General features: G+C 44.8%; 9 protein-coding genes, 1 long non-coding RNA gene and 2 other non-coding genes across 18 annotated transcripts in view; 7 read left to right on the plus strand and 5 right to left on the minus strand.

Annotated features, from left to right (window-relative positions):
- Nucleotides 1-2,351: 2,351 nt before the first annotated feature.
- Nucleotides 2,352-6,379, minus strand: LOC127771868 (uncharacterized). 2 transcript variants are annotated; one of them, XR_008017220.1, is made up of 4 exons: nt 6,303-6,379; nt 5,749-5,825; nt 5,596-5,669; nt 2,352-2,684 (listed from the first exon to the last, which is right to left on the minus strand). It is a non-coding gene; the product is annotated as an uncharacterized LOC127771868 (long non-coding RNA). The 2 variants fall into 2 exon arrangements; XR_008017219.1 differs by lacking the exon at nt 2,352-2,684 and adding an exon at nt 5,339-5,426 and having other exon boundaries at nt 6,303-6,378.
- LOC127771864 (rho GTPase-activating protein 5-like) lies at nt 3,595-7,098 on the plus strand. The gene is made up of 5 exons (XM_052297807.1): nt 3,595-4,109; nt 5,290-5,410; nt 5,499-5,618; nt 6,018-6,248; nt 6,323-7,098. The coding sequence occupies exons 1-5, from the start codon at nt 3,709-3,711 to the stop codon at nt 6,887-6,889; spliced, it is 1,440 nt and encodes a 479-aa protein (XP_052153767.1). The 5' UTR covers nt 3,595-3,708; the 3' UTR covers nt 6,890-7,098.
- Nucleotides 7,099-7,629: 531 nt separating this feature from the next.
- Nucleotides 7,630-10,265, plus strand: LOC127771865 (GDSL esterase/lipase At5g41890). 4 transcript variants are annotated; one of them, XM_052297810.1, is made up of 6 exons: nt 7,630-7,969; nt 8,822-8,965; nt 9,051-9,181; nt 9,271-9,513; nt 9,604-9,862; nt 9,978-10,265. In XM_052297810.1, exons 3-6 carry the CDS (start codon nt 9,113-9,115, stop codon nt 10,211-10,213), a joined length of 807 nt encoding a protein of 268 aa, XP_052153770.1. In that variant the 5' UTR covers nt 7,630-7,969; nt 8,822-8,965; nt 9,051-9,112; the 3' UTR covers nt 10,214-10,265. The 4 variants fall into 4 exon arrangements, with proteins under 4 accessions (XP_052153770.1, XP_052153771.1, XP_052153768.1 ...); XM_052297811.1 differs by having other exon boundaries at nt 8,840-8,965; XM_052297808.1 differs by having other exon boundaries at nt 7,847-8,965.
- Nucleotides 10,266-12,178: 1,913 nt separating this feature from the next.
- LOC127771867 (uncharacterized) lies at nt 12,179-17,322 on the minus strand. 2 transcript variants are annotated; one of them, XM_052297812.1, is made up of 8 exons: nt 17,071-17,322; nt 16,916-16,989; nt 16,759-16,840; nt 15,435-15,485; nt 14,854-14,954; nt 14,433-14,586; nt 14,167-14,355; nt 12,179-13,677 (listed from the first exon to the last, which is right to left on the minus strand). In XM_052297812.1, exons 1-8 carry the CDS (start codon nt 17,224-17,226, stop codon nt 13,549-13,551), a joined length of 936 nt encoding a protein of 311 aa, XP_052153772.1. In that variant the 5' UTR covers nt 17,227-17,322; the 3' UTR covers nt 12,179-13,548. The 2 variants fall into 2 exon arrangements, with proteins under 2 accessions (XP_052153772.1, XP_052153773.1); XM_052297813.1 differs by having other exon boundaries at nt 16,916-16,996; nt 17,071-17,205.
- Nucleotides 17,323-19,488: 2,166 nt separating this feature from the next.
- LOC127769929 (uncharacterized) lies at nt 19,489-20,964 on the plus strand. Its single transcript, XM_052295589.1, has one exon. It carries the CDS (start codon nt 19,594-19,596, stop codon nt 20,698-20,700), a length of 1,107 nt encoding a protein of 368 aa, XP_052151549.1. The 5' UTR covers nt 19,489-19,593; the 3' UTR covers nt 20,701-20,964.
- A 1,325-nt stretch (nt 20,965-22,289) lies between these two features.
- LOC127769724 (protein FATTY ACID EXPORT 4, chloroplastic) lies at nt 22,290-24,759 on the minus strand. Its single transcript, XM_052295346.1, has 4 exons — nt 24,422-24,759; nt 24,281-24,345; nt 22,818-22,905; nt 22,290-22,735 (listed from the first exon to the last, which is right to left on the minus strand). Exons 1-4 carry the CDS (start codon nt 24,639-24,641, stop codon nt 22,626-22,628), a joined length of 483 nt encoding a protein of 160 aa, XP_052151306.1. The 5' UTR covers nt 24,642-24,759; the 3' UTR covers nt 22,290-22,625.
- Nucleotides 24,760-29,529: 4,770 nt separating this feature from the next.
- Nucleotides 29,530-32,393, minus strand: LOC127771288 (1-aminocyclopropane-1-carboxylate synthase 2). The gene is made up of 4 exons (XM_052297165.1): nt 32,028-32,393; nt 31,803-31,934; nt 31,453-31,613; nt 29,530-31,046 (listed from the first exon to the last, which is right to left on the minus strand). Exons 1-4 carry the CDS (start codon nt 32,187-32,189, stop codon nt 30,050-30,052), a joined length of 1,452 nt encoding a protein of 483 aa, XP_052153125.1. The 5' UTR covers nt 32,190-32,393; the 3' UTR covers nt 29,530-30,049.
- Nucleotides 32,394-45,617: 13,224 nt separating this feature from the next.
- On the plus strand, nt 45,618-47,309 carry LOC127769933 (uncharacterized). The gene is made up of 5 exons (XM_052295592.1): nt 45,618-46,073; nt 46,233-46,387; nt 46,506-46,572; nt 46,669-46,720; nt 46,873-47,309. The coding sequence occupies exons 1-5, from the start codon at nt 45,710-45,712 to the stop codon at nt 46,964-46,966; spliced, it is 732 nt and encodes a 243-aa protein (XP_052151552.1). The 5' UTR covers nt 45,618-45,709; the 3' UTR covers nt 46,967-47,309.
- A 706-nt stretch (nt 47,310-48,015) lies between these two features.
- On the plus strand, nt 48,016-48,090 carry LOC127772421 (small nucleolar RNA Z199). Its single transcript, XR_008017408.1, has one exon. It is a non-coding gene; the product is annotated as a small nucleolar RNA Z199 (small nucleolar RNA).
- A 240-nt stretch (nt 48,091-48,330) lies between these two features.
- On the plus strand, nt 48,331-48,427 carry LOC127772425 (small nucleolar RNA R64/Z200 family). Its single transcript, XR_008017412.1, has one exon. It is a non-coding gene; the product is annotated as a small nucleolar RNA R64/Z200 family (small nucleolar RNA).
- A 4,986-nt stretch (nt 48,428-53,413) lies between these two features.
- On the plus strand, nt 53,414-57,564 carry LOC127772218 (beta-carotene 3-hydroxylase, chloroplastic-like). 2 transcript variants are annotated; one of them, XM_052298227.1, is made up of 7 exons: nt 53,414-53,764; nt 53,930-55,634; nt 55,773-55,832; nt 55,933-56,139; nt 56,250-56,375; nt 56,497-56,553; nt 56,676-57,564. In XM_052298227.1, the coding sequence occupies exons 2-7, from the start codon at nt 55,221-55,223 to the stop codon at nt 56,742-56,744; spliced, it is 933 nt and encodes a 310-aa protein (XP_052154187.1). In that variant the 5' UTR covers nt 53,414-53,764; nt 53,930-55,220; the 3' UTR covers nt 56,745-57,564. The 2 variants fall into 2 exon arrangements, with proteins under 2 accessions (XP_052154187.1, XP_052154188.1); XM_052298228.1 differs by having other exon boundaries at nt 54,922-55,634.
- A 7,932-nt stretch (nt 57,565-65,496) lies between these two features.
- The window catches only part of LOC127769605 (probable ferric reduction oxidase 1), a 3,230-nt gene continuing 1,244 nt past the window's right edge, over nt 65,497-67,482 (minus strand). Inside the window, exons 5-7 of the mRNA XM_052295205.1 lie at nt 67,116-67,443; nt 66,055-67,038; nt 65,497-65,961 (exon numbers count right to left, since the gene is read on the minus strand). Of these exons, the coding sequence (XP_052151165.1) occupies nt 65,822-65,961; nt 66,055-67,038; nt 67,116-67,443 (1,452 nt within the window). The 3' untranslated portion in view covers nt 65,497-65,821. The remainder of the gene's footprint in view (nt 65,962-66,054; nt 67,039-67,115; nt 67,444-67,482) is intronic.

Consider the following 67,482-nt stretch of genomic DNA (forward strand, 5'->3'; position numbering starts at 1 on the left):
ATAAATACGAGCTGCAATACTAGACGAGCAATGCATCAACAGGCGGTCCTAGCTGCCTGCTGGTTAAGTTGTTGCTTTTACACAAAGCAACAAACACGAAGCCTATGGATCAACTGCGTGTCTGCCTACGTTTAGCAGGGCATCTTGTGCTCGTCGGGGAGTAGTAGTGGCGGATGGTGTAGTCAAGGCACCAAGCTAAACAGATTCAATTCAGCGCACGCGAGCTAGCTAGCTTTGCAATTGTCGCTATGAGCTGGAGCTTGGGGCTCAATCAAGGGATAAGCCGATATGAGGGACAAGAGCACAGGAAGTATATAGCTCTAGAGAGAAAGAAACAAAAGCCTAGACCACCGAAATGATTATGATAATGACAGTACACTGGGTATCTGCAGCAGTTTAACTAGGGGTGTGTTTAGTTCATGTCAAAATTAAAAGTTTAGTTAAAATTGGAATGATGTGACGGAAAAGTTGAAAATTTATATACGTAGAAAAGTTTTGATGTGATGGAAAAGTTAGAAGTTTAAAGAAAAAGTTTGAAACTAAACAAGGCTTAGAGCCAGTTTAGAACCATTTCTGATCGACGACTGATGAATAATGTACGTACATACGTCGCAGTTTAATTGACCAGCTGGCCATTTTTACTACGTACACAGACTATAAGCGCGCGCACGGAGGCCTGACACGGTACGTCAGGCGCCTGGCGGCACAGAAGGTTCGCTTAGTACTTGCGTTATATTTCTCCAGGCAAACTGGTACCGTGGACCGGCCGCGTGGTACACATACTCCTACGCGCGCACCCCTGTTGCCCGAATCGTAAACGAGGCGCGCAACGCAAGGAAGGCCAGCGTGCACGCATGCGACGCGCGCGCTGCCGACCCGGCGACGTGCCCCCGCGCACATTTACTAGCGGCACCCGGCACCCGTACCACGGGCACGGCGCGGCCGGCGCAATGACGCTCGCCACCAACCCGGGCCGCCGGGGCGCGCGCGCGATCCCATCTGCCGCACCCGGCCGGCCGCCCCCCGCGCGCGCGTACGGCGTACATACATACGTGTGATCCCATCTGCCGGTCTGCCCGCCGTGGACCGAGGGTGTCGCGGTCGCCCGCCGTGCGCCCCCCGCGCGTGCCCGCAGGCAACGTGGTCGCGCGGGCACGTGGTAATATAGTATACACAAGTCTCTGGTGGTAAACGGCATCCACCTCTCTTTCCCTCTCCGGCAGCACAGGCTGTAAAGACGAGGACCTCACGCGAGCGAGCGAGAGCGCGCGGCCGCGGCCGCGGCGTGATATGATCCTCCTCCTGGTCGTCGTGGTCGATGCATCGGTAGTCCATCGACCGATCGACCTGCTGCCCCCCACTTCGGCCCACTAACCGAACGCCGGATTTTAATATACCAACCCACAACCCAACCACTACGCCAGCGCTGCTTCGCTACGCCTGCTGGACACAAACTGACAGCGGATCGGATATGGGGGGGAGCATCGTCCGGGTAATAATCCAATATCCAAACCCCTCCACTCCACTCGCAACGTAACGTTTTAAGACCTTATTTTTTTCAGCTTAAAATTATTATAATCTAGATTATTGAGTCAGATTACTGTAATAGAATAAGCGGTTTGGTTGTTTCTTTACTAGATTATTGGGTTTTTAAGTCTAAAGAGGGAGTAGGGTGGCATGGTGGATAATTTTTCACCCAATAATTTAGAAAAAGCTCATCTAATGAGCTTATCAAATTATAATAAGTTAGGCTCCAAATTATAATAAGCTACTTCAATAAATTGTCTATTCTCAAACAAGCTGAAAGAAACATGGCCTAAAGTTAATTGTTTTGAGGCCACTTTTCTTTTTGAAATCTGAAATTAAATATTGTCCTGATAGGCTGATACCCTACATGTCAGACAGCAACAAAGGCAGCTCCCAGTCAGGTTTGGGCGATTGCTCGAGCTCCGCCGCTAGCTGCCACCTTCACTACAAATTACCAATTTGCCATCGATGTATAAAAAATAGTAAATCACCGAGAAACACAATTAACCGTTTAAACTTGACGATGTTGTTGGCTCCGTCACTAATATTCAGTGGCACAATGGGTGGCATATTTCAATCGTATACGAGAGAATTTCACTCACTCTTCCCATTATCGAAAAGTAGTTGCAAGTATTACTCGTATGATCGTATCTCACTGCAAGTTAACTAGGTACGAAATAATGATTGATGGTAAGATGCAAATTGAGCTATGTTGGTTGCATATATATATTTTGAGCATACACATGTGCAACAGGACGGATGGGCCTCCCAGACACAAAATTGTGCAATTCCACAAGCTTAGGTGATAGTATTTAAGGGTGTTTTATTGCTTAAGATCATTGAAACAATATTTAATGCTGTCTTCCTCTAGTTTTGATATGCAAGCTTCACTTTCCATGTTCATCGCACACGCCATTAGACCCATATATTTACATCTCTTTGTGAGATTCACAAGTCATGATTGGGGATTTACATGAAGCAGGAATTTCTAATGTAACTGAAAGAAAAGGAATGACTGAAATAGAAGTTGTCAAAGTCAAAAAGATAAAACCTCAAAGGCTATTCACGTTTTTCCTTCTCATACCTCTCCACCATCTACAGGAGTCATCTCTTCTTTCTTTCTCCTCTAGTCCTTCCATAGTACGTCATCCATACTCCTATAAAAACCTTGTGATCAACTAACTATTCATGTACCAGTCAGTAGAACCAACCAATGACTATAAACGTAATTACTAATTATAGGAAGCTCGAGAGTATAGAAAACAAATAAATTAATAAACTTTCAGATTTTTCACCTTATTTAGTTGTTAGTTGAAAAAAACACACGTTAGCAATATCAAGTATTTGTTATATGTTTGATGTGGTTGTAGGTTTGACACACCATAGTTAAAATCATAGATTTGGAATCAATGTATTTAATTTTAGAAGTACGGTGAATATATACACACACTTACTTGTGGTTTGGGAGATATTTGATACATATGGGAATATTTTAAGCCTACGTGAGATTCATATACATGCAAATATAGTGATTCGATACAAAGGAGCGAAATTTCAGGATTTTTGATTCCTCTCTCTTGCTGGTTTTGATGGTTTTGGAGTCCATCTTTCACAAAGGCCAACTCTATCGTTAGCTGGCGCCGCTTCGTTTGGAGACTTGTTAGGATTATAGTAGGGTTTCCTCCGCTCCAAATCTCCCTCTTGTAGGAGCAACAGCTACAACTTTCCTTTTTCATAGTTTTTTCCCTTCACAGTTCCTTTGCCTGTCCCCGCTAATGGTCTTTTCGTCCGTTGTGTTGTGTAATATATTAACATATAATTTTTTTACGCTTTTGCGTTTTTTTAGTGATGTGACGATGATGTATATGGACCATGTGTTCTCAATTGTATACTTTCAAAGGAACTAGTACCATTCGTATTGTTGAGAGGATAAACACACAAGCGTTTAAAGTTTTTAACATTGATGAAGGGGTAGTAAACACACGCTGCAAAAAGGTGAGACAAGGTAAAGCCGAGAGACGAGTGGTATTAAGTTCGCTCAAAAATCAAGTTATAAAACCAGGGAAGCAAAGGCGGCCCGGGAAAAAAAAGAACCCATCGCGGCCACCCGCCTCGTTCGCTTCCATCCTCTCCACAGTCCGCACCCACGCGCGCGCGCTCGACTCCCGCACCAGCCGCGTCATGGCGCCATTCCAGCTGCGCTTCGGCCTCCGGATGTCCCCCTCGCGCTCCTCCGACGAGGAGGAGGAAGACGACGAGGACGAGGAAGGGTTCGAGTACGAGGAGATGCTGAGCGACGACGGGACGGACTCGCCGCCGCCGCTGATGATGCAGGCGGAGAAGGGAGGGGGAGGGCTGGTCGGGGCGGTGGTGGGGGCGCTGCGGAGGTCGCTGGTGATGTGCAGCGCCGGGAAGGTCGGGGAGGAGGAGGACAGCGAGGACGAGGAAGAGGAGGGGATGGAGATCGGGCGGCCCACGGACGTGCGGCACGTTTCCCACGTCACCTTCGACCGCTTCGGCGGCTTCCTCGGCCTCCCCGCCGACCTCGAGCCCGAAGTTCCCAGCCCCACGCCCAGCGCCAGGTGAGCTCGCCGGCGCTAACTCTCTGCAATTCCTCTGTTTCTTCTACTCTTCGGTCTCTCTCTTTCAGTTTTCTGAGGATTTTACCTGAAAGAAGCTAGTAGCTACGTACTCTACATACCCAAATATTCTTTGGTACTTGTATTTTTCAATTTCACGCAGAAATATGTGTTAGTAAATTTGTTGTTTTATCCTTCTCTGTTCTGTGTTCTCCAATGCAATTAGCGTATAACCTCTTTACAAAATATATTGTGTTCATAGAAAGGTTCCCAAGAAAGTTGATAGTACTAATATGATGTTTCAGAACGATGATAGTGAGCTTTGGTTTCTTTTCTGGTATGTTTAGTTGATCGCTCAGATGATACAGGGTAGAAAGAGGGCGATTTGTTTAAGGATGTAAGATTAATTTATTCCACAAGTGGATCTAGTAATTAAAAAAGGACAAGTAGTACCTTTTTAATAAAAAGTTCAGTTCTTAATTCTAGTATGCGGTTATATAGTTAGATTGCTGAGTCAAGAAGTACATGCCATCAAACAAGGAATGGAAGTATGGAACACTATGAAGGTATGTGAAGGTATACGATTCTGAAGATATATGAGGGCATAAGAGAAGAATAACTCATATGTAGGATTTGGTACAATACTACCATATGACGGCCATGGGTTGAACTTTCAACGGATCTGACTTGAGTTACTTCGTTCTGTGCTTGAGCTTTAAGCAACGGGGCTGTTTGAGGTGGTTGGCCAGCATGAGCAACAAATGGGAATCTTCAAACCTATCTTTTTTATTTTGGATTAGTTCTCCTGTACTTTGCATCATCATATATAGTAATGTTCTGTGAAGTTTGTCCTTTTGCATTTACAAATATCATTTACACCATCTTTTTAAGGTTGTTAACGTCAAATCAGTATTTGATGTACAACCTAGTTAAATGAGCTAGGAATATAAGACATTGTCCTGTTGCTACTGCTGTTATGTCATAATCTCTTTTTTACCCCTTTAACTTGTAGTGGTTACAGAAGTGAAGATTCAAAGTTTATTCACCTTAACTACGATCCTTCCCTCCTTTTTCTTTTTCTTTTTTACCGTGAAACAGGAGGGGAGGCCTCTACCGTATATTAATTTTCGAAAAGTTTATGTACATGATACTTAACAATTTCCATGTCTAATTTTCCATGCAGTGTAAATGTATTTGGTGTTTCACCAACCTCTTTGCAATGTTCATTTGATCACAAAGGAAATAGCGTGCCCACAATACTGTTGATGATGCAGAGGAAGTTGTATGAACGAGAGGGACTTAAGGTATGGCCACCGCAACCTAACGATTAGCATTAGAAAAGTCAGTATTCAAGCCTTCGGAATACTTATCCATTGTGTTCTTACTTCTTAGATCGAAGGGATCTTCAGAATTAACGCAGAGAATAGCCAGGAAATCTGTGTCAGGAAACAACTAAACAGTGGTGTGGTTCCAGATGAGGTTGACTTACACTGCCTTGCAGGGTTGATAAAGGTAGCATGAACTTCCTCATCTCTCCTTAATTTTTCCGGTCCACGGCCTGAGCTGTATGAGGCAAAAAAGATCGTTATTATTTATCTGCAATTTGCTCTTGTTTGTTTAGTTTTTCAGTACTGAGCATTACCTCAGATTGACAGACGACTAGGCAGTTGCATCTATGTATGTGCATCCCCTTTTTATGCAATCTGAACATTTCAGAACCTGAAATGTTTGCAGACATGAAGGAATACAGAATAATTGGTGCAAGGAACAGTACTTTTTAAGTAAAAAGTCGAATAAGTATTTGCAGGCAACTGACTATTAGATGTGCATGCTATTAGTCATATTTCTTGTACATGGGTTATTGGCTTACTGGAGGATCTATTCCATGATCACTATATTCCCTTTTTATAGGCATGGTTTCGGGAACTCCCAACCGGTGTATTGGACTCACTGACACCGGAACAAGTAATGCATTGCAACACAGAAGAGGACTGTGCTCTCCTTGCTTCAATGCTACCACCAGTGGAAGCCGCATTACTCGATTGGGCTATCAATCTGATGGCTGATGTTGTGGAGCATGAAAACTACAACAAGATGAATGCTAGAAACATCGCTATGGTCTTTGCGCCAAACATGACTCAGGTATTAGAAACAACTCTGGATTCTTTCGTTAGAAAAGCATACACATACACTAACCTGCAATGTTTGTTTTCCAGATGGCCGATCCATTGACTGCCCTGATACATGCAGTTCAGGTCATGAATTTCCTCAAGACATTGATCTTGAAGACTTTAAAGGAAAGAGAGGTAGCCGGAACACCTAAGACAACGGAACCATGCTCCGGTTCTCCAAACGGACAAGATAAACCTCCGACGCCAGAGAATTTGGAGAGACCCATCATTTGTTCAGATCAGAAAGGCATACATAAACCTATGTTTGATATGGCTACTTGTGATCAGCTGCTGTTTGGACCTAAACAATTCCTTGATCATCGTGAGAACAACAAATTTGAAGGACCGGAGAAGCATGACATAGGCCAACCGAAGCGCCATAGCGAAGCTTCTCCTCTTGGTAATGATTCGAATAACCAAGTCAGCTGCCCTGGAAAAGAATTTGGCAACAGAAATGGGGAAGGCCTGTTCGACAAATTTAGTTTTAGGAAAGGTGTCGAGAGGCTTTGCAGGCACCCTGTGTTCCAGTTGAGTAGGTCCATGAAGAAGTCTGCAGACGTTGTGGTCTTTGATGCTCCTGGAGAAGCAAGACAAGCTTGGGGTTTGATATGATAATGGTTGTATATGTAGTTGGTGTGGATGTAATGCTATCTTTTCTCTGTCTTGTTTGTGTGAGCAGAAGCGATTAGCATGTTAGATTTATAGGTGCTGCAGGTTGTTGTGTGCATTATAACCATTTACTTCTGACGAAAGCGTCTGCCTGTGGCTGCTACAAGTAAACGAAAGCCAGCTGAATTCTGGCTCAGTACTGTATACCTCAATAGCTGCTGACCTATTTATTCTTCTTATAACCGTCCAAATTAATCTACCCCCACAAATATCCCTTCCCAATCCTAACATGCATCCAAACGCCACGGTAATGCAACCACTGTCAGTGAACAGCAGTATAAGAGCATCCCCGTAGCTTATCCATATTTGATCCTCCAAATACCTATATGGATGATCATCCAAAAAAAGATTCATCATTCATATTCCTTCCAACTCCAACAAATCATCTATATTATATCATCCATATCCCACCATCCTGTATTTTAATAATATCTTCCAACTAACTTTATATTTGTATTTTTAAGGGATATATTTTAAACTACTAAATTTTAACTGCGTTATTTATCGTAATAATATTTTAAAATGAGTAAATTTTAACCGATATATTTTTAATAAATAATTTTTTAATTGATGATGTATTTACATGAATGGACTTCTAATCCACATTAGCTAGCTAGCGACTGACCTTATCCTCTCGCTTAAAAAAAAAGAAAAACAGAAAAGAACGGACCTTCTCTCGCTAAAAAAAAAAAAGACCCTACCTTATCCTCTCGCGGGTGCGTGCGTGCGGCAGACGGAGGGGCGATGCGGGACGGCGCGGGCGGCGCTGCAGGGCGGCGCGGGCGGTGGGGCAGGGTGGTGCCGAGCTGAGAAACGGCGCGGGCTACTGGGCGACGGCGGAAGGTGGCGTCCGCGCGCATGGTGACGGCGGCGGCGGCGGAGGATGCAAGCGGCGGCCGCGAGCATGGCGACGGCGGCGGCGGAGGAGGAGGCAAGCAGCGGCCGCGCGCATCGCGACGGCGCCAGCGGTCAGCCGCGGGCAGGGCGACGGCTACAGACGGCGGTGGCGCGGCTCCAGATCTGGTACGCCTCTCGATCTCCACTCTCACTCCACCCTCCCTCTCCACCGTCCGCTGACTCACCTTCGCCGGCCGGCGACGACGGCGATGGAGGGGAGGTCGCGCTGGAGGTGAGGTCGCGTCGCGGAAGTCCGGATGGGGGCGGGAGAGGCGGCTGTTGCAAAATGGCGTGAGGAGAGAGACACTCCATTTTTGCCTCTTCTCTCTCCTAATTTGGCGCATCCGCCACTTTTGGAGGGCCTGTTAGCGTATCTGCTGGAGCTGATTTTTCCCCTTCTATACGGCAAATGAAGGATGGATGACCGGTTAGAGGAACTGCTGGGGATGCTCTAAGTGCATTTTCTTTCTTTCTTGAGGAGGATGCATTCAATATCACCCAAAAATTTATAAGAACTTGTCAGTGAATTGCTGAACAAATGCATAGATGCATTCTCTTTCTCTATTAACTAAAACATGGTAACAGAAGCATATAAGAACAACTGTCCGACTGCATACGGGGACTACTACTAATCTACTATTGCAGTACGGCTAACCGAAAATCTTCTGGTTCAGATCCTAATGTGTCACCCCAATTGGTACTGCTGACACCATGCATGTTAGTCCTTTTCTATCTCTTCCTGAAGACCTTGTCAAATAGTACAATACAAAGCAGACGCAGAAAGCATGCATGCTGCATGCCAAATTGCCAATGCCTTGTGTATGGGAATATATGCAGTTGTAGAGACGTTTCAGTGTTGCATCATACAAAAGATGGCTGTGCTTCATCCGCCCTGCTGCTCTTCCCTCTTCTTAGTAGTGACGCTGCTAGTTTTTCGTTCATCTCCAGCATTGCCTCATACTTTCTTTATCTTCGGAGACTCCCTTGTTGATGTAGGCAACAATGACTATCTTGTGACCCTCTCCAAGGCCAATGCTCCACCATATGGTGTTGATTTTGCGTTTTCTGGTGGCAAGCCAACTGGAAGGTTCACAAATGGGAGGACCATTGCCGATGTCATTGGTAATGTCAAGTATGAATCTCACGAAGAAACTCTGATTTTCCTGTCCATGCTCGATCTCACAATTTCTTGGCACTGAACTCTCAGGTGAAGCCTTGGGGCAGAAATCTTTTGCTCCACCCTACTTAGCTCCAAATTCAAGTGCTGAAATGATGAACAGTGGTGTTAATTATGCCTCTGGTTCTTCTGGCATATTTGATGAGACCGGCTCTTTTTATGTATGTGAACACTCAATTGTTGTGCTTCCTCATGCTTGCTTTGTTTCTGAAATATAGTTGTATGAAAACATACTTGATCTGTGCTGTAGATTGGAAGAGTGCCACTAGGGCAGCAAATCAGCTACTTCGAGAAAACCAGAGCTCGAATACTGGAGATCATGGGGGAGAAGGCTGCTACTGGGTTCTTGAAGAAGGCGCTGTTCACAGTTGCTGCAGGATCCAATGACATCTTGGAGTACCTTTCACCTTCCATGCCATTCTTTGGACGAGAAAAGTATGATCCTTCAGTTTTTCAGGATTCCTTGGCTTCCAACCTGACATTTTATCTGAAGGTGCTACAACTTCTAACTCGCGATTACTGAATTTTTCTTTCTTCTAATGTTATTTCAAGATGATATGATACTTTTTGTTCCTCAATGAAGCGGTTAAATCAACTTGGAGCAAGAAAAATTGTTGTTGCTGACGTTGGGCCACTGGGATGCATACCGTATGTTCGTGCTTTAGAGTTCATTCCTGCAGGGGAGTGTTCAGCATTTGCTAACCAACTCACTCAAGGTTACAACAAGAAACTGAAGAGGATGATCTACAAGCTGAACCAGGAGATGGGGCCTGAGAGTAGATTTGTTTACGCAAACACGTACGAGATCGTGATGGAAATCATTCAGCAGTACCGTCAATACGGTGAGCTTTCTTCCTTGCTGCAGCTACCTCTTGCGAAAACCACCTGCGAATGCTGTGCTGCAGTCTGCAGAGCATTAGAAAATGCAGAATATTTCAGTCTTGCATTTGTCTTCAGGTTTTGAGAATGCGCTGGACCCATGCTGCGGAGGCAGCTTCCCTCCATTTCTCTGCATCGGCATCGCTAACTCAACCTCCACCTTATGCAATGACCGGTCCAAGTACGTCTTCTGGGACGCGTTCCACCCGACCGAAGCCGTCAACTTCATCGTCGCCGGCAAGCTTCTCGACGGCAACTCCGCCGTTGCTTCTCCCATCAACGTCCGAGAGCTGTTCCAATACCAATACAAATGAGATGTGCTTTTGCCCAGTTGCTATGGCATTCATTCCTGTTTGGCTGTATCAATTCCCATCCTCTTTCAGTCTTTTCCTCTGCAATCTTCTCGGGCATAATTGGACTGGACAGCACGCCTTTAACGAGTAGAATGTGACTGAAAGTGCGCTTTACGACACCAGTTTATCTTGCTTTTTTGCACTTTTCTGAAGGCCCGAGAGAAGATTCAACCGTCAGCCAATGAAAAAGAGACACGTACACGCTCTTCGGCTAGTCGCTGTCAGTGAACAAGAAATTGCCGGTGCAGTGCAAACTTGACCAACGAGCGATGCAACAGAAGCTGGCGCACTACGTGCAAAGAAACTGACGAACAATTGGGCAAAGTAGCGCCCGTCTTATCACAGAGTAAATAACCTATCTATGTCACTATGTGTGCACGGTAGCCGCCGGTCAGCCGGTGCAACTCACAGTGGCGATATGCCTATATATTTTACGTGCACGAGAAAGTTGGGCTCGGGTGCCCCGGCACTGCCAGGTACGGCCACCTCCGGCTGATCGATCGATCGATCCATGGAGCCTGCCGCCGCGGCGGCGGGGCCTGGGAAGGCCGGCCACCACAACGCCGACGCTTTCCACGCGGTGGCGGCGGGCGGCGTAGCTCCGCCCGCGGAGACGACGCGGTGGTCGTCCCTGGCAGCCACGGCCGCGAGCCTCGTGGCGGTCGGCCTCGGCGGTGCCGCGCTGCTGGTGTGGTGGGCGCTCGCGTTCCACCCGGCGAACGCGCGCCTCTGGATGGTGCCCGCGGGGCTCGTCCTCCTCGGCACGCCCATCCTCGCGTGGCTCTCCCTCTGCCTGTCCGCCGGCCCGTGCGCCGCCGTCCGCGACGCGCCGGTGCGCGTGTAGGAGCTCCTCGCAAGAGTCTCGCGCATTTTTGCTGCTTCCAGCTGGTCCATTTTGGGATCAGATGTACATACATGTTCATTGTTCACTACTAGCTAGTCGTACTATGCTTCTTTCTTTGATTTCTTGCTGATTCATTTCGCGATCAGATGCAGATACACATACATGTTCACTACTGTACTTCTTTGATTTCTTTGTGAATTCAGCTGGGAGTTGCAGCGTGTTGCTGCTAGAGGGAGAGGGACATGTAGCATTGATATGGACATATGGTATATATGATCTGGTGTACACAGTTGCTTTCCAAGATTACTTCCCCGTGTGTGTGATCTGGTGAGTGCGAACTTTCGGTTTCTGCGTTCACGCGGCCTGGAAAGTCTAAAGTTGGAGTGTGCCGGATCGTAATCCATTGGTCGGCGTCTCGTCGAGAAATGGACGCGCAATACAAGCGCATGGGCCCTCGAATTTGAGATATTTCTTACCGGAGGATAGGTATGTGTGGTTAATGGTTTCCCCTCGTGGATTGCTTTAGTGTTAGATAGGTGATGGATTAGATATGTGATTAATGGTAGTGGATTAACATAGGAAATGGAGTTCAACGGAAGGCTGTACTGAAATGCTTTAGTATTAGATAGGTGATGGATTAGATGTATGATTGATGGTAGTGGATTAACATAGGAAATGGAGTTCAACGGAAGGCTGTACTGAAATGCTTTAGTATTAGATAGGTGATGGATTAGATGTGTGATTGATGGTAGTGGATTAACATAGGACATGAAGTTTAATGGAAGGCTGTACCTGAAATGCTTTAGGACTAGATATGTGATTGATGGTAGTGGATTAACATAGGACATGCTTTAGGACCATGTCGGAGAACGTCGCCGGCGGCCGCGTCTTCCAGTCGTCCACGCCCCACGTCGGAGGTCGTCGCCGGCGGCCTCGTCCTTCGCTGCCACGCCCCATCTCGGAGCTTGTTGCTGGCAGTCGCGTCCTCCGCCGCCACGCCCCACGCCGGGCTCGTCGCCGGTGGCCACGTCCTCCACTGTCCACGCTCCGCACCACGCCGGATCTCGTCACTGGAGGCTGCGTCCTCCGCCATCCGCAGCCATGCCACGCCAGGAACTCGTCACTGGCAACCGCGTCCTCCACCATCTACACCCCATGCTGCGCCGGAGCTTGTGCAGCAGTACGTATGCTTTGAGAGAGATGTGGTAGAATGGATAAGGTAGAAGGAGATAGAATCGGTGGATTGGTTGGTTGCTGCCCTATCCCATTTATCACGGTTGGGACGGGATCCCGTCAGTTAGCATTTCTGTAAATTTTTATATACTTTTTGATACTACTTCATGATTAGTGCTAGGATGCTATATTCCTCAATACATCTAAAGGACCATAAAATCATCTATTATGGGTCTCTTTGCAAGAAAAATGTAATGGAAATGTTTTTTTTATCGGTTCATGTATTATAATAGATACTGATGTTTAAAGTTCCCAAAGTTGACCAGATAAGATACTATACTATTATCTTTATATTTATTTGTGAACAGAGTACATAACACGGAATTGTCGGTGATAAGAGGTGCCATTGTGCATCCACAGATCCACTTGTAAGGGCAGAGGATTAAGGGGGGAAAGGACAAAACTAAAAACTAGTTGGAACATGACGAGATACAGAGATAGAGATGCTCCAGTCCAACATCCTTATTGATATGCTACAATGTGAATATGGATTTTCCTGATAAGCAATTGCTACGCACTAACAATTGCCCAATCATTGAAGTCCAGAAACACAGCACCATACGGATGGGCAATATTCTGTTGCCATCTCCTCTGTTTTGCCATTAACTGACCCACCCTTATTAACGCATTCATCAGTTCCGTAACAGGCTTCTTGTTGGGTCGCGAACTGCTCCTTTCAGAAGTTGCCGTCACAACCAGCATTTTGCGTCGTGTTTTCAGTTTATTAGTGCCCAATCAAAATACGCAAATTGCTAATAAGCCCCCACTATTTTTGGTGTAAACCACTGCAACTATCCCCCACTACTTAAGGTATAAAACACTAAGACTATCTGTTTCCATTTTTTGCCATAGAAAATGGTAGCCCCAGTAGAGGACAGGACCATTGGTTGGTTGCCAGTCGTGGTGCATTTAATAGTTATTTAGATACCTTGCTGACCTGCTGTTCTCCTCTCAAGAAATGTAAAATCACACTTAGACAACATTGCCAAGATAGTGCCTCCTTAACGAAATAACCACTTTCTTTTATGTTACAATTACTAATATACTACCGCCTTCCCCAAATGTTTAATGTTGGTTAGTTCAATTTTGAGCTAACCAACGTCAAACAAAAAAAAAAGGAGGGAGTACAATATAACGGGTAGTGTTCAGAGGCAGAATGCACGCACCAGGGTTCATAATTTCAGAGGAACAACATGGTTCAAATTGGATGCCCACCCAATCACACAGCTTCCACTTCATTGTGAACTTTGGATCCATGATAAGAGAACAGCTTGGTCGCATTCTTGTACGTCACTTCAGCAAGTTCTATTTCTGATATTTCAAGCAGTGAGGCGACATACTTCATAACCTGAGACAAAGAACCACAGTTTATTAAGCTTTTGTCAGTCCATGATTTACTCTGCTGTATGTATAAGAATGTTAACTCAAGAGGACCTTTTCGGACAGATGGAACATGCAAGGAGTGGTGAGCTGGCAGTGGACCAATATAAGTGGCTTAAAACAAAACAGCAGCAGTACAGTAATATGCAACTGTGTTTTTCAGATACTAGCATCCAAAACAGATTGCACGGAGGAATTGTGAAGTGTGAACAGGTACAGTGTTGTTGAAATTGTTCGCAAGCATAGAAAACATTGTATGAGTTGATGGTATGATAAACCTCTCTAGTCCTGTGGAGGACTTATAAAGCATAGCAGCCAAGACAAAAAAAGATAAAACAGTGGAGCTATCAAGGAACTTATGTAAAAGAAGTGGTCCAGCAGAAAGGCTTGTAATAACTACCATGAAGATTCTTTAACGAAAAAAAGTCAGCAAAGGGCACCCTAGCAAAAATCTTACAATGTGGATATTAGATGGATGGTTCAAAGACTCATTTGAAGTGGTAGATGCCCGTGAATTAGAATCTTTTTTACTTTCTCCATTATCTGCACTTGAGCTATCCACAGGTACTGCTAATAGAGAAATATCATCCAATTTCGGTAATGCATCCGGTGCGTCGGTCTCTAGCAGAATTCTGTCTAAGGGCATCTAAAATAAGTACAAATGTAGACAATTAGTAAATCCCTCTGAGATGGCATCTAAAAGTACAGAATAAAATTACTTACTGATTTTAGCATTTTCTTTGCCTTCGTGGATTTCATGCCTGTAAGGAAGCCGGACAACGAAAAGTAACAGCCTAAAATTTCAAGGCTGGACACCATTTCTGCAGATCCTAGATACGAATGCAGCAACACACCAGCTGGGAAAGGTCCAGTTCGCCTGCAAGCAACAAAAATGTAGGAATCAATACTTATTGGAGAAAAACAATCAGAAGTTACATGCTATCTGTGCTAGCAGTTAGGTAATCTGGACCGTATACTTCAGATTGGCATTTGTTGTCTAAGACAGGCAGGATTCTCAAGGTTTTGGTTATCTAGTCAATAAATGTATCCGAACTATGTTAGGAACTGGTGGATACCATACTATAAATAATCTACTAAGAATTTCAACTTAAACATACTTTGAGAACAAATCTCCATGTCTTACTTTAGTATCTCCAGAAGATCACCAAAGGCGCGCACACAATGAACAGAAACAGGCTTGTTCAACTCCTTAGCAAGTTCAAGTTGCTGCTGGAAAACTTCAACCTGCAGTGATATTTTTTAGCTTCTGATAGTCTTATTGGTGGCATAAAGCTTGCTCATGATGCAAAAGGACTTGAGGCGTAGGTTATATGGCCTAGTGATTTACACATGTTGGAACATTTGGAAGGAGCAGAGTAGGTGAGCTTTTCAAGATCAGTGTCTTCAGCCACAACAAATCATTTACAAGATCGAAGAGGATATTGAGCAACAGGAGAGAGATTTTCTAGCTTAGCTTGCATGAGTTTTATCGCTTTTGTGTTACTCCCTTCTTCCTTGCTCCTTTTAAACTTCTATCCTCCTTTAATGTAGTAGGCAAAGCTCTTGGCCTTTCTTTTAAGAAAAAAATAGTCTTATGGGCATAAATGGGCGCCCAACTAAAACAGGGGCATTAATAGATAAAATCGTTATATCCATCAGATAACTGAATGTCTTGATAGATCATATAAAACAAGAAGTGAAGAAGGAAAAATGCTAATTACAAACCTGTTCTCCAAAGTCAATGGTTTTTCCATGTGAACCTTTGTCCAGACCAATCTGCATTACAGTAACATAGGCCGTGTTTAGTTCCATTTCATTTTTTTTGAAGTATACGGACACACATTTGAAGTATTAAACGTAGACTAATAACAAAACAAATTACAGATTCCGCCTGTAAACTGTGAGACGAATCTATTAAGCCTAATTAATCCGTCATTAGCAAATGTTTACGGTAGCACCACATTGTAAAATCATGGCGTAATTAGGCTCAAAAGAGTCGCAATTTACATGCAAACTGTGCAATTGGTTTTTTTTCGTCCACATTTAATGCTCCATGCATATGTCCAAACATTTGATGTGATGGAAAAGTTGGAAGTTTGAAGGGAACTAAACACAACCATACTATAAGACAAATTGTACATGCCAAGAGCAGAACAAGTTAATATATTTTACAAGCAGACAGAATTCACCCGCTCATCGGGGCCTCCTATGAACAACAAAAGGAAAAGAGAAGAAGCTCAAATTGCGTCTATGGTACAAGAACTTGGTAGGTGGGTGCGATTTAGTCCAAGAACTTGAAAATTGAGTAGACTAGTACATGAACTTGACAATCACGTGCATTTTAGGCCAAAACACTAATACATACCTTTGATTAATCCTGGTATTATAAGCTTTGCTACATCGTTGGCTCATGGATTCATTTTAGTGTTTCACCATGTTCATAACCCGAGATAATGAATATGTTGATTAGTCATGCACTTACTTTTGATAATCATATATTTTTCGGTTTTAAATTGACGGATTATTTTATTATTATAACTAATCAATTGAAAGCAATATATAATACATGTAGATCCTTTTCGAGATGGTCTGAGTGGCGGTTTTTTTATATGGCATAAAAAGTATGGTGTGGAATATAGATCTTTTAACCAAAATGCACGCACTAGCCAAGTTGTTGCACCTATATGCTCATTTCTCAAGTTTTTGCACTAGATCGCACCAACCTACCAAGTTTATGTACCGTAGACGCAATTTACTCTATATTTCACTCAATTCAGAAACAGCCTTCTTTACATTACACAGGGGCAGCAGGACATGATTCAGTTGATTAGGATGTCCAGAAGAACAACGTATCCTAGTGATGATGAAACAAGATGAACAATAAAATACTTGTAGAGAACTAATACTAATATTAGAGAAGTGGTACTTGCACTAGGTAGGCCTTAGTTTGTGCTTTGAGGAAAGGAACTACAGATTATTACCAAAGTTCTATTGCTGGATAATTCAATGTACAATTTAAAAGCGTAAAAAATTGCCGAATAAAGTACACCTCCCCAACAGCCGCCTCTGGTGTTTCAGAGAAGAACCGCCGGAGCGAATCCATCCAATCCGGCGATCTCTCCGGTACCCACCTATCAAATTCACGGAATTAAGAACCAGAGAGCATAGAGGTCACGGCAGCGGGAGAGGCATCCAGGGAATCTTGCCATGGGTGGAGGCCGAAGCAGGGGACGACGGACGGGTACTCCTCGGCCATCTGCTTCACCAGGTGCCAGTCTTTCTGCGCGCTTATCCAGTAGACAAGAGTCAGCGAGGAGAGATTCCCCCCGTGTTCTCGCACGAGGTAGGCGCGGGAGCATACCTCGGAAGTGCCGTTGACGGCGAAGCGCGCGACGCCGGCGGCGGTGGCGGCGCGTATGAGGGAAGGGGCGACGGACAGCACACGCGGGTCCTGCAGGTGGCAGTGCGCGTCGAAGAGCCGCACGACGGAAGCGGCGCGCGCTGGTGCCTGGGCCATATCCGGCGACCCCGCGGTGGCCGGAAGCGGAAGTGCTCAACGGCGCTTCTAGCGGTGTGCCGGTGACCGCCGCCGCCCGAGCAAGAGGGGAATCACGGCCTTGTGGGCCGGGATTTATCGTGGGCCCAGAGAAGCCGAAATATGTCGTTGGGCTGTTCACGGAACGCGCTAGCCGCGCCATGTGTTCTGGGCTTATCGGCCCAGTAACACTGGGACGCGCGGGCTGTTGCGAGCAGCCCAGTCAAATTCACCGTGGCTGTCGAATTCACTTGGCTCCTGCGCAGGTGCTCACGACCTCGTTCGTCGTTAGTCCTAGTGGGAGCGTGGCCGCGTGAGATCATCGGAATACCACTTCGAAGACCGAGAAAAAGCCAAAGACCTACTACAGAACACTGTACACCCCAGCGAGGCAGCGATGCAGCCAACACATTACACATGGATGCACTCTGCAATTCACGGAACGAGACAGACTGATGCATCACCTATATAGATCCGTTCTTGCTGTTCCGTTCCTGTACGGGCACAATCAAGTTCAAGGAAACGGAGTTAGAACATCACATCAGCAGCCGAAGATAATCATGCAGGATCAACAGTGCTAACCCGCTATCAGTACTGGCTTAGCTGTCTCGGAATAATTGTGCATTTGTGCACACGACCTCAGGCTAATGTTCCCTCTGCGGTCTGGCCAAATCTGATAATCCCTCTCATTTACCATGACCTGCTCTCAGCCACTCACTTTGCTTATCCTCTTCCGGCCTTAACTCTTCAGCCTTCACTCTCCGTCAGGGAGCAAACAGGGAGAAATCCAGGCAGCAAGTAACGTGAAATATCCAGAGTTACTCCCCCACGAAAATATGTCAACTGTGTGTGCCCTGCATCGTAGAATAGTGGTCTTACATAGTGCAGTTCCCCTCAAAAGAATGATGCCTTCCAAAAGCGACGTGTCCCACAAGCACATGCGCAGTCCTATCAGGATCTGGGGCGTGTGGCCTCCAAGGTTAGTTACTAACGCAGCAGCTATGATTAACTCACGTTTACTGCATACCCCGGGACTGGAAAGGAAAAGGAAAACAAGCTCCCATCACAGATACAGCATGCTTGATTTTAGCTTTATCATATCATGCATCTACAGATTGCCAGGTACATGAGAAGTGCCCGGGACCCGAAGATATCCAGCGGAAAGCGTGGCCGACCTCACTCCAAACTTCCAAAGCCTCCAAGTTAGGACAAGCTATCGCCCCAATGTTTGCGGCGCCACCGCTCGCCCAAAAATCTCCGTTTCTCAGGGCTGTAGCAGTGCAAGCACCTCATTTGAGTTACCTCATATACCACATAGGATAAATGCACATTGAATCCATTTCTCTCACGGTGCAAAATGCTTTGATAAGAACCCCAACCCAACATTACTTTCACCGGGACCTGTGTTGTTGCTTCCTTTTTTGTGAACTGCTCTGCACCTGCATGCGTTTGTTTCAGCTTTTTGAAGTGAGTTCCTCGCATCCTTGCTGAGAAAGGAAGACCTAGTGAACAGACGAGGGCCCACACCTTTTTTCCTCCACACCATTGCACAGCTTATGTGGACGCATGAAGCAACGCTCCAGGCTGGAGCACTGTGAAAGGCCTCATGGCGAGCAGAGCAGAAGCAGAGTGCAGAGCTTGCACAACTCCTGTGCACGGCTGGTGGCGGTAGTAATGGACCATCTCAAAGCTCCACCGCGTCGGCGTGTATCCTGTGATTGCACATGCGGGCGGGCACGCCATAAGTATTCGCAGGGGGTGGTTCCCATGTAGCTGTCCAACGATCTCGTCGAAGGATACAGTTCGCTGGCCAGCGTAATGGGTACAAAATACATAATCCGTAGCTTATCGGCCTTACCCTGTTCACCGCAGCATTTGCTAACTAAACGGCATTCGTCGGAGTTCCATCAAGAACCAGAGTACAGCCAAAGAGGTTAGCGACGAATATAATACAGCAAGCACGAATGATCCGGTTTGACGCAAGATTAATGGTGTTGGGGTTTTTCAGATGAAGCCCGTGATTACAAAGTCAATAATGGGGTCATACATTGTATCCTTTTTTCTTTTCTTTTCTTTTCTTGTCTAATGAAGTAGAGTGCAAACGGAAAGGAACGGTGTTGCATGTCACGTCACGAACGGATGGGTACACGGTACATATGCTACAGTTACACGCGCTACACAGGTGAGACCAAGCGACGCCCCGCCCGCCACTAGCTAGCTTTCGTCGGGTCCCTTTATATAACTCACGAGCCACATGCCAACGGGTCGCCTCGCCTCCGTCCAAGACACTTGTGAGTTGTGAGCCGCGCGCGCGACACGACACAAGTCACAAGTGGAGCGCGTGCGAGGATGAGCCCCAGCGCCGCGGCCAAGATGCGGCTCGGCGGCGGCGGCGGCGGCGGTGGCGGTTTCATGCTCGGGTGCGGCTGCAGGGATGCCAAGGCTGTGGCAGTGGCGGTGTCCGCCACGTCGCCGTGTTCCGCCGCCACGGAGACGTCCACGGCCACCACGGCGACCTGGCGCAGGGCCCGGACGCACCCGTCGGCGTCGGCGTCGGCGTCGACGGGCACGCTGACCGTGCCGTCCGCCTCGTCGTCCTTCCTGTGGGACGATGCCGACGCTGAGGCCGACGGCGAAGAGGTCGACTTCAAGCGGGAGAGCTCTGCGACCACGCCGAGCTTCTCCGGCCTTCTGCGGCAGCTGAACGAGCTCGAGCAGAGCGTCATGACGTGGGGGTGGAAGAGCCCTCGCCGCGGTAATCACTTCTCGCCACCGCCGCCGCCTCCTCCGCCACCGCCGTTACCTTTACGGCCAGTCGTCCTGCACCGAGCTGTGGACGCCGGCGGGAAGCGCAGCAACAAAGAAGGCGATGCCAAGTTCTCTTCGCCACCGCCGTCTTCCCATTGCCCGACGACCCAGCTGCACCGGAAGGTGAAGAGCGTTGACCAACGAAACAGAGAAGATGATGAAGCCCACTTCGCGCCACCGGCACCTCCGCCATTGCCCTTGCCGCCGCAGCAGCTGCGGAACGTGAAGGGCGTGGACAAAGGCGGCAGCAAAGAAGACAGCAAGCACTGTCCGCCACCACCGCAGGCGCCGAAGCACCGGAAAACGAAGAGCTGCGACAACAACGACGGCTTCACCGCCGGAAAGCTCGACGGGAGCTTGGCGGTGGTGAAACAGTCCGAGGACCCACGCGGCGACTTCCGGCGGTCGATGCTGAACATGATCGTGGAGAACCGCATCGTGACCGGCGACGAGCTCCGGGAGCTGCTCCACCGCTTCCTCGAGCTGAACGCGCCGCACCACCACGACGCCATCCTCCGGGCCTTCGCCGAGATCTGGGACGAGGTGTTCGCCGGGCCGGACGAGCCCCGTCACGGTCCCCCGAGGCCGCCGCCCCGGCAGAGAACGCCACCTCGCCGCCGGCACCCTCTATCGGCTTGGCGCCTGTAGTAACCCCACACATGGATACTTACCGCGTAGTATGTACAATGTAGATTACTGTACTAGGTTGCGTCCAAGAAATTCTCGGCCTCATCTGATCACGTATCTACCGGAATTGTTTCTGTCACCAGATTCACCTCTCGTGCATTTAGTACAGTACTACCTAGTGGTCGTACTTGGTACGTGCAACTCTCCCATTTTGTTACCGTCTGTCTCCTGATTTACCAACCTATTATAGTCTCCGCCCATGTTCTCACTCGGAAAAAGAAACTACTAGTAGCCGCCATGGACGCGCGCGACACGGGAGGTTTCACAGTAAAAAACCGGGTGCGATGGTGCAAGTGGATGCAGGGCGCTTTCGGCCGGGGTTGGAATTGGGTGGATGGATACAATACAAATGGAGGGGAGGGCCCCGTGCCGTGCATCGAGTGGGCGCGCTCGCGGTGGACGGTGGTGCGGTGGCGATCGAGCGAGGCGGTGGGCGCAGGTGATGGACGGACGCACGGGAGTGGAAGGGGGGAGACGCGAGCCTACTAATGATGGTCTAGTGCGATGCCAAAAACTGCGGCGACACGCTCCATCAATGCGCAACCTCTCTCTGTGGGGGGGGGGGGGGGGGGGGGGGGGGGTCCTTTCCTCTTTGCTTCCCTTCCTGGAAGGAAAGAAACGTCCGAGCCTCAACGCATCCACCGCAATTCTTCTGTCCAATCCTTTTTGGAAATTCTTCCCATGTCCTCTAATTAAGTTGATCTCCATTGACAAGTAGCCAGGACTATAGTCTACAGTTGCGTTTCTTGATGCAATGCTGTGCAGTTGCCTCGGCCAAAATTGAAGGTACGGGACATCCAGGCTCATCAGGTGCCTGCTGAAGCCAAACGCATTCAAATAAGTTAGCTGCAGCATGCAGTGTTTCATGTATTGCCCTCTGTGCGGCTGTGCCTGCTCTCAATTTCGGGTAAATTGCTAGGTCGACTGTTTTAATGCGTCTCAGAGCAACCATCCATGGCTGCAAAACTGAACTGCAACGGAGTAGAGAGCCTTGTTGTTTTGTCATGTGGAAGTGGTCGGTACGGAAGAAGAAAAATGACAAACTCGCCCAACTGGCCCAAGGCTGGGCCATTTCGTTTTGGGCCGGGAGAGTAGGGGACGCCTAATTTCTCGTACAATCAACATCGTCGTGTTCGTCTCCGTCCCCCTTGGCCCGCCTAGCTACGCGCCACCGCTGATGATACACGTACGAGCTAGTGGCCTAGTACTTCTCTACTACCCTCCAAGTTGCGCTGCTCCGGTGGCCGGTGCAGGTAGGCGAGGACGCTGACCAGTAGGACCAAGCAAAGCAAGCAAGCAACGCGATCAATTCATTCGTTGCTGCCATGATGAGTTCCGTCTCAGTCGTTAGTCGTCATTAATGTCATGGGAAAATGCTGGCCGATGGGTCACGCGAAATGCAGTCTGCTGCGCTGCCGCTGCTGCGTGAAAACCTGCCAGATGCCAGTGTGCAACAGCGTGAACTACTGAACTCGGCCCGATGCTGAAATTGTTTACCGCGTAATAAGCCCGAGATTTAGGTAGTCTTAGATCATTGATGCATCAGAATCTACACGCTGATAACTACTACTCTTACATGAGGGGATGGCGGTTTCAAAATCTGTACAATGTGCCGACTGCCTAGGCAAGTACAGGCCGAGAACTTAACATGTTCAACGTCAGACATATTTAGTCCAGTCCAGGAGCAACATTTTCAATCAGCACAGTGATGGCTGAAAGCTTGCTCAAGCTTATCGTTGGCAAGACATGGACAACACTAAATGATGTTGTGACTAAAACAGAGGAAGAAACACCGACGATCGGTTCAAAATTTTACATTTAATAAAGACAGCCTTCAATGAAGGTTCAGCTAGTACAAAATTCTTCGACTGCCAAATCGAATTTGTTCACACCTTGTCTTGCATATAAGCAGAATAAAAGACACCCAAGGCACCAAGCGAAAGAACTAGAAGAAGACCAGAGGGCACCAGTTTCCGGGTATTGTACAGCCTTATACCTGAAAGAGAAGGAATATGTTTTAACTTCCCAACATCACAATTCAACTTCATGCAAATGGAACACAAGAGAGTGAAATGTACCAAAAACACTGGCAAACAGAAAGGTAGATCCAAATCCAACAGCGTCACCTAACGCCTTTGTTTCAGGTGATTGCATCAGATAATAAGCCTGCGGTAAGGATAAAATTACGCATATGTTACAAATAATCTTGACAAAACAATTCAATGTTTAACTGTACAAAGATAAAATTACTAGACAAACAGTCAGTTTCTTAGCATGAGAAATCATTATGCTTCCACTAGAAAAGGAGAAACAATGTACTTATTGATGAGATTCTCTAAGAGATTCAAAAGGGTGCCACTGACTTAAGATCAGCCAAAGGAACTGAATAACAGTACCTGCAAGCATGTATGATGAATATAGACTTTATACCAACCAGGGTTCCTTCGAAGATAACAAAACTAATCAAACCAAAAGGTAATGACGATATATAATATATTGTATACCTTCTTGAATCATCACAAAAATAATTTATTACACCTTCTCAGCTTTTCATAAACGATCTCAGTAATTCATAATTTGAGGACTTTCAAGTCTAAGTTGTGTTTAGCACTATGTTATGACAGGAACAAATTATGAAACTTCGTTAAGAATCTGATTCAACATCCTAGTTGAATTTAGTGGTGCCAAGAAAAGAATGATGAATAGTAGTTATTATGCTAAAAAGATTCCAGATTCACCACCTTAATTCCACAAGCATCACGATCCTGAATTACAATTGGAATTTTGAATTGAAAACGTATTTCCACATGATTCCTGATTAATAGTCACCAGTAATAAGTTCATTCTGAAATTGACAAGCACCAGCATTATCAAAGAGAAAAAAAATGGAAAGATCGAATAAGGACTCCCCATTTTGCAACAAAATTTATAACTTTCTGTTGTTCTATTTATACATAAACCCACAAATACCAGTAGTAATATGCATGAAGATTCACAAGCACTTCCTAAAACTCTGGATACTTGTTTAGTTGTTTTGTTACTCCTGTTGGTCATGTTTCTTGTACCAGTAAGCTGATTCAAAACAACTGGTTGGACTAAGATTTGAAGGTTGTTTCCTGCACCTAGCAAATTGTGTCCCTTTCCATCTTCTGTTCCAACTACAAGTAGTACACCAAAAATTCCAGACATATTTGCTGTAAGTTCTTCCAATGTTCCGAGTTCTAACTTACAAGAATCCTATTCTGTCCCCCCAACAGCCCAATAAAACTCTGCAATTTTGGGGAAACATGTGTGTGGAGTTGTGAATGCATGACTTTAGTTTTCCCTCACCGACCCGAAAGTTATACTTTGTTAAAAAAAATAGCAGTTTGGTCTAAGCATAATTGCTACAGCCGTGTAATCAATTGTATATCAAGAATCATAACAAAAGAAATTCCCTTAAGCATTTGATATCTAACCTGAAAGCTAGGCTGCTCTAAAGTGTAAACAAACACAAAAGGGAAATTCAGAAAAATGTAGGAAATATACGCCGTCCACTCACAATGCCCATAAGCGCGGATCCGGACAGTCCTCCAAAGATGGAGCCTTTACTCCCCGACCTCACATCTACACACCAGAAAGAGACTCATGGTCAGTACGCAGCACATCAGGAAAGGAATCACGACAGCTCCAAATGGCGCACATGCAAAGGCGCCGCCGCCCAGGAGGAGGGCGCCGTAGGCGGCTGATGCGGTGGGCGCGAGCTCGGACACCGCGGAACACCGGAGGAGGGCACAACGCCGGCTGCGGCCGGGACGGGCCACAGCACTGGGACGAGGTGGCGAGGGAAGGGAACGGATGGCGGCGGCAGGGTGGTGGAGGAGGAGGAGGGAGGAGGTGGTGGTGGTCACCGGCGCCGTCATTTTCTCTGGCGACTTCTCCGCCCCGCGACCGAGCGGTTGCTATCGGTGGACTCGGGAGAAATCGTGAAATCGGGAGGAATCGGGGGGGGATGTGTGTGGTTCCGTGGCGTGATCCTATTGCTTTCGGAGTTTCGCATTTTGCGAGTTCTTTTTTTTTTTCCTTTTTCACAACTGCACGTTTAGGTGATGGGTTTTGCTCGGTCGAGGCTGAACATGAACTTTTGACTTAGACCAAACGGATAGGAATAAAACTTTTAAGTATCTCTCATATCACATGTTTATATACTAATTATATATACTAATTATAAATATTAAACATAGACTATTAATAAAATCTATTCATAATCTTTAACTAATTCGTGAGACGAATTTATTAAACCTAATTAATCCATGATTAGCCTATGTGATGCTACAGTAAATATTCTCTAATTATGAATTAATTAGGCTTAAAAAATTTATCTCACAAATTAGCTTTCATTTATGTAATTAGTTTTATAAGTAGTCTATATTTAATACTCTAAATTAGTATCTAAATACAGAGACTAAAGTTAAGTCTCTGGATCCAAACACCACCTTACATTTTGGTTGTTTACATGTTTCTTTTGGTAAACATTTCAAACATACTTCCTCCATCTTTAAAAAAACCAACCTGACCATCTTAGTACAACGAATCTGATCAGGTTATTTTTTTAAGACGGAGGGCGTATATGTCTAATGTTTCGATGTATCTTCCTTAATAATTTAGCTCATACTTCCTCCGTTTCACAATGTAAAACTTTCTAGCATTGTCCATATTTATATAGATGCTAATGAATCTATATATATAATAATGTCTAAATTCATTAGCATCTATATGAATATGAACAATGCTAGAAAGACTTACATTTTGAGACGGAGGGAGTAGCTGTTAAACGCATGCTTATTTTATGACATAAAAAAGTACTAGAATGAAACAATACTTTATTATCCATGATGCAAAATAAACTATAATAAAACCCCCTAGTTCAACTATAATCTAAAATTAAGTTTTAAAATTAAACTTTAGTTCTGACTGATCTAACCAGCAGACGATGAGGTGGTGCTCATACCTTTTCAACAATCAAGAAATGATTTCTATGTAAGATAGTTATTTTGAGTTAGTTACTTATTCCTTACATCCTAAATAAATTGATTTCATATGAGATGTAACATATCCTATGTTCAAGTATTGCAAACTTAGAGGCTGTTTAGATTAATGCCTTTTTTAAGTAAACTTACCAAAAATAATATATATGTTTAATTTGTTGCTAAATTTGATAAATATGTAAGAAATTCTGTCAAAATTTTGACAATACCAAAACTTGATAAGATTTATTTTGGCTACAATCTAAACATACCCTTATTTTGAAATAAAGGGACAGTTTGCACACATGGTCATACAAGCAAAAGGTTGTGAAGTCAAAAGTCAATGTGTTTGCCTACCATCACTATCACTCGTCCGCAGCTTTTAAAGTTAGAAAGTTGACCCTGCAAATAAAACCCTAGCTGACTAAACACCGACAAGATATAATTATTATATTGTTTTTTTGTCATATAATAGTACTATCTCTGTCCCATAAAAAACCAATCTAAAATAAGATAAGATGTTTTTTTTTCTAGAACAATAAATCTGTACATACTTTTATCCAAATTCATTTTCCAAGAAAACATTCCATCATATCGTAGGTTGGTTTTTTTTGGCACGGAAGGATTACTTGGCAATTGGCATTGTTATTGTACAACGAGCCTATCTTCTTCCCATGCATTAAAATTAGCTATAATACATAGGCGATATGTGCTACAGTACCCTACGGTTTCCGCCGGGGGAGGGGGGGGGGCAAGGTTTACAATGCGAGCTCATACACAAGTATACCTCCAATTGTCATATTTGTTATGAGATTCATGCATATGGCACATATTTTTATAAAGGGTCAATTACTTATTTGACCTTGTTTTGGACGCTAACTATTAATTTGACCCTACTTTTTGGAGTTTGCTTATTTGACCATCCTTTTAAAAAATGAAGCTCCCATTTGACCCTGTTTCCACTCATCTGTTAAAGTTTGAATTTTTTTCAAAAAGAAAGAAATGTGATTATTATTCATAATGCCCAAAGTACCCTCGGATCCTATCCATCCGATCCCCATCTCTGTCTCTCTCGGGCTTCAGGCGGCGGCATCGGGCGGTGAGGCAGTGGCAGCGACGGCGGCGCTCCAAGGGAGCGGCGGCGGCGGCGGCGTCTAGAAGCTGACCCCTGCCGGTGCCCGCTCGGGCTTGCGGCAGCGTGAAGCCGACCCCCGCCGGTGCCCGCTCGTGGAGGTAGAGGGCGCCGGCGGCGGCGGGATCCGCGCCGGCGCCCAGCCGTGAAGGGAAGGAGCGGTGGCGGCGGGAAGTGGAGGAAGGGAGCACAAGATTAGAACAAGATTAGATTAGTAGAACAAGTATTGATCCGAAGGTTAAAGCACCCATCGGCTGGAGGTCCGATGTTATGAAATCCACAAGATTAGATTAAACAATGAAACCTTTGTTGCCATCGGCTAAATCCAACTTATATGTATATGCAATCCTTATGAGCCGATGCAACGTCTAGAAAACTCACCGGCTGAAACCCCGATGAAACCCTTATTGGCAATCAATAAGCAGACTAGAGATTATGGTTCTAAGCACGACTTAGTAGATCAAACTTAACTGATGCAGCACTAAGTATGAAAAGAAACACAATATCTAGACAATCAAGCCGTTGACTGATTTTCAGGGTGGTAGATGCCTAGGCTAATCTAATCTAGCAACGCGATTTAGCCGATACCGGCAAAAACCCTAAAGCGAGAGACAGCAAATACAGCTAAATTGATATGTTAAGACTAGATTAACAGAGACATGATAAATAGGTAGGCAAATATATCATCCAAACCAGAGCAATCCAAGAGGTCGAATGTACTGATGCAGCCTTGAACGACGCCGATGTAGATGAGACAATTGCCTGGACTGACGGAACATTGGACTTATCCCTTCGCCGGAGATCGAAGACGATGCAGCCCCGCGTCGGGTGCCAAGTTCCGCCGGAACGTAAAAAAACAAAAGTAGAAGTAAAAAGGATAGCGATGCGCCGAATTGTATTGATCGTAGCGATAGATTACATAGACCCCGGGTGTACATATTTATACCCATGGGTTGATACAAGTCATTGTCGGACAAGAAAGAAACTAACCTAAAGATAAAAGGAAAATATAAAGTCCTTATCGGACACTAAACACACTTTCCTAAAGATAAAAGGAAACTAACAAACTATTCCTAATTAATAGATAAACTGCCATGCCGCATCCTCTTTAAACTCGGTCACTTAGGGATAAGCTTCCTTTAGTAGATTGATTTCCTTAACCGAACATAGCAGGAATCCGACTATTGGCGACTTTATAACTCCTATCGGCTGATTCCGAGATGCTGCAGCCAATAATGATTCTAAGCCGATGACGTCTTTGCTGATTACCAAATTTCACTATTAACACAGCGGCAGCGGCGTGAAGCGGAGGAAGGGAGCGGTGACGGCGGCGGCGGCGTCTGCGGGCGCTCTGAGGGACGGCAACGGCGTGAAGCCAACCCCGCCAGCGCCCGGCCGTGAAGGGAAAGAGCGGCTGCGGCGAGAAGCGGAGGGGAGGGAGCGGCGGTGGCGGATCCCTAGCGGCTGGAGCTTCACGCGCGGTCGGGGGCAGTGGCGGTGGCTACCTCCACCCATATGTCCTTGGGTTCGAGCTTGGCCTTCATCGGTGCCGCGTCGTACGTCTTCGGGCTCGACCTCGCCGTTCATCTGCACGCTCCCTGTCCTGAAGGCGTCTTCTTCTTCATCCGCCAAAAGACAGAGACGCCATGGCCAGCTTGAGGTTCACCGTTTTTTTTTGCTTTTATCTATGTGCTTCGATTGATTGATATTATTGGACACATGTGGTTCAAACTAGATTCAAAGGTGTGGTTGTTTATTTTTAAAAAATCCTGTCAAATTTAAGTCGAATTTGTCAAAATAATTCAAATTTGTTCAATTTATGCGAAATCTGTCATAACTGTGTCAAATTTTGTTTAATTTTTTTTTGTCAAAATTCTGTCAATTTAAGTCAAATTTGACAAAATGATTCAAATTTGTTAAATTTATAACAAATCTGTCAAACTTATCTTCAATGTGAAACTTATTACAAATATGTCAAAGTATTTGAATATATACACGGTATGACATAATAGGGTCAAACAATCAAGATATAATGGGGTCAAATAATCAAGGGCAAAATGGACTATTTACCCCTAAGTTAACACCGTGAACTCAACTAAACGGAATAGGGTAAGAGAGGAGCTTCGTTTTTGAAAGGGAGGGCTAAATAAGCAAACTCCAAAAAGTATGGTCAAATTGGTAGTTAGAGTTCAAAATAGGGTCAAATAAGCAATTGCCCCTTTAATAGAACATAATATTGTATTCCTCTTTTCATATATTATCTGCTGGATTAAATCTAAAAGTCACAAATTATTAATGGGGAGTAACTATACACCATTCAATATTTTTAAAAGCGAACTTTTAAACATAACTATAATATAATTGGGATGCATATAACTTATATGTAACATGTATAATTTTATTCGAAACATGGGCTCAATTAGATGGCTAACACCACAAGATGATATTTCTCAGGCTATGGGTTTGATTCCCACTCTTTCGTTGGTCTTGTGATCCGACGATTATAAATTTAAAAGTCTTGGGAATTTATATTTTTCTGCTCTGCACAATTCTTGAAGTGATCCAACGGTTATAAATTTGGAAGTTGCGAGAGAGAAAAAAAACTGTTGTATATTTACAAGAAATTCTGTTATTAAAAATCTGCAAGGGGAAATTAAAGCACTCAAATTTGTATGAACAAGTCCACATGCAAGATGCACGTTAAAGACCTGCTATACAGATTCAATATATCCGGATCGATTCAATCCTAAGCCTTATTGTAAGTGTAACGTGTTTACACTTTACAGTTTACAAGAGCCGATCGGGGGGCTTAACGCCTTAATCCGATCATTATTCCTTGCCATCTGAATTAACCAAACCATACACAAAAGAATCGAGGACTCCGAATCTCCGATACCCCTGTTACACACGCTACTAAAATTACCTATGTACACCCGACGCGGCGACGCTTGTACAAACTAACGCACGTCTCTATAAAAAAGCCAAGCTACATGTACGGTGCCGTGCACGTGTAGCCTAGTTTCCACAAACGATCACACGTACCTGCATCGGAAAGAACACCATACGGCCCCGTGCCGCCGTGCGACGATGCGATCGAGAAAAAAATGGTTATGAAAATGTAGTCGACGTAGTAAGGTGCAGCATTAGCAGAGCAAGTGCACTGCTGGCTTAATCAGCTGGTGGCGCGAACCATCGGGGACTGCGGCGACAGGAGCGCCAATGGGCTGGAGAGATGGGCTGGGCTGAGGTGGTGGTGGTGCGGCAGGCTGAGGCGGAGCTGCCTATTGGCGGCCCAGCGCTCGGCCTTGACCCTGCGCTGCTGGTGCTGGCGCACGAAGTCGTGGATCCGGCCGAGCGCGACCTCCATGGTCTCGTCGTCCATGTTGGCGTGGCAGACGCGGAACCACCCGGGCTCGCGGCAGTGGAACGACGTGCCGGGCGACACGTTCAGCTTCACCTGGTGTACGATCACCCGCCACAGCTCCAGCTCCGCCTCGGCCGTCTTCTCCCGGAGCATGCGGCGCAGGTCCATCCACGAGAACAGCCCGGCGTTGCCGCGCAGGCAGCCGATCCCGACCTCGCGGAGGCCAGAGGTGAACCGCTCGTGCCGCGCCACCAGCCGACACTTGCTCTCCTGGAGGAAGCGGCCGATGAACTCCTCGTCCGAGAGCATCCTGGCGAGGAAGTACTGCGTCTGCGACGAGACGAGCCCGAAGCTGGACATCCTGCGCGCGGCCGCCACGACGGCGTCGTTGTACGAGTAGATGATGCCGACGCGGAAGCCGGGGAGGCCGAAGTCCTTGGAGAGGCTGTACACGACGTGGATCAGGTCCCTGTTGCACCACGGCACGTCGCGCTCGATGACCTCGGCGATGCTCACGTACTCCGGCGTGGCGAACACCGACCCCGCGTAGATCTCGTCGCAGACGAGGTGGACGCGGTGCTCGGTGGCGAAGGTGGCGAGCATGGCCAGCGTGTCGCGGTCGGTGATGGTGCCGAGCGGGTTGGACGGGTTGGTGATGAGGATCCCCTTGACGGAGATGCCCTGCCTCCGTGCGCCGTCGTACGCCGACACGAGGGCCTCCTTGGTGAGCCTGAAGTCGTTGAAGCTGTGGCACTCGATCGGCAGCAGCTTTATTCCTGACCTCCAGCAACAGTCGCGGTCGAAACTGTCAACGGAAGCACATGTCGTCAGGCCTTAGGCTTAGCTACCTCAGCTATGTTACATTGTAAACATGCATCAGAGTTAAAATTGCATTGACTACGACCGTGTGCGAACATCGTGCATGCGTTTGCTTGCATGACTAGATTTAGTCATTTGACTTCAACGGCATCCATAATTAGGTCGCAGTTTGATTCAATCACGGGAAAATTAATCCATCTTTTCTCTCCAAGCCAATTTTAAAACGTAACTCAAATCTCGGAGAGAATGTTATCTGATTTTCTTAGTTGACACTCGGATATCTTTTCCTCGTTTGACGAACTACTAGATATTCAGAGGAAACAGAAGACTTCTACGAGCGGAAGAGAACAAAATCAGTTTCAGTTGTGATAGTTAAGGTTGACGGGACATACCCTGGGTAGTATGGCGTGGGCACGAGGAAGGCCTCGCCGGGGTTGGCGAGGCAGAAGGCGAGCGTCTCCTGGGCGCCGGTGGCGCCGCCGCTCATGACGACACGGTCGGGGTCAAACGTTGCCTTGCCTCCCCTCACCTGCCCCATAAACTGGGCCATCGCCTGCAACATCACAATCACATTCAGTTGTTAACAATATGACCTCCCGAACGCTAGTTGCTGCGTTGCTTTCACGGTCGCAAGCAGCAGCTTTGTCATCTATCTGGTTCTCAATATTTTTATCGAATTTTCTATGATGTTATATAGCTTGTCTAATATGCTGATGTGATGTCAGCGATTGATTGGCCTTACCTTTCTGAACTCCGGGAGGCCGTGGTAATCCTGGAAATTGGCGATCCTCTTGAACTGCGAGACGCCCTCCGGTGTGCAAATGGATGCCTCGGGGTGGTTCTTGCTCCATTCCTCGATCAGGTCCAGAGAAAGCTGTGACATTTACAGGGCAACAAAGACGGATTAGCACTTTGTCGAGAACGATCCTTAATTCAGAAATGAGTATACACAGGTCTGTGCGCGTACCTGGTTCTCGGCGAGACCCATCTGGATGACACCCCCGCGATTGTGCCGCAGGTCGAACGGGTTCGTGTCGTAGGCCTTCCACCCATCGTAGTACGATGAATTCTCGCCGTGGTCATCGCCTGCGGCTTTCGTCGAGAGAAGGTCGATGCCCTGGCACGCCATTGATTTGGTGTCGGACTCCGAGGATATCCGAAGCCCGGACCCTGGCTGGAACGCGAGCAGCCGAGCAGGTAGCTACTCTACCCGCCTAGCCACGCAAGGATGATCGGACAGACCCCCACAAGAAAAAAAAAAAGGATGATCGGACAGACAACGAGTACGTGCAATATGGCACTTAGCTAGCTCAGCTAGCTCGATGATTGATTGAGCTGGCTTGTTTGGGAGATAATAGAACGAGGTGGCCATCGGTATTTATAAACCATGGTAAAGTTGGAGGTCAGAACAACCAGCTTGAGTTTTTGGCGCATGCATGGCCGAGAGAAGCTTCCATGAAAGGGAGACTGGAGGCTAGGCACGAGCGCGACGTGGTTTGGATTTTTGGACATGGAAGAACGGGGCGACCTCGTGGCCGTGATGTTGGCCGCTTTTAATTTCCGTTTACCAAGTTACCTCGCCGCAGCCGATGGCTATCCTATCCTACTCTCTCCGTCCGTTTCAGGTTTGACTTTCAAAGTCAAATTACTTTAAATTTAACTAATTTTATAGAAAAAAATAGAAATATTTTTAACCTAAGACAAATATATTATAAAAATTTATTTAATTATAGATTTAATAAAATTATGTTGGTGTTGTAAATATTACTGTTTTTTCTACAGAATTAGTCAAACTTAGAATAGTTTGACTTTGACTAAAATCAAAACGTCTTATAACCTGAAACGGAGGGAATACGGTAAAGTTAACCCACTTATTCTAAAACTCAACATACAGATATAATACATCATCATCCACTAGCAATAATTACATACAAAACTTATGTAAGCATGCAACATCATCTATAATTTATTGAATTATACAAATCAACGTCCAATAATCTTCCTTCACATTATTTTTCCCGATATTTTAAACATATATATATCCATCATTTTTATAATACTTGTTAACATATATTCATCCATATAATCAAAGTGGGATATCATATTTCATCTACAATCTCATAGAGTCTACTAAATTTATTTCTCTCTTAACATAGTTTGACAAATCAGTTTTATTTGTTATTGATAACTAATATTTTTTTTACTTTTAACTCGATTGTTAAAAAATTATTAAAAGTTAGTAATTTTCACAATAAAGCACGGAGAATCACCTAATATTCCGGAAAGAGAAGAACAGAGCATCGTATGTGGTCTGTGGTTCGGTTTGGGTTGGAATGCATACTACTAACGTTTAACTTTCTTGTTCTAAAATGTTAAACGGTTTGGCTATAAAGCTCGTTTTCGATTAGTATGTTTTCCTAATTGTTAAACGGTGTATTTTTTTAAAAAATAAATATATAAGTTTCTTTAAAAATTTGAATGAACCTATTTTTAAAGTTTATAATAACTAATACTTAATTAAATATTTGATCATGAGTCATCCCGTTTTGGGCGGCTGAGCCTGAAAGATGGAAAATTTCTTTTTTCTCAAGTGCACGCTTCTTGAATTTTAAATTTTGTGTTTTTTGAAAAAAATGTATAGAAGAGTTGTTTAAAAATATATTAATCTATTTTTAAATTTAAATTAATTAATACCCAGATAATCATGTGCTAATGTGTAAGTTCTCAATCTATTCTATTTTTCTCCTTCCAGGACACCCTAACTCTGTTTTTACTGAAGCCGGGCGGTGGCTTAACTGAGCTCGGCTTGGACGCGGCAGTGGACTTAGAGCAAGTTCAATAGTATAGCCCACTATAGCTTCAATTTATCTATAGCCGATTTAATAATCAATTCATACAATAGTTGCTTACTATACTATTAACATATGATCCCACCTGTCATACACACATTGCGTCTTGTAGTCCATGTTACAGCTGGCTACAGATCTGTAGCCCGCAGCTTTTCTCTCTCATATTTTATCTTACTAAAATATGTTTATAGCTGGTTAATAGCCCGCTATTGTACCTGCTCTTACCGGGCTGCCCGAGATCGATCCCGGAAGACTAGTTCTGCCGCCGGCGCAGCTACCTCAAGAAAACAGGAGGTGGGTTCTACTTTGCATGAGAGGGAAGTAGTATGGGCGTACAACCACAAGTCCCAAGATACCACATAGGACTAAATAATGATGTGGAGGAGAGAAGAAAGATGAGAGAAATAGTCACCTCTCATAAAGAGGTAACCCCTACACAAACTTTAATAAACATGTGAGAGTGTTAGAATATTGGGAATTGTGTGGTAAAGGTAATATATTATACATGTCACCTTTTAATTTAATTATATGTATATGATGCATGAAATTGGATGTGGTGGTCATCTCTACTATAAAACTTGCCCTTATACTAAAAGCAAGTTTAACAATACAGCCAAGTATGGGCTCCAAATCAGCTATAGTCAATTTAATAGTCAATTCACACAATAGTTACCAATAAACATATACTACATAATTAATGTCTAGTCCCACCTATTATACACTAATATCTTGGAGTCCGTGCTACAACTGGCTAGAAATTTGTAGCCCGCTTATCTATCCTCTTTTATCTTGTTAAAAGAGTAAAGAGCACAGGCGGTCTTTAAATTTGTAGGGTTATGCCATCTAGGTCCTAAATCAATACAATCCCTTCAGGATCCTACGCGGCGTTAATGTGGCGTGCCACGCGGACATGACATGCCATCATTTTGACTAATAAATGGGACCCATTTAAAAAAATTCTTTTTTATATTTTTTTTCTTCTCCTTCATCCCTTTTTTTTCCTTTCTTCTCCTTTATCTACCATGAGCGGAAGAAAGGAAAAAAAGAAGAATGAGAAGAAAACGAAAAAGAAAAAAAAAAAAAGAAGAAAAAAGAAAAGGACACGTCACATCCATGTAGCATGACACATTAGCGCACGTAGGATCCTTGGGGCATGTGTTGATTTGGGACCTAGATGATACACTTTGACAAGTTCTGAGATCTGGATCTGTATTTTAAAAATTTAGGGACCCAGATGATACAACCTTATAAGTTTAAGAACCACCTATACACTTTACTCTTGTTAAAATATATTTATAGCCGATTTATAGTCTGTTATTTTACCTGCTCGAGTTGTCATGGAATTAATTAACACCGCTAGTGCGCGGACCGCGGATACCGGATCGATCAAAGGATCTGGCTCTCGTTGGCGATTGCGTCATGCTTAATTATGGCTTAACTGAAGTTAGTAACTGACTCTGTGAAACAGTACTACAGCACACCAGGTGAAATGCACGCCGTAGAATCATTGGTGAGCGTCGAGCACCCCAGAATCCCGGAGTTCGTTATCAACTCTCAAGTTGCCAGTCAACTTGGCAACCCAGTTTAAAGTACTAGTCTTTCCTAAGTCTTTGGGCTGCCACAATAAATTCGCATCCAATTTGGCCACTACAGTGCCCAACTTGCTTTTCCAACGAGGGGAAATAATGATGTGATAGACCATCGTGATGGTGATCTGACCGTGTCAATTGATGGAAAAAAATTGTGATAAAAAACCCATCAAAATCAACTTTTAAATTGAGTTTTCAAAAATTTAGGTTGCAGTTGATAAAGTGAAGAGCAAACAATTGAGTTACTTGAATATAAGCCGCTTTAGGTTTAATTTTTTCGTAACAATTAATAAAAGAGCGTGAACAACTTTGTTATAGTTAATTTATAGTAGAAGATGAACCACTTATATTCGTGACAGGTGTAGCCTTTAATCGGCAAGGACAAAAAGGTATTTTTTAAAAAAAAATAAACCGGCATTAGAGTATGTTAATTAATTTCTGGAGAAAATTTCCTATACAAGTAAGAGCAAAAAAACTAAAGTTAGGAGAGTAAGGAATTAGCTTTGCGAGATGTTTGGCTTCTGCTATAACCTAGGTTTTGCGCCCAAGGAGTTTTGCGAGATGTTTGGCTTCTGCTACTACACTCCGATTCCTTGCTTTCAAATTTCCCATGTTGTTACGGAGAAAAAGATGCGTAGAAGCTATCTTCAATATTTTTTTTTCTTTTGTAGGGATGGGGTAGCAAAATCGATTAACTAAAGAGTTAGGAAGACTAAACCATTATTTAGAATCAAATTTATATGTGGATCAATTTACCCTGTAACAATGGGATAATGTCATCTAGTTAATTTGTTTATTTTGCTAGCATGAGTGATATGGTCATATCCTGAATTAGTTGTAGTCCACGGGGTTGGGAATTTCCTGTAGAAAAACTAATGCAAATTCGGGAATCAAGTGGAAAAATTAATAAAACACATGCACGATTTAGACTGGGCATCGCTCCACTGGAAGAACTTGTGGGCTTTCGAAGGGATTTATTTACGGAATCGCTAGAACTGTGTCGACATATTTTCTCTGTCCGATTTCCTTTGTCCCGTGCCAATGTGATCCTGTCCGTGCATATTGCTATGGCAGGCTAACGTTGCGGCTGTCCATATGATTAATTAAAGCTTAACGTCTTCACTAGTTCAAGGTTTTACACGCATGCATACTATACTTTATACAAATTTACACCCCACTTACATCCCACTTACACACCACTTACACATATAATTACTACGTAATTTTGGGACTTACATATGTAATTTTGAAACTTATATTATAAATACACTAAATTTACATATGTAATTTAGGGACTTACAATGTAAATACATGCCGACTATTTTTTGATAAAAAATATGGCACCATAAATATAGCTACGCCCTTTATTTTATTACCCGGTGCAACACACGTGTATTCTGCTATTGTTAATAAATGCATGAAACATTTACCAGTTCATAAGAGTAATTAGGAATGGTACGTACTTAGGCTGTGTTCGGGTGGAGGGGTTGAGAACCCCTTCTCCTAGCACACAAAACGAAGCTCATATTATTACATGTTTAATTAAGTATTAACTTTTTTTTTGAAAAATGAATTAATATGATTTTTTAAAATAACTTTTATATAGAAAGTTTTTGCATAAATCACATCGTTTAGCAGTTTAAAAAGCGTGCGCGCGGAAAATGAGACATGTGGGTTGAGAAAATTGGGGGGGGGGGGAGAACACAGCCTTAGGCTATTCCCAACCCAATGACTAGGATGTTGTCCATAGCATTAAATAGGCTGCCACCTAGTATGAAAGATGATGTGGCAAGTGAATAAATGAAAAAAAATAAAGAAACCATGTCTTGCATGAGACATAGTTTCTTCACAACATCCAAGACATCATGTGAGATAAGTAGCATTAAATTTAAGTATGGATAGTAGTGTTTGCATTGTAAGCGTAGTGTCTAGTACTAGTTTTTCTTGATGATATAGAGTTTGTGGAAACTATGTCTAGTGTCTTGGGTTGAGAATGGCCTTATTTGCACGAATTGACCTGGGATGAAAGTAGACAAAAGAAACACATTGAAGTTCTAAAATGGCTTATATTTAGAAAGGAAATAATTCAGCTAAATCTGATAAAACAATAGTACCTCCGTTCTAGAATAATTACGCTCCTATAAGTCAAATCAAACTTGATCAATATCAGATATTCATGTTTAGGAAGAAAACCAAAATATTATGCTTCAATTCATAGTTCTTTTCTATGTGAATCCTTGAATAGGTGGCTCTAAGCTAAATGTGCTCGGTGTGCAAAGTTTACTTGCCATATGCAACATCTTAGGTCATAATGGTCCCCCTCACTAAGTAAGAAAAACGTTAGGTGATTAGCATTTATTCTAGATTTTTACTTTAACAGCATTATCATGCAGGAATATAATGGCCCTTTTGAACAAATTTAGCATCCTTTGTACTACTGGTTGTAGTTTGAAGAATAAAGAGAAAATTCCTTATGTGCCTGTGATTTTTCTTAACCCCTTCTGTACATCTTTGAATTTTGCCTCATCCCCAAATACCTATGGGTTTTTAGTTTGATCTATTTGTACCTATCCAGTTAGTTGACCGTTGGATTTTTTAAAAATTTACTATATTTTCCTACACAATTATATGCTACTTACTTCAAAAACACTAATTTAAATGTGGAAAACTTAATTTGTAAAAAACAATTTATTTGAATATGTCATTAAAAGGGACAAATTTATTTGATGCCAAATTTGAAAAAAGAAAAAAATTCAAACAAATTTTGAAAAAACAAATGATTGAATCCATACAAGAATTTCACCGATAAATTAATTCAGGCAAAATATTCTTTTTATTTGGGTTTAAATGTTGGTGAAAATGTTGTCTGCATTTAATCAAATTTGACACAAAATTATTTAAAACTTTTAAATTTCGGTTCTAACTTTATGTTCAAATAGTTCTATCTCCTTGTTTTTTTTAAGTAAAGTGCATAGGTAGTCCTTAAACTTGTAGAGTTGTGTCATCTAGGTCCTCAAACACTCAAAATGCAGATTTATGTCCCATAACTTGTTAAAGTGTATCATCTAAGTCCCAAATCGACACAACCCCTCTAGGATTCTACGTGGCGTTGATGTGGCATGCCACATGGACGTGACATGTCTTTTTCTTTTTTTCTTCATTTCTTTTGCTTTTTTTTCTTTTCTTTTTTGTTTTCTTCTCATTCTTCTTTTTTTTCCTTTCTTCTTCTCGGGTCACAGAGAAAGGAGGAGAAAGAAAAAAAAAGAAGAAAAGAAGGAAAAAAGAAAAATTTTAAATGGGTCCCATTTGTCAGTCAAAATGATGTCATGTCATGTTCGTGTGGCATGCCACATCAGCGCCACATAGGATCCTAAAGGGGCTGTGGTGATTTGGGATCTAGATGATATACTATGACAAGTTCTCGGATTTGGATATGCATTTTGAGAGTTTAGGCAGGGGCGAAGCCAGGATTTATGATTAGGGAGGTGTGGGCAGGGCGAACAAGTCATAAGTCAGAGTAAGCAATGCCGATGATAAAATAACATATCATGTGTTCTGCCATAAAAAAGCTTGAATTTAGCTCTTAAGTTGTATCATTGGATGTTTGACGGTTTGAGACTTGAGACATAGCGAGACACAATGGGAGAACGGAGAGACGTGTGAAGCCGAAGCAATGAAGACGAGGAGTTAATTTGCGTTGTCTCTCCATCTCTTTATTATTAATTAATTTTCTATATCATGTTTATTGATAATATACTAACTAACATGCTAATGCGCTAGTTAGTACAGCAGGGAGGGGGTCGGATAGGGGGTTGTTGGCACCCTCCAGCACCCCCTGTAGCTGTGCCCCTGAGTTTAGGGATCTAATGACACACCCCTACAAGTTTAAGGACAACTCATGCAATTTACTCTTTTTTCTAACAAATGAATCTTATTTTCATGTTGGTATCTGTGTTTTTTCCTCAATAAGCTTGCCCATAAGTATTAGAGGGACAATTTAGTCATTCTGAAAAAAGAATAAGGTCAACTTGCAGAATGGTACAGTGAGGATTAAAACGAAAACTCAAAAGCATACAGGGACGAGAAAAAAATCAGTTTCATAGGATTGATAAAAACTCAAGAGCACGTAAAGTTTTTTCTAAACATGACATGACATGGCTTGTTTTTTTTATTCTTATTTGGTTTGTAGATAAACGGGAGTTTGTTCGTATCGTTGATAAGAGCCTATTTGGTACAGCTCCAGCTCTAGCTCCAGCTCCATCCCTCCTGGAGCTGGAGCTCAGCCAAACAGTTTCAGCTCCATCAAAACTAGGAGTGGAGTTGGGTGGAGTTCTCTCACAAAATAAACTAGAGTTGTGCAGCTGGGTTTAGGCAGCTCCACAATTCCACTCCAGACTCAACTCCTGAAGCTAAATTTAAAAGTTGAAGCTGTACCAAACATGCTATTAGATATAAGTATTTAGGTTGTTTAGCATCGATTAAGTTTGTAGGTTATTCCTGATCTCTCTACCTTAATTATCTACACCACGTACGTCTAGATCGGTACGTGGCCATAAGTTTCCGTTCATAACGCCACGACATACGTACGTACGTACGTACTCATTCCTGCAGCGCTGGTAGTACTGTACTGTGTGTTTTTTTGTTGTAACTTGCAAAGTCAAACAAGACGAACTTTGACACTACGTACGTACTCCTGTACAAATACACGAGAGAAGTAGAGAACAATGTGCCGCGCCTCCCTCACGCTGTCACGCACCAGGTCAAGCGGTAGAGTACGTAATACACGTACAGCTACCTGGCTGTGGCTGCTGCACACATGGCCACTTGGGCATCTGTTTCTTCTGTTCCATATGCAAGATGCAAACCCCTGTGGCTGTGACCGGCCGGCCGGTCGGAGAAGTTGCATGTTAACTGCTTGTAAATATTTATGTAAAAAAATCTGTAAGATTGATATAACATATATCACTCTATAAATATTTTGGTATAACTTGTTGCAGTCGAATTTGAACGTGCATATTTGTAAAGTAACAAATTACATATTAATAAAATCTCTTTTATTTTAGAACGGAATGAGTAATCTATCTTGTCTTTTTTTTAAAAAAAAATGATCATTTAATTGACATGCAGTAAACAGGTGAATATGTATAATTAAAAGTATTTTGCTGACCCGTCGCGCATAGGTGAAAATGGTTGTGCGGTACGTAGTCGATGGACTGATACAAAGCACGGGTAGCTCGCGTGGCACATGCAAATTTGCGCAATGGCAAGTAGACATTAGACTCCAAAGAAGTTCGCGCTAATTGGCATTATTGTACGCAAGCGTACGGTTGTCTGGTCGATGTTTTGGATTGGTCGGTGGGACGGTGGCTGCCTCGGTGCACGGTAGGCGGTAGCACGGGTGGTGTGCAAACGTGGCGTCCGAATTCGCACTTAAACAAGTTAACGTTGAAACAAAAAACTCTGAAAGGCTAAGCTGAAAGGCAGAGAGTGGGAGAGACATAGCAAGTTATACGGTTGTGCCGTATACATAATGCAAGCGCGATATCTTTTGAGGCTCGAGAGACGAGTAATACACTCCGGTTTAATAATACTTATTATTGTAGATAAACAAATTATCTTAAAAAATAACTTGGACTACTATTTTCTATTACAATATATATAAAAATATCAGCAAATATATAATTTTATTGAAGTACCTTTTAAAACTGATTTATACATATATTCTTCATATCCTTGATAAATATTTTAAAAATTATTTATAGTATAAAAGATTTTAAAGTTTGATCTCACCATTCTTCAAAACTACAATATTATCAACCGGAAGAAAATCCACCGGCCACATATTTGTTGAAGTTTTAGTAGTACGTACACTGTTTTGATTTGACAAGTTAAATAGTCAATCGTGCCTTGATCATCAAGTTTGACACTTTTCGCACTGAGCTAGTGTCCCGTGCGGCCGTGCGTTAGTGGCTCACTGTACTTGCAAGGAAACCGTGTCCGTGTGGCTCTACATTCACCGTGGCGCAATTGTTTTCGAGGACGTGCGGCAGCGCGAAAAGGTGAAAAAAAAATGTGTCAAAGGGAAGGGCTAGATGGAATATTAGTTTGAAAAGGCAGTAAGGCACTGCCTATAGTTCTTAAAAGAAAATAAGACAAGGCACTGCCGTTCACGGATCGGACCTGTCCGGGCAAACCCTGCAGATGTACATCACGGCGTTTCTGCCACGTACTCATTGACAATTTACGGTTAAACACAGAATTTCTCCCATTATTAATTAGAGCACTACTGTATAGTTTAACTACGGATGCGGAAACGTGCCGCCGTGCATATATGTACATTGACACATTGTCTTTCCGCGTCTTTTTCATGTTCAAGGAAAGAACATTGCATGCTCTCGTGCACAGAATCAGTCCAAGTTCAATAATCTAGCTTATTACCATGACGTCCCTTGTCTAAAAAAAGTGTTCGGCTGTTGCGTGTGTATCACTATAGCTCGACATTGCATGTTCTTCTGGTAAAGCTAGAAGCGATGGATCGAGGTGAAGCGAGAGATCGACTGGCGATGACGACTGACATTACGTTATTACGTACCTACGTGGTCAGCGATTCCAATTTCTGTGTGCAAAAAACGTTTTTGGCCGGTCAGTCATCGCACATGCATGGCAGCATGTGTGACCGATCGACCAGCTGTCGCTTCATGTTTGGAACAACGACTGTGACCGATTGACGACAGTCGCCATCTTCTGTTCGCAAATGGCGATCAACGTTTCTATGCAGAACAACGTGCATGCATGAGTTTCAATCGATCAACATGTCGTCAAAGGCTCAAGCTGTTGCTACAATGGGAACGAGACAGTATTAAGTGTAATATAGACAACTTATATCGGGCAACTTTAGTTTGCTACCACAATTTAGGTAGGATAACAAACCAAATGCTTCAATAATATTGACACTATCAAATATTAGGATTGTCGGTACATTATCTCGCATTGACACAATTTAACATCGAAATGTACCAAAGCAAGATCATCATCAGATCTTTTCGATTATTGTTCAGGTCTAGCGTGGAGGCGGGAGAGGGTTGACAAAGGGGAAGTTCCTTTATTTAGAGGGAGGCTAACACAACAACAGTCCAGTAACGGATGGTGGATATTCTGGGGACGACAAGGCAGGAAGGGCAATGAATAGTGGTAGCAATAGGGCATTTGGATCAAGTGGTTAGCTAGCAGTGAGTAAGAGCATCTCCAACAGCCTTCCAACAGCCTTCCAAATTGGACTCTCCAAACACGCATATAGCTAACTCTCCATCTAATTTAGCTAGTTAGACTAGTTATCTACACTCTCCATTATGAGTACAGTGGGACCCGTATGTCAGCTAAATATCCCCTTCTTCTTCCTCCTCTTTTCTCCCTTTTCCCCGAGTCATGCGAGGCAATGGCTACCGCCTACCGCGGACGGCGGCAGTCGATTTGTGCGTGAGCGAGACGACGACGGAGCCCTACTTTTCTCACTTTCTCCGCCGCCGCTCGTCTCTCTCTCTCTCTCTCTCTCCGGCGCTCCGCGCTCGAGAGCAAGCGGCGAGCGGGAGGCCGCGGCGACCGGAGGTAGTGCTCGAAGCTCTTCTTGCGTGTGCGAAACAATGGCGATGGGCATGCGAAGCGACGGCGGAGCCCTCCCTCGCCGGCCCCTCTACCACCCCGTCTCCCATCTCACTGGCGCCGCCGCTCCCTTCATGCTGTCGCCGCTCATCCATTCTTCTCTCCTCAGCTCTCGAGAACAGGCGGCGAGCGGAAGGCCTTCGCGGCGGCGGAAATCGGCGCTGGAGGCCGGTGGCAACGAGCGGGAGACCGCGGCGACGCTCGCTGTCATGCCGCCCTGCCGCAGCGCCCTCTTCCCTGATTTTTCCCCGCGCGTGCGAGGCGGGCGACGACGGTGGTGACGAGGTGGGAAGCGGCGGCGGCTCCCCGTGCGCGTGAGCGGCGACGAGGCGGGCGGTGACGGCTGCAGCGGCTCCACGCGCGCACGAGGCGGGCGACGACGGCGGCGACGAGGCGGGCGGCGATGGCGGCGGCGGCTCCCCCCGCGCGCGAGCGGCGACGAGGCGGGCGGTGACGGCGGCAGCGGCTCCCGCGCGCGCGAGTGGGCGACGACGGCGGCGACGGGTCCCAAGCGGCAAGCGCGCGAGGCGGGAGCCGACGGCGGCGAATGACGAGGAAGCCCCACCGCTGCCATGGTCCTCTGCTATTTGGGCAAAGAGAGATGGGAGGAGTGGTGGGACCCGCGGTTGGCCAGCCAAAATGACTCTCTAAGTTTGGCCAGTGGGTGCTGTGGTTTAGCTAGCCATATGGCTTAGCCAACCAGATAGAGAGGCTGTTGAAGGGTATTTTTTTTCTTCGTATTTGCTAAAATTTAGTTTGGATAGCCATTTGGCCGTTCTCTTGGAGATGCTCTAACAACAACATATGTAGTATAGTAGCAGGAGTTTCCAGTAGCCGAGTATATTGCTAGTTGGGACGCAAAGGATGAAGCGGTTGCATTGGTCACTGGCACAGGAGGAAGCTGTGGTGGTAGTTGTAGTTGCAGTGAGAAGTGGACATCATCATCGATATCAAGGGTGACGGCATACAGGGACGAGGCACATAAGGATGCATCGGTCGGCGGTGACACCGAACCAAAATGGATGAAAATTCAGATAATCAGCTAGGTAGGGATCTTTTTAGAGGAATCGATCAAGTAGGGATTAGATACAGTTTAGCGTTCTCATCATGTGTGCCTTTTTTCCACATTCAGATGCAATGTCATGCTGCATATGAAAATGGTACGATATTCAGTAGTCCAAGATTATCAACTACTTCTCCAAACGAATTTATTTTCACATGTGTGCCACACTGTGTGCTAACTTGTGTGGGGCTTGTAGGCAGCATTAGACCATCAACCTGTCACATTAGTAAAAACCGTTTCTCAAACCACCAAAAGAGGATTGTATTATTGTTTGCACTGATTTTTCAAGACGGGGAAGGTGTTATTGTTAGTTGCGATCTCCGGGGATCATGAAACTGATCCCTACTCCGCCTATGCGCCCTGATCAGGGGAGCCAGCCGTTCGTGGCTGTGGGCCCCTCTCACGCAACGCAATACTAAATAGGGGGAGCTGCCGGGCACGCGAACCAACGTTCGCCCTATACTTGGACTCCCCACACAAACCCTAGTACCCACCGATCCGGGATAGGCGCTGAAGTGAGGGGAAGCCCGCCACAGCCGTCGCCCACACCGACACCGTCGTCGTCACCGACGCCCTCACACTGCCACACCGTCGCTATGGCTGCATCAAGCTCTAAGACCAATGAAGGTATGGGTTCCTCTCTCTCTTTCTCTACCATTCATTCTCTAAGGCAACCACCATTATTCCAATGAGCAAATTACCCCTAGATCTGCACCTTAGGGAAACCTAGAATCTAACAGTTCTACCCCGTTTTACGGTTAAGGGAGACGATTCAATCAGGAGCAAGAGATAAGAGAGATAAAGTAGACTCATTCCCAAAATGTTGGCTCTGCAAGGGTGTTGAGGTCTGTGATGGCCCAATACTAAGTTATTAACATAGTACGCTCCATTTGTTTCGGCCTGGCGAGAAGAAAGCCTTTGCAAAAGGCTGGTAAGCGGTAACCGGTAAGCCTATAAACAGGCCCACCCTAGTCTGAAGTACCCATTAAAAATGAACTGATTTATCTATTCTTGATATCTTTAACCAATCATTCTTTTTTTTTCTCAACACTGTACAAACGCGAATTGCTTAAATAACCATGTACACACTTATCCTTATAAATATACACACATATATTCTTTCCGTATGAGTAGCTTCAAAGAATAGTATAGATATCTTAAAATTGATGAAATAAATACAAACCTACCGTTCAAATAATAATTAAATTGAAAAATCGTGTTTTATAAATACTTTAATTTTGCGTAATGTTGTATCACACTCCTCTTCTTTTCTTTTTCTTTTTTCCATTTCCATATTTCGATCTCAAATAATAGGCGTGGTGTAGTACATGGTGTCATTGGTCACCACATATATATTTCTGAAAGTGAAAAAGGCAAACATATTTCGGCCTCAAAAATAAAAACTACTAGAAAAAAGTCCATTTCTTCTTGGTCGCTTTGTTGGCGAGGCCGGATCAGCTCCGGTCCTCCGGCAGCCGCAGGAAAAGGAATGGCCATGCTTGTCCGCTCTCCAACTTCTACCCTCCCCGCAGCGAATCACCGGCAGAAATCCGGCGTGCTCCTCCGGCGTCCAACGCGCCGCTCCGCTCGCCGTTTCCAACTGCACGCGGAGAAGCCCGCTTCCCCTGGCGCGGGCAACGAGACGTCCTCCAGCTCGGAGAACGCCGTCCTCAGGGCCGCCTGGTACGGCTCCGAGCTCCTCGGCATCGCCGCCTCGTTCTTCCGGCCGTCGCAGCCGCCTACGGAGGGGGACGGCGCCGGAGCCGTAGAAGAAGCAGCGTCGGAGCCTCAGGGCCGCGCTCAGGTCGCCGAGGCTGTCAAGGATGACTTCGCGCGGTCATATTTCGTCACAGGTCAGCGACGGACTGTGAAATGCTTAAATAACTCGAGTCGTTTCTGATGAACAATCGATCGGTGATGCAGCGCGCGATTGTTTATGTAATTTTCAGAGTTTTGTTGATCATTTAGGCTTCACCGTGCACATTTCTGTGTTTGCTTCCTACTTGTTGCAGGGAATCTCACGCTGAAGGCTTATGAAGAGGACTGCGAGTTCGCCGACCCTGCAGGTTCGTTCAATGGCCTGCAGCGCTTCAAGAGAAACTGCACAAACTTCGGTTCTCTCTTGGAAAAATCTAACATGAAGCTCACCAAATGGGAGGATCTGGAGGTACCACGATTTAACACATGCTATATATCTCGTTGCTGATGCTTAGGGCAAATCCACTAACCCATCTTGCTGCGGCTGCTGCTGAAGATGATTCATGATTCTGGACTTGTGGTTGCAGGACAAATCAATTGGACACTGGCGTTTCAGCTGCGTCATGTCATTCCCCTGGAGGCCTATTCTGTCCGGTAAGTGCGTGCCATTTAACATGTCCTTCCTTGCTTTCTTGCTCTGTAGGTATACGTTTCAGTTTTTCACTCTCTTTTTTCACTGTTTCATTTCAGCGACCGGGTACACTGAATATTACTTCGACGCTGGATCAGGAAAGGTGTGCAGGTACGTACGTACTGAGACGATGAAATCCAGTGACTTTTAGGAGCAGAGAGAGAGAGAGAGAGAGAGAGAGAGAGAGAGAGAGAGAGAGAGAGAGAGAACACAGATGTTGCGTCGTTGTGCCTGACGAACTGACGGATTTTACTGTCGTCCAGGCATGTCGAGCACTGGAACGTCCCCAAGATGGCACTCCTGCGGCAGATTTTCAGGCCGAGTCGATGGGTATGGGAGAAACGCACCGACGAATGAAGCATCGGTGTTCATCGTGAACTAGGATTATGCATGATTATACTCAATGGTACCTGGTTAGGGGCATTAGTAGTACTAGTACCTTGCATGGACCGCATGGTAGCCTGTCAGGTTAAGGCTGCTCGCTCTTGTTGTACAGACTACAAGCAGTAATAGATCGAACCATAATCATTTTAGTTCTGGGAGATTAAACCGTATTGGGACATCCTTCAATTATCTGTTCTAATCTAAACAACGCCAACAGAAGGATAATTAGCGATGGGATATCTGGAATCGTTTCTCGGATGAGAGTCTGAACTCTGAATAATCTCTGTAGTTTCTCTTGTGCAATGCAACTGCAGCATCCCCGCCAGGTTTCCAAACCGCCGGAGCCGGGATTACCACGTCCCTGCGGTAAGCACGGTTACCGCGCGGTAACCGTGAAAAACCGTACGAAACCATACAAAATTTATCAAATATTTAAATTATTTTTTAAATTTATTTGAATTTAAAGAGGTTACCGTGGGTTTTTTTATTACTGTACCCCGTGGTAAGGCCGGTAACCGCGTAATGTAAACTCTAATCCCTGAAATACAGGAATCGGAATCCTCGAAATCAATTGGAAACTCTGATCCCCGCAATCCAGGAATCGGAATCCTCGAAATCAATTGGACTGTAATGTGTAACGTGCCAGGATTACACATAGACCCCCTTCGACTGTGTGGTTCCAGAACCTTCCTAGCCTCGACGGGAACGTACTGTGTCGCGCCTTAAACAGGCCCGGCCCATATAAGCAGTTGGGCCTTCTAGGGTTTCTTATGTCGCACGACTTTATAAGGAGGTGTGGTGCCTGCTAGGACGGCCGCAATCTTTCTTCCACGGCAGCCGCCTCTTCTGGTGATCTTTTTCTCGCTTCTCCTGACTCCCTGCGTTCTCAATTCTTTCGATTTGCTGCCCTTGCTTTGATGTTCTTGTTCGCATAGCCTTCTCTCTCGTGGTATTTCTGAAGTTCTTCGGATGAATCCGCGGTTAGTTAGTTTGTTTGTGTTTTCTGAAGCAACAGTTTTGCTGGTCAAATGATGAGAGATATAACTGCAACAATATGATCCATGATGTGATTCTCAGTATTTAAGTCTCTGATGACCACTTCGCTGTTTCTAATGGTTGTACTAGTCTACTTTTTTTTTTCAAAAAAAAAACTTTTTGTTAAACCGGTCCTTTGTAGGAAGTGATGAAGAAAAGATTGGTCCGTGTTTCTGATTTGTCAGTGACTGATAACCATCTCTCTTTGCTTCTGATCCTACGGACAAATGACATTCTTTTGTTATTATTCCTTAAAATCTTTAAATCCCCTTATGCATTTGTTCTCTTGCACTTTGCCTATGTTGTTGCGAGGATGAATTATGAACAAACTTCGCATGTCAGACTTCGGAGATGCTTCAAAGCATCCATGAGAAGACATGTCATACGACTGAGCAATGACAACTCACTGTTAGTCTCTAGCTAGATAAGTTTTCAGACTATGACAACTCACTGTTAGCGGCCGGAGAACGGAGTCCTTAGACCTTAATCTGAATCCAAACCTTAAACAGATTCATGTATACGGCAAAGAAAAGCTGGTTCTCTCGTCTTGTCCGTTGTCGCTAAAAATTTTACTCCGTAACACTTAATTGGAGTTAAAGTTTATGGTTTTTTATTTAACTAGAAAAAATACTGTAACGGGTGAAGACTATTTTAATTTTATTATTGTTATATGGTTTAGTTAAGATGAAATTCGCTCTGGGATTTGCTTGGATATATATTTTAAAAAAATGTCTATTTTAATCTTATTACTGTTATATGGTTCAGTTAAGTTGAAATTTGCTATGAGGATTCGCTTGGATATATATTTAAAAAAATTCATAAGCTGTAATTAAGAGTCTGATCATGTTATTTTTTTAAACATGTTTCTTATATGATTTCTTCTTTATTACTAAAAGTGAACAATCTTATAAAACGACTTAAATATGGATATGTATTTTTAAAAGCAAACAAACTTGAAACGGATATGTATTTTCAAAAGCAAACGAGATGACATACCAAAATACAATTTTTATGATAGTAGAGAAGAGATTTTATTTTTCAGCATTGTCTTCTATTCTTGCAGTAAGTTTTGTTTTTTTTCGCTTCGTTTTTTTTTCTGGCTGAACTCACCTTTCTAAAAAAATAATAACGGGTCCCATCCCATCCAAAAGTCACTCACTAAGCTAAATCGGGATAATTACCTAACGGATATCCTTATTTTCAGTCACCAGCCAGCCCTCAAAAGGGAAAACATATCACAGCGATCCGCCGGTTGGTAATACTCGTGAAATTGTTAATCCTCCGGTGACTTTGGTAATACTCGTTGTGAAATTGTCTCCAGTGCCAGATAAGGCAAAGGCCTTGTTGAAACTGTCAACGTGACATAGGAGTACAGATGCGGCAAACCAGTACAATTCTCCGGTGATGGTCGAATTTCTGCTGGTCCATTTTCACCGATAATAACTCTGAGTTGGCCTCCTCCATCTTCCCGAATGATGAAATGATGTGCTGCACGGAACGGCGAACCGTGAACGCCCTGATAGCTCCGTTGCTTCTGCGAGGCTGGTACAGCGATCCTGCTCCTGCAAAACAGGGGTTAGGTCCAGATAAGGCCGGTGATGGGATGGGAGAGGCTTGACATCCCTCTGGTGGTGGCAGTAACGTGTCAATGCAGCGGCGCTTTTGCAATCTTTCCGATGCGGGGCAGAAATCAATTATGGTTGTGTTTAGTTCATTGGCTAAATTTTTTTAAAGTATATGTACACATTTAAAGTATTAAACATCATAATTATTAAACATAATTAATTGATTGATTCCGTCTCTAATTGTGAGACGAATTTATTAAACATAATTAATTTGTAAATATCAAATATTTACTGTAGCATCACATTTTTTTCTACTAATAGTCAAAGTTAAAAATGTTTGACTTGACACTATGCTAAAAATACTTATTTTAAGACGGAGAGAGTATTATACCTAGTATAAAATTAAATATTTTTCAGTACTATGAATATGGACATTAATATTTTGGGATGGAGATAGTATTAGCTTTCAATATGCACTTTTTTCAAACAAAAAAAAAGTTGAAAGAAAAAAAAAAGGTAAGGTAATCGTCGCTCTACCGTTGTAATCGGATCGTAATGTGCTGAGTAGGACAGAGCAAGTGCAGCATCGCCATCACCAGCCTAATGAAGTAATGGTAATAGGAGTGAGCAACAAAAAATCAGAACGGGCGATCGTAAGAAGATTCCTCGCAAGCTGATATCCCGCAACAAAAGCACTGATTAATCAGAACGGCGATTGAGACGTGCAATGCTACTGTGATACACTGGTACTGGACGTTGACGCTTCTGCATGTGTAGGATGAAAAATAATGAGATATTCCCACGCTTAAAATGGCAAACAATTTTTTTGAAGGAAGGGAACAAAACAATTTTGGGCTTGAACAATCACAGCCATTCGCTCTATTAAACTGTTCAAGACTTCAAGCACAGTTAAGTTCCGTCTGGGGCGCCATATCACTGTGCAGCATGACCCACTTACCAACTGAGAAAAACTGCAGGATGTCACTGTCAACTGTCTGTGAACTGTGACAAATGGGTTTCTTCTTGTGTATCGAGTGTTTAACAGCGGATTGTGCGTTGCTTTTCCGAACGTAGGATCAGCGTTGGAGGGACGTGATTGGGGAGTTGGCAAACTGTCGTGCTCTTGCATCCCAAAAGGAGATAACGTCCAGCTCATGCTTTTCACAGCTTCTTAATCATTATATCGTGTGATTAGTTGATTTGTGCGCTATCAATAAGCTGTCCGAAGATTCACCACGCTCGCATCAAGCTCCATATAAATAGCTGACACCAGTACATCAAGTCATTGCTACAGATCACACTCGCTCAGATCAACAAACGCAGATAGAGAGCGCCGAGAGGAAGAAGATGAGTAGAGCCTGTAGAGGAGAGAGCAGTGGCGGTGGCCGGAGCTCTCTGGGCTACCTCTTCGAGCCGGAGCCGGAGGATATCATTCCGGATCACTCGACTAAATCCGTTCAAGGAACCAACAAGGCCCCAAAAGGCAATATTGTTCTTGGGGACAAGATGGCCAGCGACGAAGCAGATCAAGAACACCAGGCTGCTGCTCCTCTGAAGAAAGAAGACTCCAACCCAATAGTATCTAGCCGATCTGCTTCAAACATCTACCATACTAACCAAGTAGGCAATAACTCTGGCCTTCTTATCACGGTGAGTATATATCAGAGAGTATATATACCTCTTGCTTGTAGACTCTAGAAATGGATTATGGTATGCATAAGCATAACCTGAGCTATTTGTATTGAGTTTGCCCCACTTTTTTTTGAAGGACCGGCCGTCCACGAGAGTCCGTTGTGCGCCTGGAGGGCCATCGTCGCTTGGATTTCTGTTTGGTGATGAGGATGCCTAACGTGCAAGTGCAACTCTACAAGACCATAGCAGTGTTGTTATGACTGTACACCTATCCTTTGCATCCATGGGGTGGAGCAAGATTTGGCCCAAGTCTTGGAGACTTGGACCGGGGTATGTCTTGGGTTGTGCCTCTGTATCTTCAGATATTTACGTTTATTCCCAACAATACTTGTGCTCCATGTCCTGGTTTTAGGGATCTAGTTTAATTTATGTACGTACGTGTGTGGCAAAGGTCTCCGCCGTATGGTGTGAGGATGCGTGCTAATTGCTTTATCGTGTGTGTGCATGTTTCTGTATCTTTGTTTCGGCCTGTTATTTGTTGCATGGCTATTTGACATTATTGTTGTAAATTGTTGCTATCGAGGGCATAAGTTGTATTTTATATATGTGACTAGTAATTTATGTTTGGATGATCTTCTGTATGGTGAAATTATGGACCACATGTGTTGCCTAAAGATTATGGTGCTCTCCACTGTTGGTAGAAAACAATTTAAACCGTTAATCTTATTTGATCGAACGATTTATATCTATATATACTATCACCCTAATTAACGGGAGTAGAACATGGTTTAGAATGTGTGGAGGGGTATAATCGTTATTTAGTAGGAACTGAACTTTTTTCTTCTTTTTTTGGCCTTTTGGATGGAACAGAGCTATGTCAGTGAAATGGATAACCACCTATCAATCTAGCCAGGAAAAAACATAAATGACAAAATGACCCTAATCACTGTAGTAGCCAATCGCTCAAAGATTTATGGTGTTCATGTATAAAGTAACCAATCGCCTTAATCTTGAGAATTATCGATCAAGATGATAAGAATATCATAACCGACTAGCGGAACCGATTTATATATCAAAATTAGCCTCCTCTATAACAATTTAGATTGATTTTGGGGTAAGCACGTATTTCATATGGGTAAATCGGAAGGTTTACGGGACAAATCTACAGCGGATATCGACTTTCGTAACAAATACAAACAATTTACAACAAAAACTATAAAAAATTATGGGCGCATGGCCATATCGAGGAAAACTTACGAAAATTGAGACCTAAACATGGGGAGTCTAGGACTTGGGCAACCAACGATGTCTTGGCGTTGGCAAGACGACCAGACGAGTAGGCAACATCATGAGGAACTCGGGAATCTTGGACTTGGGGGGTGGCGCGAGATGCCTTGGCGAGGCAAACAGGAGGTGCCAATGTTGGTGTCTCGCTTGCTCTCGTGGCAGGCACAGTCCATAGGTGGAGCGATTGGACAGTAGAATAGGCGCATGCAAACGACCAACCGACACAACACTATGATAGTTGAGCTAGTGAGCTCATCTCCACTGGGTCCCCCCAAATTTCTAAGGCGGGGGTGAGGAGGCTATATGATGGAGGAGATTGCATGCGCTCATCATGGTTGGATGGACAAACTAGGCAAAAGGTTGAGAAAAAAATATGGCTAAAAAGTAGAAGATCGGTTTATTGTCGAGGGTTAAGGTGGTTATTCAATTGAATCGACCACAACCATTTTAGGGGGCGGGGGGATTTTTATATAAGCAGCTCGTTCTTCATTTCCTATCAGATTTGGAGATCAATAGTAACTTATAAGCTTTGGGCCTAAACAAGAAAACATGATAACTGTTTTAATTGGACTCGAAAGAAGTTCTCCCATCGTTTAGACCGACCTCCGAGGAAAAGCCCTTATCTCTTCCAGATTTGATCTAAATTTGTTTAAAATTCAAATTCATGCTAAACAAGGTTGTCAACAATGTCAATGGTCTTGTTCATATGCTATATTAAAATGGGCCGCCCAAACACTCCACAACCAAGAACGCACGGCCCATCAACCCAACTTTCATGGCGCCATGGCCGCTCGCTGCTGCAGCAGCGCCCATCCATTCGTTTCATCGACGACCGTATCCCGCCGACGTGGACGCCTGTTGTTGTTGCCTACCAGTGGTCAATTTCCCAAACTCAGGTGAGCCCCCCAATTAACGATCGTTGCGTAGGAGTACAACATAAGCGCCTATGCCGTCCGAAGCCAAGACGCAGACTTGCAGAGGCCAGAGGGAATGAAAGGATCACCATCAACGAGCGACTCTTCCTCCTGCAATCTGCACCATCAAGATTGCCTCTGTTCAGCGTTTTTTCTCACGCTTTTTCTTCGTCTTTTCGTGCGCACTTTTCTGACTTATTTTCTTTTCCGTGGCGGCGAGGCCTCACGAACGCGATGAGATGCTCGATCGGTAGACAGGAGGGAGGGCAGGCGGGGGAGGCGACAGCGTGTTCCTGCCCTTCGCCGCACAACGCCCACAGGCACCGTAACTGTACACGGTATGGACATGGCACGCTCGATCCTTGTAATTTGTACTCTACTACCGGGTGGCGTTGGACTGTTCTCGCTGTCAGGTGTCAGGCCCGACCGCCCAACTTTGAGAGGACCTACTCCCCACTCGTAGTATTTGTACCGTTTCATAAGGCTGTTTACAATGCTCATAGGTGACGTTCAGCCTCAACCATCTACGTCAAAAATTCGGCGCCATGTACATATCTGCCGTTCCCAACTGAACATCACGGAGCCTAAATGAAGCAACCCGTTCTTCGTCAGAACTGGCAAGCGTGGGGCAAGACGCGGGGCGCACTGAGAGGGGGCATGGCCCCGTGCAACGCCACCATACTCGTGCAACGGTCACGGCGGCAGCACAGGGAGAAGAAGGAAAGATGGCGACTGCGATGGCCTAGGGCGGGGAAGGGAAGATGCCGGCGGCGGAGGAAGAGAAGGCGGCGGATCTAGCACCTAACCTCATCGTTGTCACCGTTCCGCCCCGCCTCTGAACGCAATAGTGACAGATCGACGGAGAGGGCCGCCCCGAACCCTGCAAGCGCACCGCCAAGCTCCCCCCGCGCCATCCGCCAATCGAAGGAGGAGGAGAGGTGGAGCCTCCCCGCCGCCGTCGCCGCTTGGACTGCACCTCTGCCGCTCGGGCCGCCAGTCAGAGGAGAAGGAGAGGCGGCGCCGTGCTTGGGCCGCGCCGCCGCCGAGCTCCGTTGCGCCGTTCGTCGCGGGTGTGCCACGGAGCTCCCCCCGCGCCATCCACCAGTCAAAGCAGGAGGAGAGGTGGAGCCCCGCCGGCGCTGTTGCCGCTTGGATTGTGCCGGTGCCACTCGGGCCGCCGATTGAAGAAGGAGGAGAGGTGGTGCCGCTCTTGGGCCACGCCGCCACCGCTTGGGCCGTGCCTCCGCCGCTCTGCTCGGCTCTGTCGGCAGGAGACACTTGGTGCCGCCACTCGCTTTCTCTCCGCTAGGCAAAATTGCTGAGAGAGGAGAGAGATGGAGAGGAAAAATGAAGGAGAGATAGAGACGGGACCCACCAAAAACAATCTGCATTGTGGAGCATGTGACATATATAGTTCTTAATCTACGTGATATGTGAGGTTCGGTAAAAATTGGTGGCACGTTGCTATTGCCCTAAGAAATATTTGCCCTTGCAGCCGTTGGATCCAAATCGACCGGCAACCAGGGCCCCATCGCCTTCTCGCTGACATGCACGTCTGTGAGCCAACGAGAAATCACAGTCGAATTTCCCCGCTTCGTCGTCCCCAGATGCACACGCGTTCCACGGTAAGCCACCGGGCGACTCGACGACTCGACGTCTCTTTAAGTAGTAGTACTACGACCGAGCCGCGGGGTCTCTCGATTACACTCCCCCGTCACACTCTCCCGCTCCATCCCTGTCCACGAAAGCGCGCGCGGGTAAGATACGAGGCCGGGAGGGAAGAACGACCACGGCATGGCCACCGGTCTCTCCGGCGGCGCTATGACCAGCTTCGCCGTCAAGAAGCCGCTCCTCGCGGCCGCCGTGCGCCGCCGGTCGTGGCCCCCGCCGTCGGGCCGCGCGCTGCCGTTCTCGCCGCTCACGCGGACCCCGCGCAGCCGCGGGCTCGGGACCGTCACGTGCTTCGTGCCGCAGGGCACGGAGAGCCAGCAGGCCCCGGCTCCTCCGTCCCCGCCGCCGACGGTGCCCGTGCCCGTGCCCTCGCTGGAGGAAGAGGCGGCTGCCGCGGCGGCGCGGCGCATCGCGGAGAGGAAGGCGCGGAAGCTGTCGGAGAGGCGGACGTACCTGGTTGCGGCCGTCATGTCCAGCCTCGGCTTCACGTCCATGGCCGTCGCCGCCGTGTACTACCGCTTCCATTGGCAACTGGAGGTACATCTCCTCTTCGCTTCTACTTCCATTATAGTATGCGGAGAAGTCATCGCCGTAATTTTTGCCGGACAAGATGTCCCAGTAATTTAAGTGTGCAAATGGTTGTTGACCGTGGTTGATATCTGTGCGGCCGTGCAGGGCGGGGATGTGCCGATGACCGAGATGTTTGGCACGTTTGCGCTCTCCGTCGGCGCAGCGGTAAGCGGCCGTGACACCGCAAAATCCCTGTTTGCTCGCTGATAACGTCCTTGGGATGTCAAAATTTTGCTTAATTTTGACGCTCGCTGGGGGGTTGCAGGTTGGGATGGAGTTCTGGGCGCAGTGGGCGCACCGCTCGCTGTGGCACGCCTCCCTGTGGCACATGCACGAGTCGCACCACCGTGCGCGCGAGGGCCCGTTCGAGCTCAACGACGTGTTCGCCATCACCAACGCCGTGCCGGCCATCTCCCTCCTCGCCTACGGCTTCTTCCACCGGGGCATCGTCCCCGGCCTCTGCTTCGGCGCGGTAAGCCCAGCGCCCTGCAGGGAGCACGTAACGCTCTCTCTGGTCGGCCGGGCCCACCTGTCAGAGCCATCCAATTGGGATCTGACCTGCCACGTGTCCGTTTCTTACAGGGCCTCGGGATTACGCTGTTCGGCATGGCCTACATGTTCGTCCACGACGGCCTGGTCCACCGCCGCTTCCCCGTCGGCCCCATCGCGAATGTGCCCTACTTCCGGCGAGTGGCCGCGGCCCACAAGGTACGAGACCACCAGCTGCTCACTGACGTTTACTGCACCACTACTACTAGTCCACGCTGCTACTACTACTACTGGCTAGAGAGTGTACTTTTGCTGATTTTCTTTGTGTGGCCACGAGCAGATACACCACACGGACAAGTTCGAGGGCGTACCGTATGGGCTGTTTCTTGGACCCAAGGTGCGTGACTGGTGCCTATGCATTTGTCGTCTATATGTGCTTGTGACCAGTACATGACAAAGCAATCCTGGTTTCCTTGTACCGTCTTCTCGATCTCAACGTGTGTGTGGTCGTGCGTGCAGGAGCTGGAGGAGGTTGGTGGTCTGGAAGAGCTGGAGAAGGAGCTTGCGAGAATCAACCGGAGCTTGTGATTTTGACGGCGGCAATTGCAGCTAGCAAGACTGCGCCTGTCGAGCTAGCAGAATTGCCTTTGCCTTGCAAGATTTTTTGTATTTCTGGCCGCTTCGTCGACTCCATTAATTGTCGGTACCGGAGAGAAGGGGACTCCAGAAGCGGAAGCGCTTCGAGTATACGACGATGTGGAAGCGGTGAAGAGCACAGTATATTTGTTTGATTGTGGCCTGTGGCATGCATGCGTCTCTGCTGCTGAACATTGTAAGGAGGATGTTCTGTGGGATGGTTATTCTTTGAATTTCACTGCGCCAACGTTTTTGGTGGAGACGTTGTGCGTCCAGGGGAGCGTATCCTATGCACACAGGCCCTCACATGTACACACCGTGTACACCAACTAAAAATTATCACAAAAAATTCTAGGAAAATTCATACATATACTTTCAATAGTATTACATCTACGTGCAAAGTCGCATCTTCAAATTCATTCTACATAGAGAATAACAAAAAAGATAAAATTCTGACAAAATTGCAACCTTAAAACTGTCAGATTTTTTGTTTTTTTTGTTACGGCTAAAATATAATGAATTTGACGTTAAGATTTTAACCCTAGGTGTAATACAATTGAAAGTATGTGTATGATTTTTTCTAGATTTTTTGGTGACATTTTTTAGTTGGTGTGCACGTGTGTACACGTGAGGGCCTGTGTGCATAGGATATGTTGCCGTGCGTCCAGTCCCCTGTCTTGTAAGAAACACCACATTACTGTGTATAACACATGTTAGAGATTGTTAACCACTTCAATGAAACTAAAATAGGTGGTTGGCAACAATGCTGAAATTTCAGGACTTTCACATCTGTCTTGTTCAGTGGTGCGCCGCATATGCGAATGATTGTCCGCATTGCTCCCGGTCATTCTACGCGACTCCATCTTTATTCGTAGAGGGTATGTAGTGCATGCCATACGGCCCATACTGGTAGTACGTGACAATTCACAATTTTCTTATTGTCTACTACTCTTTTATAAAAGATAAACTCTAGTTACTAATCTAGATACGCATGTATCTAAGATTTATAGTTAGGATTGAACATTTTTTTTAAAACGGATTGAGGTAAAAAAGAAAAACTCACCATGTGAGCTCGTTTTTCGTGTGTGCTACTAGCAGCATGATCTCGGGGTCAGATAAGGAAATCACAAAATCTGGTCATTGATTAGACAGCCATGGAGACTGGGAGGTAAAAAAAAATATAAACAAACTAAATTGATCACAACAGAAGTATATATGGTCAACAATATCAAAATATTCCTTGTTCTTGAAAAGAGAGTTACATGTATCTTGTATTTGTGAAATCAAAATGTGTTTTGATTATTATTCTGTGACGAACGATTGACATCTGTGATTATTGATTTTGATATTTGGAGATTATTGGTGAAGTGGTTTTGGAGATGATTGAGTTTTCAGGTGATGAACAGGGTTACTGTTTTGTCAGGACCGGTCAGACCGGGCTGGTGCAGCCGGTCAGACCGGAGTTATACTCACGGTCTGATCGGCTGATTCTGTGTCGGTTTCGGTTTCAGGTTGTTTATTTGGATATCCGTTATTGTTTCATGTTTATGGCTTCTAGATGGATACTATGCGTATGGAATATTGTTGTTTGCTACCAATGAGTCAAGTTGGAGATAGCTTGGCTCAGAATATAGTTTCTTTGTTTGATTCATGTGTAGGTGACTTGATGTCTCGGGAAAGTATTGCCGGTGATGGATTGGGAGTCAACTTGGGGATAAGGCGATGTCTCTGACGGTCAGATATCATGCAGAATACTTAGGCTAGAGTTCAATGCACGTGGTTGGTGAATATTCCATATGGCATACGATGGAGGTATTATGTGCATATGGGAAGCGGAGTCGAATTTGGAAGGAGTCCAAATTTGATATGATTGGAGTTTGTAAAGTTTGTTTCTTTTACGGGAAGGTTTCCTAGGTGGATTAGGACTTCATGTATAAATAAAGAGGAAGCGTGAGGCTTATCGGTATCATTTTTGAGAGCAATTGAGTTATAAGTTTAATTAGGGTTTCGAGTTTAGTCGAGATTTTCGTGAGGAATGCTGTTGTTGCACTTTATAAACACAGAGAGAAGTAATAAAGTTGTCATCTACTTTGAGAGTTCTTCGATTTATGTTATGTTTGACCGGCAAGACACTGGCGGTCAGACCAACGGCATACCTGCGGTCAGACCGGCGACGACGACAGGAGGCATAGGCGATCTTCAGGCGGTTGGACTGGGCGATCAACTCCAGTTAGACCGATGGTATTAGCTCGGTCAGACCGGCAGATCAATTTCGGTCAGACCGCGATCCGTCGAATTTGAGGGTAACTTTTAATTCCGCAAAAAGTTTGGATTTTTGGGTATACCAACCATTCATCCTCTCTCTGGTTGGTCTAGTTCTTAGTTCTTGTGTTTTGATCCTACAGTATTGCGAGGGGGTATATGCCTTTGACGAATACTATACTACCTCCGTTTCTCGCTGGATCTGGCCGCTGTGGGAGAGCTTAATGCCATGATCGCCTGATCCAACCGTAGCCGCTCCGCTTATTACCACCATTGCCATTTGGATCCTGCTCGTCATAGTCATCATCGTCGGGATTTGCTCACTGTTGCCATTGTCGTTTGGATCCCGCTCGTATCCGGTGTTGCTCACACCACACTTCCCATCTTCCCATCTTCCTTGGCCAATCCCGCGATGGCTCGTGCTTCTTGTCTCCAGCCAGTCGGATCCACCAGCAAAGAAGTTAGGGCCACTGGATCCGACGATCCTGTCTTTCTCGCTAATAGATGTGATGGCATCTGGTTGAGGGAGCATGACGACACTCAGTAGCAGCGGCAAGGGGGTGGTGGCAACCAGCGGGCGACCCCGGCTAGAGCAGGATGTAGGGGAGGAGACGGGGTGGAGGGAAGAGATGGCCGGGAGAAAATAAATTGATCAATATATTAAGATAGGAAGAGTGTAGCTATATTTATGGCACCATATTTTTCACCAAAAAATAGTCGGTATATATTTACATTGTAAATCCTTAAATTACATATATAATTTTAGTGTATTTATAATATAAGTCTCAAAATTACATATGTACGTCCTAAAATTACATATGTAAATTCAAAAATTACATATTAATTAATATGTAAGTAGGGCGTAAGTGTGGTATAAGTGAGGTGTAATTTCTGTGTAAGTGGCTTAAAAAAATCGATTATAGCATGTGTCGACATAATTTTAGCTAACCCGATCCGGGGTCGTGCTTGATTCATATCATGTAAACTATCACGGCACGAATCTTTGTGGGGATCGAGTGATCCAGAAATCGACTGTAATGAAGCAAAAAATGTGGCGACAGTAGTTTAGCAAATCCGTATAGGAAATACTTATTTTAAAATAATTTGTATAAAAACATAATTTTATTTTTAGAAACATATGTTATATATTAGACCTAACTCGACTTTGAAAAAGTCTAGCACTATATATACTAAATTACACGGGTAAATCTTCTATTACCTCCAATCCCCCATTCAGCAAATTAAAGGATGTCGTTTTAGCCCGTATTGCACATACCAATGCAAGTGTTAAATGCAGCAAAATGGTCTCTTTGCGCCTTTAGGCATCATTAATTCTAGCTCCAATCACCCTGTTCGGCACTGCATGCAAATTATATTTTCGCGGGTTGCTACGCAGAGCCATGAGCTTAATTAAGCGCCAACTGGATTTGTTTAGGGGCAACATGAGAAAATTTTGCCTACAAAACATAAAATAACATCTATTTGAGAAAAACAAAATGCTAAAACGACATCTATTTGGGAGTAGAGGTAATTTTCGGGCTAGTTTGGTTTGGTTCTAAAATGTGCCCTACCAATTCACTGGAAATTTTCAATAGTATTTCTTGTCGTTTGGATTGGTGCCAAATTTTAACAACACATCTTTTAGATAGTAAAATTTTTACCCATCCAAATTTGGTAGTGCCAAAAGTTGCCCAAACTTTGGCACTACCAAGATTTTGGTATGGAAGCAAACCAAACTGGCCCTTCGTACAGATAGCTCAACCTGTCATCCATCGAAAAAATTGCTCTACACTAACGACTCTCATGCTCTTGTTATTCTACTAAGACAGTTTTAAATTATTGCTCATCCCGACCTCAAAATTCTTTTCTTTAATGAAGTCCGACACTCCGATCGACCTCAAATTCTTAAAGCAATCCAACCAAAGATTTGTTGAGTGTTTCATTTAGCTTTCATCCTTTACCTGCCTTTGACAAAGCCTCTGCAGACTTAGCGGGCGACACGCACGCATAAGAGCACTGATAAGTCGATCGAACGCTCTTCTCGCGCGCACAGTATTTTATCCTCTGGCTCATGTGCTTGCGCCACTGCCTACGTCAAATGCACCAGCTGATGAATCGCGTGCGCTGATGCACAAACCCAGCACGATGACACCTCGCTGCAAGCAAAAAACTTATACTAACAAAGCAGCAGCAGCACGCGCTGCATTATTACTTGTATATTAAACGAAAGTTAGTTCCTCTTAGATTTGGGAAAACCCGGATGCGTGTGCGGCGTTCGTCAGCGAACCAAATGATAGAGGCTTAATCTTCTAGGCTACAGCTTTCAAATGGCCACGTCACTTTCTTCCACGATTGCTCCGGGGAATCAAGCCTTCTCACGTACAGTGGAATTTTAATTTTCTGAAACTCCCATCAAAATCGTAGCGCGGATCAAAGAAAAACGCATTGTGATAGTGGCAAAATCGCGGTGGTGATAGAGGAACAGCCCAATGCCAATCCGAGATCAGTAGGCTGGAGGCCCATACAAATATAGCCCAATACCAATCGCTGTGGTAATTGTCCTGGGCCGACCATGGCTATACTGGAGCCCATGTGCTCAGGTAAGGCCATGACGCTTCTAGCATATTCTTCCGGAAATTTCTGGAGATCTCAACCATCTCCCACAAGCCGAACGCAATCTGCTCGTTCGTTCCTCGCTTCTGGGACTACGGAACTCGGAATTGAGGCATCCTGCGCAACTTGATACAAGTTTCAATCAAGGGATTCAAGGTACGGTTTCGTTTCTGTTTCTCTCCCGCGATTTGCCCTGCAATCCTGCTTTCCTTGTGTCAAAGGTACAGAATTTCTCACATCGATCGTAGCAGATGTGTGTTTTCCTACCGGGACTCGTTACCTCCAGTCTCCGCTATTCTTTGATCGCTTGTTTCTGGGCGCCTCGTTTTGAGGCAACAAGGTGGGAGTGTGGGTACACCTTAGAGATCAGGAATCTGAACGCGTAGGAAACATGAACCAATAATCTGGTTTGTAGTTCCAGATTAATCAAAATCGATTACCCATTTTTGTTCTCAGATATTGTAGTGTTTTATATACTTGAGGTACACTGACCCAAACATCCTTCCAAGATTTCTGTGCAAGCACCCAGAAATGAAATTGTAGTTTGCTTTCACAAAAAAAAGGAGGCTCTGAAAACACTTTTAGTACGTTCTGCAAAACAAGTTACTACTCCCTTCGTCACAAGCTATAAGGATTTTTAGAGGTTTTCAGAGAGATTAAGAAAGTTGATAGAATTAATGATGGATGATTGTGATTGGAAGAAATGATGGAGTAGGTGGAGTGGAGAAGCTCCTATATTTTGAATAAATTTTGAATGCTATATTTTGGACAGAGGTAGTATTAGTTTATTATAGTTGAACATGGATCATAGACTCATCAAAGATTGGAATAATTTGAGTGGAACGAAATAAGTTGCAAAATTAGGGGTTGTTCACTTTGATGCCTAAATCAACCCTACCAATTTTTGGTATTGGGTTTATTTTAGAAACAAAGTGAACAACCCCTCAATGTGCAGCAAGCCATCAAGGTTCAAAGGGAAATCTGAACGCATTCTCATCAAACTTTCAGCAACCTTGTCTATCTTGTGAAACACCGTTTCTTCTATTCACAGATACAGGCATCGAATTACCATTACCAATGAAAGGAGCCGCAAGGTTTGTGGTGGAAAATGCAACCAGGCAAATCAAACCTGTCAATGGACTTCCGAGTATGTCAACATATCCCTCCAGTTTGCTTTGAGATTCAGTACCGAAGTTCAGTGTCTTTTGTCCTTTTTCTGCTATGTAATACTGTCGAGCAGGGTTGATGACAATTACTACTCCTCAGAAGCATGGCAAGGAAAATAATTCCAATGATTCAGTGCTCACAAAGGATGAAAACATCGAGCCACTTGTTGCTTTTAGCAGGCCACCTCCTTTGCCACCAGTTCTTGGCCCCTTGATCATGCTCTCACTTTTCAATATGTCAAGCGGCGGGGATGAAAACAAAAATTAAGCCGGTATGCCACCCATATGCATTGCATATGTTTTGCTCTTTACTTTGTGTCACGATGCCATGCTCATAATATTCAGTGTTTTTTTTCAGGAATCTGAATGAAATATGTGGTTTATCTCCGACCGCATACCGTCTCCAGAGGTGTTGTACATACTAAGTTGTAGCAATCAACTACTAGAAAAACATGATGTAGCATAAGCTATGCACTGTTTACTGCTGTAGACTTGTATGGACCAAGTAAGCTGCTGTCAAAACTCTGTTGCTAATGTTTCAGTAGCGAATTGACAACTTTCCAGGCTGCTGAAATTTGTTCAGTTGTGCTGATGTTTCAATTGCTTTATTTTCTGTGTTAGCTGTTCACTTTACGATTCGAGCCCTTCTTCAAAACTTTTCAATTGAGCTAAATAATCTATCTGTTATATTATTAAAACAGCCTTGAAAGAAGACATCACGTTCGCTGTGGGGGCTAGAAATTCTTACATTAATCAGAGAAAAAGAAAAGAAGAGTCCAACTAGAAATACAATTTAAAAATAGCTGAAATTCGGAATTAAAAATAAACAATATTGAAAGAAGAGTTCATGTAAGAACTCAATACGAGATTAATTAAAATTTAGAATAAAAATAAAATAAAATACGGAATTAAAAAAGAAAAGGAGAGTTAAGTAGGAATAAAATTTAAAAAATAACTGAAATTCGTAATTAAAAATAAGGAATATTGAAAGAAAAATCCATATAAGAATCCAATACGAGATTAATTAATATTTGGAATAAAAATAAAAATAAAATCCGAAATTAGCAAAAATAGAAAATAAAAGAAGAGTTCAATTAGGAATACAGTTTAAAATTAACTGAAATTTGGAAGAAAAAATAAGTAATATTGAAAGAAGAATCCATATAAAAACCCAATACGAGATTAATTAAAATTTAAAATAAAAAATAAAATAATATCCAAAATTATAAAAATAAAAACGATTTCAAGTAGAAATACAATTTTGAAACTATTGAAATTGAAAACAAAAATAAAAATATTAAAACAACACAATACTATACTAATTAAAATTTAAAAAAAAAATAAATTCATAAATTAGAAAAAGGAAAAAAGATTTCAATTAGGAATACAATTTATAAATAACTAAAAATGATGATAAAAAATAAAGAATATTGAAAGAAAAGACCATCTAAAACACATGATGAGATAAATTAAGTAACGGGCCTATAAAGGAAGAACACATGATGAGATAAATTAAGTAACAGGGCCTATAAAGGAGTAGAGTGGTGGCGGTTGATATGACATATAAAAATTGTTAATAAAACACTAAATGGGATCCTAATAATGATTAAAAGGAGGGACAACAGGTAGGCCGTGAAGCAAACAGGCAAGACGGTTGCCGGGACTTCTAGAAAGTAAAAAAAAACAAACCCCATCGATAAATCATATTTGATTTTTAAAATCTCAATAACAATAAAAAAGAAGAAACATGGGATGGGGTGTATAGGAGTATAGTTGCAGAGCCGCCGCCGGTTGGCGAGACTTCTATAAAATAAAAAAAATAAATTCCAACGATCGTTATGTTCGATTTTTAGAATCCCAATGAAAATAAAGAGTAGGCGGCGAACGGACCGTAGAGGAGCATAATGGCATCATTTGATGGGACTTCTAAAAATTATAAAAAATAAAACCCAATAAGACAATAAACTCTGAAAACTACAAGGTCCAATTTTTAAAGGTTTGGAACTTCTAAAAAGTACAAATAAAAAAACCCAATGATAATCATGTTTGATTTTAAAATCTCAACGACAATAAAGAAGAGAGGCAACAGGTGAGCCATAGAAGAGTACAATGGCAACGCCGCTGACGGTTTGGCGGGATTTATAAAAAGTAAAAAATGAATCCGAACAATAATTATGTTCGAGTTTTAAAATCCCAATGACAATAAAGAGAAGAAATAGTGGAGGAGCCGTAGAGAAGTATAATGGCAGCGTTTGACGAGACTTCTAGAAATTATAAAAATGAAACCCAGCGAGATAATAAACTCTACAAACTATAAGATCCAATTTTTAAAGATTCAAAGGAGAATGAATAGAAATAGTGGTAAATCGAGCAAGAAAATAAAGAAGGAGATGACAGAAATAAATGGTATTTGACTTTTAAAAACTATATAATTAGAAGCACGGAGATAGCTATATAATTAGATGACAGAAGGTTTGGTCTTTTAAAGTTTTAAGACAACAAGATTGCTACTTAATAAATTTTAAGTAAAATCATACTAAATATATATGATTTTATCTGGGTGCTAGCCACGCAATTACGTGGGCCACCCAGCTAGTTTTATATAATAGCCCACAAGAATTGAAGATCTAGAAAGAGGTCGGAAAAGCAGAAACAACAACAGAATAGAGCGCTGGGTGACAAGTGTTAGGCAATTTTTTTTTTCTTATAATGGAATTTATTCCGGCCTGTGCAAGCGACGGCCAATTAATTACAAAGGTTTCTTGTCGAAGCAAATTAATTACGAAGATTGCTAGTCGAAAACTGCGACTTATAAAATTACAACTTAATTCTAAAAAGAAATAATTCAAACATCAATCCAAAACGGGGAAAACACTATTGGCAGCACACCAGCAGAAATGAGGCTCCAATTTGTCTTTTCTGAAAGAACAATGTCCATTTTCTGGAGTGCCAAGCTGCTTTGAAATGCCTTGATGGCTGTTGGTTTTTTCACCAAGTGAAGCTTATGGACGCGAAATGGAGATTGCTCGCCGACCCAGACGAGCAGATTGTCGCGACGTCCTCGAGCAGCTCCGGCGGACCGCTCGCCATCACGCCGACGTTCGTGCCACCGATCTCCAGCAACATCGCTGCACAGACAAATTTCGCATTTCACGCACTCTTCAAAGGTAACAGAACCAATTCGACCCAAAAGGAGAACAAGATTGAACGGTGCATCGTACTTCTGAGATCGGGACGACGGCCGAAGTGCACCGCGGTTGCCTGTTCGAGGTAATGCAGAGGCGAACTTTCTACCTCTGCGTCCCCACGACGCGGCTTGTCGAGCCACGTTGCCGGCGACGACGCTGGCGTCGCCACGTTCTCGACCTGCTTCGCCTCCTCGGCCCTCCTCCGCTTGTTCCACAGGACGGCCGCGCTCGCCGCCACGGCGATGCCGACGCAGAGGAGCAGCAGGTTTAGCAACGTCCTTGCCGCCCACGGGTACACGCGGTTGCTGTTGCCGTCGACGGGGTATATGTACAGGCGCTGCACCGCGCCGACGAGCAAGAGGAAGATGAAGAATGAGGAGGAGACGACGGCGGCGAGCCAGAGCCAGCCGTTGTGGCCGAGCACCGGGGCGATGGGCGCGTGCGACGGCGACGGCTTGAACAAGACCTCCTCTGCGGGCACCTTGTGCGCGATTGCGACGACATCGCCCGCGGAGGGCACGCTTTCTCGCGTCACGAAGGCCTCGATGCGCAGTTCGAGGCGGGAGATGTCGGAGAACCCACCGGAGGCAGGGACGATGAGGTCCAGCATGGCCAGGTCAGCCGACGTCTTGAACACGGCGATGAGGATAAGGCTCGGCGTCGCGGCTTCTGCCGCCGTGCCGCTCCGGTGAACGAGCTCGCGTATGATGGAGATGAACGGCGTGATGCCGCCGCCGCCACTGATCATCACCAACGAGTCGTACTGAAGGAAGCTTGCTGGTGTGGCCTGGCTGTAAGGCCCCTCGACCGAGACGTCGAGGTGCCCGGGCTGCGACGGCGGCAGGGACGAGATCGTCTCGTACAGCTTCTCCGTCCATCTTCCTGCTCTCTTGACGACGACGCTTAACCTGTCAGGCTCAAGGCTGCTGCTCGACGTCACCGTGAATGGGTGCCATTGGAGCCGCGAAACGCATGGGACGTTGATGAACACCGTACTCATCGGACTGTGCGTCAAATCTGCAAGTGATCACGACATCAAGTGTCAGAACATGCTTACTTGCACCGTGAACGTGTCGGATATATGTGACACCTACGGGGGCTTTTGCAGAAGTTGAGCTCGACGGCGTCGCACGCTAGGAGGCGGGCGGAGACGAGTCGGACGCGGACGCGGGACTGCAGGAACCGGAGGTAGCGGTCGACCATGAAGAGGAACACGCCAGGCAGGATGGAGCAGAAGAAGGCGACGCCGACGTGGAGCGGGAAGAACACGAGGAAGAGGGCGTAGAGGTGGTGCGCGTAGAAGAAGAGCTCGAACATCTGGCGCCGGACGCGCGGCAGCGCCGTCACCCACATCACCAGCCCGCTGAGCAGCGCGAGCTCCCCGGGGACGTTTGCAACTTTCGTTCTTGTCCATTTCAGCATCTGGAATCACATAATTGGCCGTTTATTAAGTCCCGACAT

The sequence above is a fragment of the Oryza glaberrima genome, chromosome 4 (assembly GCF_000147395.1).
Source record: "Oryza glaberrima chromosome 4, OglaRS2, whole genome shotgun sequence".
Lineage (NCBI taxonomy): Eukaryota > Viridiplantae > Streptophyta > Magnoliopsida > Poales > Poaceae > Oryza > Oryza glaberrima.

Coding starts and splice junctions, on each gene's coding strand:
- LOC127771864 (XM_052297807.1), top strand. CDS start 3,709: ATGGCGCCATTCCAGCTGCGCTTCGGCCTCCGGATGTCCCCCTCGCGC. Junction 5,411..5,498: donor ATGAACGAGAGGGACTTAAG/GTATGGCCACCG, acceptor CTTACTTCTTAG/ATCGAAGGGATCTTCAGAAT. Junction 6,249..6,322: donor TTGCGCCAAACATGACTCAG/GTATTAGAAACA, acceptor TTTGTTTTCCAG/ATGGCCGATCCATTGACTGC.
- LOC127771865 (XM_052297808.1), top strand. CDS start 8,629: ATGCATGCTGCATGCCAAATTGCCAATGCCTTGTGTATGGGAATATAT. Junction 8,966..9,050: donor GACCATTGCCGATGTCATTG/GTAATGTCAAGT, acceptor CTGAACTCTCAG/GTGAAGCCTTGGGGCAGAAA. Junction 9,863..9,977: donor TCAGCAGTACCGTCAATACG/GTGAGCTTTCTT, acceptor ATTTGTCTTCAG/GTTTTGAGAATGCGCTGGAC.
- LOC127771867 (XM_052297812.1), bottom strand. CDS start 17,226: ATGGCCCAGGCACCAGCGCGCGCCGCTTCCGTCGTGCGGCTCTTCGAC. Junction 15,486..16,758: donor CAGAGGCGGCTGTTGGGGAG/GTGTACTTTATT, acceptor ACTGTAATGCAG/ATTGGTCTGGACAAAGGTTC. Junction 14,955..15,434: donor CCATTGACTTTGGAGAACAG/GTTTGTAATTAG, acceptor ATATCACTGCAG/GTTGAAGTTTTCCAGCAGCA.
- LOC127769929 (XM_052295589.1), top strand. CDS start 19,594: ATGAGCCCCAGCGCCGCGGCCAAGATGCGGCTCGGCGGCGGCGGCGGC.
- LOC127769724 (XM_052295346.1), bottom strand. CDS start 24,641: ATGACGGCGCCGGTGACCACCACCACCTCCTCCCTCCTCCTCCTCCAC. Junction 24,346..24,421: donor GGGCGGCGGCGCCTTTGCAT/GTGCGCCATTTG, acceptor TCTGGTGTGTAG/ATGTGAGGTCGGGGAGTAAA. Junction 22,736..22,817: donor TCTGTTTGCCAGTGTTTTTG/GTACATTTCACT, acceptor CTTCTCTTTCAG/GTATAAGGCTGTACAATACC.
- LOC127771288 (XM_052297165.1), bottom strand. CDS start 32,189: ATGGCGTGCCAGGGCATCGACCTTCTCTCGACGAAAGCCGCAGGCGAT. Junction 31,614..31,802: donor GCCTCCCGGAGTTCAGAAAG/GTAAGGCCAATC, acceptor GTGATGTTGCAG/GCGATGGCCCAGTTTATGGG. Junction 31,047..31,452: donor CCCACGCCATACTACCCAGG/GTATGTCCCGTC, acceptor TTCCGTTGACAG/TTTCGACCGCGACTGTTGCT.
- LOC127769933 (XM_052295592.1), top strand. CDS start 45,710: ATGGCCATGCTTGTCCGCTCTCCAACTTCTACCCTCCCCGCAGCGAAT. Junction 46,074..46,232: donor GCGGTCATATTTCGTCACAG/GTCAGCGACGGA, acceptor TACTTGTTGCAG/GGAATCTCACGCTGAAGGCT. Junction 46,721..46,872: donor GGATCAGGAAAGGTGTGCAG/GTACGTACGTAC, acceptor ACTGTCGTCCAG/GCATGTCGAGCACTGGAACG.
- LOC127772218 (XM_052298227.1), top strand. CDS start 55,221: ATGGCCACCGGTCTCTCCGGCGGCGCTATGACCAGCTTCGCCGTCAAG. Junction 56,376..56,496: donor GAGTGGCCGCGGCCCACAAG/GTACGAGACCAC, acceptor GGCCACGAGCAG/ATACACCACACGGACAAGTT. Junction 56,554..56,675: donor GGCTGTTTCTTGGACCCAAG/GTGCGTGACTGG, acceptor TCGTGCGTGCAG/GAGCTGGAGGAGGTTGGTGG.